The sequence below is a fragment of the Lolium rigidum genome, chromosome 2 (assembly GCF_022539505.1).
Source record: "Lolium rigidum isolate FL_2022 chromosome 2, APGP_CSIRO_Lrig_0.1, whole genome shotgun sequence".
Lineage (NCBI taxonomy): Eukaryota > Viridiplantae > Streptophyta > Magnoliopsida > Poales > Poaceae > Lolium > Lolium rigidum.
This window is the reverse complement of record NC_061509.1, coordinates 29,034,238-29,103,167: the sequence shown is the minus strand read 5'-3', so window position 1 is coordinate 29,103,167 and position 68,930 is coordinate 29,034,238. Positions and strand designations below refer to the sequence as shown.

Below are 68,930 nucleotides of genomic sequence, written 5' to 3'. Positions count from 1 at the left end.
GAGGAATGCGAGTGCGGACCATGGCCGCAAAACGCTGATAAATAGAGAGCACCTCACTCGCGAGAGTGCATGAAAAACACCCGGGTGTACCGTGAAAAATCATCAATGAATAAGATATAGTATCGATGGCCCCCTTTCGAAGCGAAGGGAGCCGGACCCCAAACATCTGAATGGACTAAATCGAACGGTCGGTCGAGAGACGGACACACTAGTAGGATAAGGAAGTTGAATCCGTTTGCCTAACCTACAGCCACGACGATGGTAACGACCCATCTCCGGAGACGGACCCCAGAAGGCCACGATGAACCAAAGACGACAGGCGAGAGTCACAAAGGTGACCAAGACGATGATGCCACTGCTGAAAAGAGCCGGTGACAGAGGCAACAACCGGAGGAGAACTAGCAGATGGAGTGGCAGCGGAAGGAACACGAAGCCAGTCTAACTCCCAAAGCCCCGGAGACTTACGGCTATGAGGGCAGCTCCAACCAGGGCCTGTGTGCGACGATCCTGAACCGCACAAGACTCAGCGTCAAGAATGACGCGACAACCAGAATCGGTGAGTCGGCTAGCGAGAGAAAAGGTTCATCCGAAGGCGGGGAACATGAGAAACATCGGGGACGAGAGAAAGAGGAAGTAGAAAGGGTGCCTCTACTAGAAACATGAATAGAGGTACCATCGGCCGTGACAACACGGACAGGAGAAATAAGAGACCGAAGAGCGAGACAAAATAGAAGACTCGAGAGGTCATATGAAAGGAAGCTCCGGAATCCGGATACCACGGGGACGTACTGACGTGTAGAAGCGGTGGTCGCGCGGTGCCGGAAGAGCCGATCCACAGAACCGGCGGCGCCCGGCGAGAAAGAGTCCGTAGTAGCGAGCGGACCACGAAGACCCACGAGAATGTCCCGATCGAGAGAGTGCAAGCTGCGAGAAGATCCTGAAGAGCCAGCCTGCTGACGATCCTGAAACTGCTGACGTAAACGGGGAGCCCACGTCCAACAGGTGGAGGTAGTGTGGCCAACCTTGCCACAGTAGGTGCAATAAGGACGAGGGCGGAGACTCGGACCGCGAGGCTGCTGACGTAAACTGGAATCCCAAGCATCAAGCATGCGGTGAAGCTGCGCTATCTCATGCGCAGAGAGGGGCGCAAGCGGAGAGGTCGACGTACAATCGGGTGCCGACGAGGAGCTATCGACCACACGCACGGAGGCCACCAAAGGGGCGGCGGAGAGCAACATGCCGATGAAGACAGAGTTCGGCAAAGCGCGGTCATAACCACGTGAAGAGGCCGCGAAAGTCGGTGTAGAGCGGCAGGCCGACGCGAGACGGAGTCGACGAGTGCGGCCATAACCGCAGGAAGAGGCCGCAAAAGTCGATGTAGAGCGACGAGCCGACGTAGACGAAGTCGGCGAAGCGCGGGCGAGCCGCGTGAAGAGGCCGCAAAAGTCGATGTAGAACGGCGGGCCGACGCGGACGGAGTCGGCGAGGTGCGGCCATAACCGCGAGGAAGAGGCCGCAAAAGTCGATGTAGAGCGACGAGCCGACGTAGACGAAGTCGGCGAAGCGCGGGCGGAGCCGCGTGAAGAGGCCGCAAAGAGTCGGCGAAGCGCGGGCAGAGCCGCATGAAGAGGCCGCAAAAGTCGGTATAGAGCGGTGAGCCGACGTAGACGGAGTCGGTGAAGCGCGGGCAGAGCCGCGGGAAGAGGCCGCAAACGGCGACGAAGAATGACTAGCCGTCATACACGGAGACAGCGGACAAATACCAAGTACCGAAGGTGGGCCCAAAGAAGGGGCGGGATCAGCGGAAGACATAGCTCTTTTTTTTCCTTTTTTTTTTGCTTTTTTTTTTAGCTGGTAGTCAACGTATCGGCCGTATCGGCCAGGGAGCAGGGGAACAGAGGACGAGCGGGCCAATCGGGCCGATCGGAGCCTGGCAGACGCGGGGCGTGAAATCAACAGCAGAAATCAATCGGGAGCCTGGCACACGCACGCGGGGCAGGCATCGATCGGGAGATCGACCCGGAGGAGAGCGACCCGGCGGCCCTGGCGCTGCTTGAATCGGGAGCCGGCGCGGAGCGGATCGTCGGCGGAGCGGATCGTCGGGGGCGGAGAAGAAATCGTCCCTGGCGCTGCGTGGACGGGAGCCAGAAGAGGCAGATCGATTCGAGGAGACGGACGGGCGACTGGGAGATGAACAAGCAACGTCGGCCGTGAACTAGGGGATCAATTTTTGCTCTGATACCATGTTAGAGCAATATGCTTGTTGTATTACCAGGGGGCCAAAGGCCACAATATATAGTACATGTACAGGTGAAAATATGCAGGAAGCCCTCTAACATATGGGGAAACTACAATATACAGATATATACATCTAACAGTATGCATGGGTATGCATGAACTGTGAATTGGAGAGCTGACCCCGGCCTATATGTTAGGTATCTATTTCTGCCTTCTCACCCCCCTGGATCTCAGCTGGCTGAGTTGGTTGCATGGGGAACCATGCATAAGACATGAGTATAAACTCTATGATTGCAGTGTGTAGTGTGTGGACAGAGAGCCCACGGCAACATCAGAGCGGCACATTGTATACAACTTTGGGTATGCTCGGAGGATATTTCACTACACATCAGAGAACCAACGATCTAGAAACAAAAACACTCCACCATTCGTCGCCTATTTCACTAGCACTTCCATGGTATTTCAGTAACCCAGATATTGTATTATTTCTACAAAATGTAACCAAGGATATTGATACCAAGGGGGTGGTCAAGTTTTAGACGTTTCTTCAGCTGTTTTTGAAAAGAAATCCCGTACTCTTAAGCCTAAAACACAGTTTTTAAAAAATAATGCCGCACAGTAGACAACAAGGGCGTGGCGTGCACCACGCCGCAAACTTCCTAGTACACTATATAAAACTCAAACACTTTTACCCCCTTCATAACGATTTGAGTACTGTACACGAGCTAATTTCCTACTTTTTGCCTGGACGCGTAGATTGTGCAGCTGATCTGGGGCGAAGGTGAAATCCAGGCCGCTATAGTTACCTAGTGATTTGAGCCTCCCATTGACCAGGCAGCGGACATATGAATGTATATCTCCGTCTCTCGCGTATAGTGCAGTTTTGTGCAGTATTGGAGTGAAAGATTCTATTTAGTGGGCCCATCCTTCTCTCCATGTACGCATCGCTCCCCCGCCGGCCCCACCCCACACCCCTCCGAGCCCACTCCTGTCTTCCCTTTCTTCTCCACACGGCTGTAGCCGCGCCGCCGCCATTACCGGAAGCATCCAAAGCTTCAAGCGTCGCGCATCTTCTCTGTCCAGATATATAGATCCCAGTTAATTCGCGAGATCTTCAACTGTCTACAAGATCTACCTCGCTATGTCACTGTGAACTGGATTCAAAGGAGATGAAGGCGATTCGGATTCGTCTCTGCAAATCGATGATCCCACCGGAGATTCTGAGTTTGGATACGAGGTAATCTTCACACAGCTGCTCCATAATTATCAACCCGTTGCTCAAAACATTCTCGTCGGTTTAAATTATTTTTATCGATTCTGTTTCCCCACCAGAGCTATGCCGACCACGACGCCTTCCTAGACCTGCCTCGAGTGATCCTTGATCCGTGCTTCACCGGGCCGGATCTCAACACGCATCAAAGGTGCCGTCATGGCAAGGCCCCTCAGAGGAAGGTAGCACTCGACATGGTTGCTACAAGGAGAAGATATCTTGGATGCCCTCGGCAGGTTAGCAAAAAAATTTCTTCACCCCACAAGTAGATGGATACTTTTTTTACCGATAATGATGTGCGGGGAGTTCATCATCGCAAATTCGTTCTGTGAAACTACCGTGCTATTAGATAATAGCGAGCTGGAATTTGAGCTTCCCTTCATGGGTGAACGACGCTTGATATTAACTGATAAACCTATACCATTATAGGGGCTGTTAGCAGTAAAGGGAGATTTTTTGTTCGGTGTCAACATGGACCAGTGAACAATGGTAGTTATCCTCCTAACCTTAGTTGTCGGAAGGGGATCAGAGGACACAAATATCTATCTAACTTTAACACCAACGCAGATGCCACACTGCTGTAATAACGGTTGAAAATCGGTGCGATTAGGTGTTTGCGAATCTGCTCATGTATAACATTAATGTTAATGACACCCCGAGATGTAAAAAAAAATAACACAATAAAGCAGCTTTCTTCCGAAAATTTTGCTTAAGCATTGTTTTATTTAGATGATCTATTTTTGGTATTTATGTCGATAACCATTACAGCAAATGCACAAAGATTGCATTAGATTGTTCGTTTGCTTATTAACACGATATACTTACAAACATGTGATGTATTATAAGTGACTAAAGTTCGAGCTAAAACTGTAACCCTATTACTTTTTGCCATTTGTAAAAATCATGCAGGGGGCTGATCGCTGCTCATTCGCCGTATGGGTCGATGGACCTTGGAATCCTGTTTTAACTAGGTCCTTGAATCACTTGCGGAGCTTGGTTGGTTTACACTCCAGAGAGGGTACCCCGTCAGGTGAACCGGAGTCACCCATTGATCAAGCATACCTAGCGCTTTGGACTGAGAAAAACAACCTCCAAATTGTATTTGAACAAATGGAGCACAAACTGAAGAGAAGAGAGTTCAAGCTTAAGGAAATGATCTGGCACAACAACGAGAAAGCCACCCGCAGCTTGAACATTTATGCCAACGTGTGCATATCTACCGCCAGTGCCACCCGCAGCTTAAGGCAATGATTGGCACTGATGTGCAATCATTAGCTGTTGATGGAGGATCTTCTATGGTCATCGTAGCTGTAGCAAATGGTATGGAACAAAATTCAGAATTTAGTTTCTCCTCAAATGTGTTTTTGGATGAAATTTCTGTAGCTCTTTCCAATTATGTTCATGAGCTTTACGAGGGAAATATGTATGATTCAGGGATAGTACGGAAGCTTAAGGATGACATGATGGATGTTTCAATGGTGCATGCAATTCAGAGGTCGGGTACTTGTCTTTTGGTAAGGCTTTTGGTGCAACATCAGATTCTCTTCAACTTTCAAATACTCCTTGTTCATTGTCATTAATTGAGAATGACAATATGTCCCGTTATCCTTCTACAGAAGAGGTTATTGCATTTGGGGGAATTCCGAAGCCTACTCTTGGGGTAAGATCGAGTACCCGGCTGGGTGGCCAGCCTAATGCCGATATGCCTCAACTGGAGACGGAAATGAAGAATGCGCAGCTGCGTGATGAGTCTTTCAGTACAGGTCAGTTTGCGACCCCTACATATTCTATTGTTAATATTCCAGATTCTGAGATAAGTAAGAGAGCGGATCGTTTAGGTATATCCTTAGGAAAATCACAAGGAGAGATAGGCAAATCTATTAAAGGGATTAAAATGGTGGAAGAGGAACGTATCTTAACAATTTGAAAAAAAGGAGACTGAGATTGAGAATGAGGAGGAAGGGCTGGATCCACCCTTTGTGAGGACTTGATTGAGGATGATGATATCCCACTGGATTTAGATGATCACTTGGAACATCTTAAACCAGTGGTCAAGATAAAGAAAAATAGACAGAGAAAAGTTTACTAGGAAAAGATTTAAAAAGCAGTTTTCATAATGCAGAATATAAAAGGAATTAACTGGAATCGAGGGGGTTTTGTTGATACTGCTAAGCATTTGTTTATCAAGGAGGCCATTAGGGAACATAAATTAGATTTCATAGCCTTATTGGAGACTTGGAGATCTAATTTCTCGATTCCTTTTTTTTGAACCAATTCGCTGCGGGATACAATTTCTCTTGGTTTTGTTTACCACCACATTGGTCGCTCGGGGGTATTCTAGTGGGAATAAACTCCGATACGCTACAAGTGTTAAAGGTAAGCACGTGAGATTTCTGTGTTAAGCTTCATATTAAATGTAAGATAGATGGTTTTGAATGGATTCTGGTGCCGGTTTATGGGGCTGCCCAAGACTTGCACAAAGCAGAATTTTTGTCTAAATTAGTGAGAGCTTGCGAATCTGAATCATTACCTATGTTGGTAGGGGGTGATTTCAATATCATACGCGCATTGGCCCTTTGTTTTTAATGCAATTATTGAGCATTTGAACTTGATAGAAATTGCTCTAACTGGGAGACAATTCACATGGGCAAGTAGGAGAGAAGAACCAACATATGAGAAGCTTGATAGAGTACTGGCATCAATTGCATGGGAACAAAATTTTCCATTGGTGACTATAAGAGCTTTATCTAGAGCTGATTCTGATCACACCCCAATACTTATTGATTCAGGGGTGAAAGCACATCTGGGTAATCAAGCAAAATTCTCCTTTGAGTTACATTGGTTGCGACAAGAGGTTTTTTTTTGACATGATAGTAAAGGAGTGGAACTCGGTTGTAGGTGGAGCTAGTCCAATGGAGGTTTGGTTGAATAAGTTAAGACATATTAGAAGATTCCTTAAGGGATGAGCAAAGAATCAAAGTGGAAAATATAAAAAGGAAAAGGAGAGATTGTTAAATATCATTGATCTTCTTGATATGAAGGCGGAATCAAATCTACTAACTACAAATGAAAGAGATGAATTAAAAAAGGAAAATGATAGTTTGAACAAATTAAGAAGAGAAGAGAAGAGCGAAAGTTAAGCATATTCAGGAAGGGGGGATAATACGAAGTATTTCCATTTGATAGCGAGTGGTAAACACCGAAAAAAGAAAATTTTCCAATTAGAGCAACAAGAAGGAACTATTGTTGGGGAAGATAAGTTGAAGGTCTATATTACTGAGTTCTATAAGAAATTGTTTGGGGCACCGGCACCAACCAATATTTCTTTAGTTGAAGAGAAGATCCATGATATTAGGCAAATTTCATCAATAGATAATGAGATCTTGACAACCCCTTTTCGAAAGAGGAGGTTTTTGAGGCAATTTCTCAGATGGAACTGAATAAAGCTCCTGGACCAGATGGTTTTCCAGCTGAGTTTTATCAAATTTTTTGGGAAGTAATAAAAGATGATCTGATGGCTTTGTTTTCACAGTTTACCAAAGGGGATTTGCCTCTTTATAAACTAAATTTTGGCGTGCTCACATTACTACCCAAGAAAGAGGACGCGGTCCAAATATAGTAATATAGACCTATTTGTTTGCTAAATGTATGTTTTAAGATTTTCACTAAAGTTGGTACATATCGCATATCAGGGATTGCCCCAAGAGTTATAAAGCCAACTTAATCATCCCTTATGCCAGCTAGAAATATTTTGGAAGGGGTAGTTATACTTCACGAAACATTTCATGAATTGCATACTAAGAAAATGGATGGGGTGCTATTTAAAATTGACTTCGAGAAAGCTTATGTGATAAGGTGAAATGGCCTTTCTTATAACAAACTTTGCGCATGAAGGGCTTTGCTCCAGAATGGGGGAGCTTAGTGCAACAGTTTGTTCAAGGGGTAGTGTTGGGGTGAAGGTGAATGATGATATTGGTCATTATTTTCAGACTAAAAAAGGACTAAGGCAAGGGGACTTGCTATCTCCAATGCTTTTCAATATTGTAGTGGATATACTTGCCATCTTAATTGAACGAGCAAAAGAGGATGGTCAAGTTGGAGGTTTAATTCCACATCTAGTTGAGGGTGGACTCTCTATACTACAATATGCTGATGATACTATCCTTTTTTTGGAACATGACCTCGACAAAGCAGTTAATATGAAATTAATTTTATGTCTCTTTGAAGAGTTATCGGGGCTTAAAATTAACTTCCATAAAAGTGAGATTTTTTGTTTTGGAAAGGCAAAGGAGGAGGAGGACCAATATAAGCAGATCATTGGATGTGATGCTGGACAACTCCCCTTTAGATACTTGGGTATTCCAATTCATTACAAAAAAAAAACTCAGGAATTCGGATTGGTATCCGGTAGAAACACGGTTTGAGAGTAAATTATGATGCTGGAAAGAAAAGTTGCTGTCCTATGGTGATAGGCTTGTTCTTATCAATTCAGTATTAACTAGCTGACCAATGTTTATGTTGTCTTTCCTGCATATACCTGTTGGGCTAAGGAAATGTTTAGACTTCTATAGATCTAGGTTCTTTTGGCAGTCCGACAAAAACAAAAGAAAATAATGCCTTACAAAATGAAACATTGTTTGTCGACCCAAAGATCAAGGGGGCTTAGGTATTGAGGTTCTCGAAATAAAAAACAGATGCTTATTGAGTAAGTGGCTCTTTAAACTTCTTAATGAAGACAGGGTGTGGCAAGAATTGCTACATAATAAATACCTAAGACAGAAGACATTATCAGAGGTGCAAGCTAGACCTACTGACTCCCCTTTTTGGAAAGGATTGATGGAGGTCAAAAAGAGTTTTTTCTAGGGGTCTTTTCAAAGTGGGTAATGGTATGAATATACGCTTTTGGGAAGATACCTGGTTAGGAAATACTTCTTTGTCTCAGCAGTACCCGTCCTTGTATAATATTGTACACCATAAAAACATCACAGTCGCACAGGTGTTAGCCCATACACCGTTCAATATTGCATTCCGGAGGGTGTTGAGTGGTAACAAATGGACTTCATGGTTACAATTATGTCGGAAACTAATGATGATAAATTTGAATGAAGAGGATGATCGTTTTGTTTGGAAGTTGACACTAATGGTTTGTTTACAGTGAAGTCGATGTATGAAGATCTTATGTGTGACCATACCCCATTTCTGAGAAAATCTCTATCGAAGGTTAAAATTCCGTTTAAGATTAAGAATTGCATGTGGTTTTTGAGTAATAAGGTTCTGTTCACTAAGGACAATCTAGCTAAACGGCATTGGAATGGATGTACAAAATATATTTTCTGTGGGGAACAGGAGACCATCCAGCACCTTTTTATTGACTGCCCCTTATCTAAACTCTTATGGTGTACGGTTAATTTCACTTATGATATTCCACCTCCCACCAATATTACTAATATGTTTGGTAATTGGTTAAATGGAGTAGATGGACAATCTAAGGCTTTTATCCGGATTGGAGTTTCTGCTTTATGTTGGTCTATTTGGAGGGTCACAAATGATATAATTTTTAATAAAAAATCTTCTTTTCATTTCTTGCAGGTTATCCATATGGCCTCCCATTGGGTCAAGCTTTCGGCCCTACTCTCTCCGGAGGGGCAGCGGGATGTCATGGCTTCTGGATACACACGGCTCCTGATGGTCGCTCAAGATATCGTGTACCAGGTTGGTTGGCGACATACTAGAAGGCTATGTTGAGGTGTAGTCATAGTATGTGTTGTTTTCGATGGTTGATTTTTGTATCAATCCTCGGTGATGCGTGAGTTGTAGACCATACTATTTTGAACTTTTCTCTAGTAAATGGCCGTGTGCATCGTCATGATGCAGAAGCCGGGGCATACCCCCATTTCGAAAAAAATCTGCCGTCAGTGTACTTTTTTGTTTTAAACATAAGGCCCTTGGCCCGGCTTTATATATAAATCCCTCATGGCAACCAGTAGTATCGATACAACACACACCACAGAACAGATACCTCCATAGGTCTAGTGCCACCATACAAGTACATAAGTCTGAAACACATAGATAGATAACAGCAAGGGACTAGCGTGGAGCCGCGCAGAGGTAGCAGGAGAGGCAGCATGAACTCGTCGCTCCAACCAGGATGTCGATGACGTCAGTGTCCTCCGGCCCGGATCCTCGCGTGAAGCCTCCTAACCTCGTCCAGTGCCACGTTCAGCAGTGGTCGGTCCCTCAGTCTGACCAGAACCCTCCAGCTCTGCATATAGATAGACATTTTGAAGATAGCATCATCCGGGCTGGTAATCAGGGAGACTTCAATAGCAAGCTTGTTGCGGATGTTCCAAAGTGCCCTCTGGGCGGCGAAGGTGTACCAAGCTATCCTACGAAGTCTACCCGTCAAGCCGTTGGCAATGGCTACGAAGTCCGCAGCCCCTGCTGGGTACCAAGAGCAGGCAAGGAGATCCCTAATCCCTGCCCACATAAATTTCGCGATGTGGCAGGTGAAGAAGATATGGTCGCATGTCTCCCACTCTCCACAAAGGGGCGCATCGCCCATTCGATGGCCCATGCCGCTTGAGCAGTTGGTCCCCAGAGGGTAGTCTACCCCGGATAAGTTGCCATAGGAAGACCCGGATCTTCGGCGGTACCCTCATGCGCCAAATCTCCTTAAAGTGGGTAACCGTCCCCCACGGGATAGTTTGGAGTACATCGAGCTGGTGGAGTACTCCCCTGAAGGCTCCAGAGCCCAACGAACCACGTCATCGCCCTCAGAAGCTGGCGAGAGGTCAAAGATCCTGCAGAGGTTGTCCCATTCGACTCATTCAGCTTGGCCGAAGGTGCGACGAAACCTTATCCTCCAGCCCTCGTTGGTCCTGACCCCCTGGACGGTAGCAAAGTGGTTGTCGCAGCAAGCAAACAGCCGTGGAAAGGTGAAACAGAGGGGCCCAGCACCCGTCCACCAGTCCAACCAGAAGTAGGTCCTTCGCCCATTGTGAATCTGGTGTTTAGCTCCCATTTTAAAGTACCATTTGAACTTTTGTATGGCGTTCCAGAATTGTGATCATTTGGTGGGAACCGCCGGGGAGAATAAGTCATGGTCCCCAAGGTACTTGGCCCTAAGAAGGTCTACCCATAGGCCTTCTTCGTTCTGGTAGATCTTCCAGATCCATTTTACCATCAAGGCGATGTTCATGGACTTGGTGTTTAGGATACCCAACCCTCCAAACACCCGGGGTTTGCACACCGTTGCCCAGTCCACCATATGGTACTTGCGTTTGGTCCCCACTCCCTCCCAAAAGAAGCGGGACCGGTGCTTGTCCATTGTCGCATGAGTCGTGTCATGAAGCAAATAGAGTCCCATGGCAAACAGCGGGAGGCTGGAGAGACAAGAGTTGGTAAGCTCAAGTCTCCCGGCGGAAGCCAAGAATAGGTCTTGCCAAGGCTCGACCCTGTGGCCGACCTTCTCAATGAGGAAGTTCCAGTTGTTGATGTGTATAAGTAGATTGCCTATCCCTTTCCATCAGTTCGGACTTTTGGTTCAAGTGGCTAGTGCATGAACCTTAACATGGTATCAGAGCCCCATATCTCAAGTTCAAATCCTAGCTTTCACAATTTATTCTAAAATCCCCAATTTATTCTAAATTCCCCTCAGCCTCTTGCCGTATGGTCCCGGCGCTACCTCTTTGCCTCTCTACACGTATTGACTTGTGTTCTCGTCTTCCCGTCGCACGTGAGAGGGGGTGTTGATGTGTATAAGTAGATTGCCTATCCCTTTCCATCAGTTCAGACTTTTGGTTCAAGTGGCTAGTGCGTGAACCTGAACAGCAGTCCACGACTGAGAGGGGGCGGTCGCTAACAGGTAAGCCAAGATAGTGAAACGGCAAGCTCCCTAGCTTGCAGTTCAGGGAGTCAGCCACCCTCTGACGCTCCATGTCCGTGACCCCTGTCAGAACCAGTTCGCTCTTCGCGAACTTAATCTTAAGCCCCGACATGTTCTCAAAGCAGAGAAGTAGAATCTTAACGTTAGCAAGCCCAGCCTTTGAGGGTTCCAGAAAAATCAGGGTGTCATTGATGACCCACAAGTATAGGGGGTGTATCGTAGTACTTTCGATAAATAAGAGTGTCGAACCCAACGAGGAGCAGAAGGTGTTGACAAGCAGTTTCAATGAAGGATTCACTGTAAATGCTCACGGACAAGTATTCGGGGGTTTTGATATTGCAGATAAATAAAGTACAAGTAAATAAAATGCGAGAGAAATAATTGCAGCGAGTGGCCCAATCCTTTTTAGCACAAAGGACAAGCCGGTTTGTTTACTTATAATGACCAAACGTTCCTGAGGACACATGGGGATTTTAGTCTAGTACTTTCGCTTCATGTAGCTAAATAATCTTCATTGTTTTGATAAGTGTTGTGTGGGTGAACCTATGCTAATGCACCGCCCTTCCTAGGACTAATACATACTTGTGATTATACCCCTTGCAAGCATCCGCAACTACAAGAAAGTAATTAAGATAAATCTAACCACGACCTTAAACTGCGAGATCATGCGATCCCTCCCGCATCGATATACTAACGGGGGCTTAGGTTTCGTCACTCCGGCAACCCCGCAATTAGCAACCGAATACAAGATGCACTCCCCTAGGCCCATAAATGGTGAAGTGTCGTGTAGTCGACGTTCACACGACACCACTAGAAGAATGACACCACAACTTAAATATCATAACATTGAATATTACTCAACCATAATTCACTACTAGCATTTAGACTTCACCCATGTCCTCAAGAACTAAACGAACTACTCACGAGACATCATATGGAATACAATCAGAGGTGATATGATGATGAATAACAATCTGAACATAAACCTTGGTTCAATGGTTTCACTCAATAGCATCTACAACAAGTATAGAATAACACCGGAGAGTTTCCCCTATCAAACAATCAAGATTTAACCCGAATTGCTACAGCGGTGACGAGGTGCAGCGGTGGTGATGGCGGTGTAGATGGTGGAGATGATGATGATGATGATGGAGATGATGTCCCGCTCGATGACGATGGCGATGGCGTCGATTTCCCCTCCGGGAGGAATTTCCCGGCGGATTCTCGCCCGCCGGAGAGCTCTTTTCTCTCCGGTGTTCTCCGCCCCGCGAGGCGGCTGTAACCCTTCGTGAGGTCCTCTCTGTGGCTTAGGTTTTCGGGACGAAGGAGTACGCGAAGAAAAGGAGGCGAAAGAGGCCGTGGGGCCCCCGGAGCATAGGGTGGCGCGGCCGGAGCCATGGGCCGCGCCGCCCTATGGTCCGGGCCCACGATGGCTCCTCTCTTCTTCCCCTTCGGCTCCCTCCGTCATCTGGAAAAATAGGAATTTACGTGAAATTCCCTTCCACGATTGATCTTCGAAATATTGCGTTCGACGGTGCTTTTTCCGAGCAGAATCCCGGCTCCGGTGCTTGATCCTCCAATGATGATGAAACATGCAAAATAGATGAAATAACATAAGTATTGTGTCCCAATATGAAATATATCAATGAATAACGACAAATTATGATACAAAATAGTGATGCAAATTGGACGTATCAACTCCCCCAAGCTTAGACCTCGCTTGTCCCCAAGCGAAACTGAGCTCGATAAACAAGACCACATGTTTATGGAGTGAAGAGTCGATAAATAAAATACGGACAAGAAGCATCATATTCATTCACACAAGTCATTCTAGTAAACAACTTCCTCATATAACTCATCTTGAAATAGGTAAAGAGAAATCACAAGTAAAGGTGCATAAGAAATCATAGTTGGTGATGGCAAACTTCGTTCTTGGTCAGAGAACTACTAACGGATTGTACTTCTAAGCAAAGCTTTCATATTAGATTTTATAGCTGAGCCTTCATATTTAAGCATAACAATCTCTTCATAATCATTGATAACTTCAAAGTCATATTCATTCAGATAAAATTGGTACTAAACAAGAAAGTATAGAAGACATGATTAACTGAATCATAGCATAAATGATTGGTTCACAACAACTCAATTGCTTGCTTGAGATAGAGGGAAATAGGTTTACTGAGTCAACATAAAAGTAAAAGACAGGCCCTTCGCAGAGGGAAGCAGGGATTAAATCATGTGCTAGAGCTTTTCAAGTTTTGAAATCATATAAAGAGCATAAAAGTAAGATTTTGAGCGGTGTTTGTTGTTGTCAACGAATGGCAGCGGGCACTCTAACCCCCTTGCCAAACGAACCTTCAAAGAGCGGCTCCCATGAGGGACGGCATCTCTACCAGCAAGGTAAATCATCCCCCTTCTCTTTTGTTTACACATGTATTTTAGTTTTTATTAAGGATGACACTCCCCCCAACCTTGGCTTTCTCAATCCATGGCTAACCGAATCCTCGGGTGCCTTCCAACATTCACATACCATGGAGGAGTGTCTATTGCAAAATTAAGTTGCTTACTGATAACTCCGAGCAAAACATGTGAAGAGAATTATTAATGAAAGTTATTAATTGGGGCTGGGAACCCCGTTGCCAGCCTCTTATTGCAAAATTATTGGATAAGCGGATGTGCCGCTAGTCCATTGGTGAAAGTCCGCCCAACAAGATTGAAAGATAAAACACCACATACTTCCTCATGAGCTATAAAACATTGACACAAATAAGGAGTAGTAGTTTGAATTATTTAAAGGTAGCACATGAAATATTTACTTGGAATGGCAGAAAATACCATGTAGTAGGTAGGTATGGTGGACACAAATGGCATAGGTTTGGTCTAAGGTTATGGATGTATGAGAAGCATTCCCTCTCGATACAGGTCTTTGGCTAGCAAGGTTTGATAGCAAGCATAAAGGTTGAGGGAATCAAACAAATATACATATGATAGAACAATCATGCATCTTTCTCATAAGCACAAACAACTTTAACTTCAGAATACTAAGCATAGAGATAATAGTAATATATCTAAGTGTATTTCTCTCTTCTATTAAACATCAAGATGTTGTTGCTATTGACCAATGCTAAGTTTGCCAAAACCAAATAGATTTACTTGATGCTCCCAAAGTGATATCAATACTCATATCAAGAGTAATCATATAATGGAGATTGCGAACTAAAATAAGGTGTGCAAAAAGTAAATGATAAGACTTCTCATTAATATTCCATAACGATAACTCACACCAACGGATACATAGATAACTAACTAAGAGAGATACTTCCACATTGCATACTATTCCATATGATAACTTCCCTACTCATGATATGACACTACTTGATAGTAAAAGATAAAGGTAATGATGTGATACCGCGGCACTCCCCCAAGCTTGGAACAAACCAAGGGGATGCCAATACCGATGATGAATTACTCCTTCGGTGATGGTGGTGATGAATTCCTAACAAGCTTCTCAATAAGCTCCTGGAGCTCGTCAATCCTGTATATGAGATTGCGAATCATCTCTGAATTGTGCTCGACGCGGTTAAGGAGTCTGTCCGACGGTGAGTCCCAGCTCTTGGAGTTATTTCCCCACTCTTCGACCTCGAGGCTCCTTCTCTCCTGCAGAGTTAGAGCGATCTATATCCCACTCGGCTAGGCAATGCTGCCTTGGGAGTCCCTTCAATTTGATTATTGAAAATTAGATTGTGGAAGGGGTGATGAGTGCCCGATAAAGATGACTTTGGAGCTAGGTAATGACGTGGAACCGCTCCTCCGGTGCGAATTCTTGCGCTCTTGTTTGCGCTAAAAGGGTTGTCCACCACCTTGATGCTTGCGATAGTAGCACGCGGGTGTGTGCGCGAATCTTCATCCACCTCTTCTTCATCCTCTTCCTTGACGTCCTTGTCTTCCTCTTTCCGCCCAAGATCTCGATCATCTTCTTCCGGAAACTCCTTGCCCTTGTTCTTGGAGACCATGGCGCTTCTAAACTGAAAACAGATCTGGCAGAAAACAGCTCGAAACAAAACACGACGAGAAAACGATATTACGGACCTCCAGGGGTCCGGGGGATTATATAGCAAATATTTTTACGATAAAAGGAAGGTTCCAGGCCGAAAACGAGTGGAAACGGGACGCCGAGGGGCTGTCACCATAGGTCGGCGCGGCCAGGGTGGGGCCCGCGCCGGCCTGTGGTGACGGGCCCTCGCGCGTCTTTTCCACTCCGTTTCAATTCCGTAATTTTTCATATTTTCTAAAAACAGCAGAAATAATGTTCGGAAAGGTAAACACGGACTTTTTATTACCTCGTATCGTTACCTATTCAAAGTCGAGTTCGGCGGATCTGTCAATTTGTCCTTTGATGAAAGCCTCCGGTGTTTCCACTTGAATAATATCAACATCAACATTATAAGAATCACCCGAAATATAATGCTTGAGTCTTTGTCCATTCACCACTTGTGTGGCATTGCCTTGGAGAGAGCTAATTTTAATTGCTCCTGAACGATACACCTCCTCAACAACATATGGTCCTTCCCATTTCGAGAGTAATTTCCCTACAAAAAATCGCGAGACGAGACCGATACAATAGAACTTGATCTCCAACATTAAATTCTCTTTTGATGATCCTTCTATCATGCCACTTCTTAACTTTTTCTTTAAAGAGTTTAGCATTTTCATAAGCTTCACTTCTCCATTCATCCGAGAGAACTTAATTGCAACAACCTCTTATTACCGGCTAATTTAGGATCTTTATTTAGTTCTCTAACAGCCCAATAAGCTTTGTGCTCTAGTTCTAAAGGTAAATGACAAGCTTTTCCATAAACCATTTTATAAGGTGACATTCCCATAGGATTTTTATAAGCGAGTTCTATAAGCCCATAGTGCTTCTTTCAATTTACTAGCCCAATTCTTTCTAGATTTATTAACGAGTCTTTCCCAAGATAGCTTTAATCTCTCTATTTGATAATTCTACTTGACCACTAGTTTGAGGGTGATAAGCGAAGCAATTCTATGATTAATACCATACTTAGCAAGAGTTTTTCTAAAACCTCCATGAATAAAATGAGAACCTCCATCGATCATAATATATCTAGGTACTCCAAATCTAGGAAATATAACATCTACAAGCATTTTTATAGAGGTCTCACCATCGGCACTTTTTGTAGGTATAGCTTCTACCCATTTGGTAACATAATCAACGACGACAAGTATATGAGTGTTACCATCCGAAGAAGGGAAAGGACCCATGAAGTCGAATCCCCAACAATCGAATGGTTCAATAACAAGAGTATAATTCATAGGCATTTCATTGCGTCCGGAGATATTACCAACTCTTTGACATTCATCACAAGATAAAATAAATTTCCTTGCATCTTTGAAGAGTGTTGGCCAATAAAAACCTGATTGTAGAACCTTTTGCGCGGTTCTATCTCCAGCGTGATGTCCTCCATAAACACTACCATGACATTTATTCAATATCTCCCGTTGTTCATATTCAGGAACACATCTTCGCATAATACCATCCACTCCTTCTTTATATAAGTGTGGGTCATCCCAGAAATAATGCCTCAAGTCATAAAAGAATTTCCTCCTTTGCTGAGATGAAAAGGTTGGAGGCAAATACTTCGAAACAATAAAGTTAGCATAATCGCATACCAAGGGCTCTCTCGCGAGCTCACCTTTATTACAGCCAATTGTTCATTTGGAAAACTATCATTAACAGGAACAGGATCATAAGCAATATTCTCCAATCTAGACAAATTATCAGCAACAGGATTATCAGCACCTTTCCTATCTATAATATGTAAATCAAATTCTTGCAAAAGAAGTACCCATCTAATAAGCCTTGGCTTAGCATCTTTCTTTGTCATAAGGTATCTAATTGCAGCATGATCAGTATGAATTGTGACTTTCGAATCAACAATATAGGGTCTAAACTTATCACAAGCAAAGACTACAGCTAACAATTCCTTTTCGGTTGTAGCATAATTTCTTTGAGCAAGCATCGAGAGTCTTACTAGCATAATGAATAACATTTAATTTTTTATCTACCCTCTCGTCCAAGAACAGCGCCTACGACAAAATCACTAGCATCACACATAATTTCAAAAGGCAAATTCCAATCGGGAGGTTCGACTACAGGAGCGGTTGTTAAGGCTTTCTTTAGAGTTTCAAAAGCTTCCTTACAATCATCATCAAAAACAAAAGGTACATCTTTTTGAAGAAGATTAGTAAGAGGCTTTGAAATTTTAGAGAAATCTTTAATAAATCTCCTATAAAACCCAGCATGACCAAGAACACTACGAATACCTTTAACATCCCTCGGATAAGGCATCTTCTCAATTGCTTCAACTTTAGCTCTATCAACTTCAATACCTCTCTCGGAAATTTTATGTCCCAATACAATTCCTTCATTAACCATAAAGTGGCATTTCTCCCAATTAAGAACAAGGTTAGTTTCTTCACATCTCCGCAAAACTTTATCGAGGTTTCGCAAGCAATTATCAAAAGAATTCCCATAGACGAAAAAATCATCCATGAACACCTCTACAATACTTTCGCAGAAACCATGAAAAATAACGAGACATGCATCTTTGAAAAGTAGCGAGAGCATTACATAAACCAAAAGGCATACGCCTATAAGCATAAGTTCCATAAGGACAAGTAAACGTGGTTTTCTCTTGATCTTTAGCTTTAACAGCAATTTGTGAAAACCCAGAATAACCATCAAGAAAGCAAAAAATGAGTATTTTTAGATAACCTTTCTAGCATTTGATCAATAAAGGGTAAAGGGTAATGATCTTTCTTAGTAACTTTATTAACTTTTCGAAAATCAATGCACATTCTATAACCTACAACTATTCTTTGAGGAATAAGCTCATCATTATCATTAGGCACAACGAGTCATTCCTCCTTTCTTAGGAACACAATGCACAGGACTAACCCATCTACTATCGGCAATAGGATATATAATACCAGCTTCAAGGAGTTTTAATACCTCGTTCCTTACCACTTCCTTCATCTTCGGAATTAGACGACGTTGATGTTCAACAACGGGCTTTGCATCTTCTTCCATATTAATAGCATGTTGGCAAATAGAAGGAGAAATCCCTTTCAAATCATCAAGAGTATAGCCAATAGCTCCTCGGTGTTTCTTCAATATTTCCAATAACCTTTCTTCCTCAATCTCTCGAAAGCTTAGAACTAATAATAACAGGATATATTTTCTTATCATCAATATGAGCATATTTAAGATTATCAGGTAAAGGCTTTAAATCGAAAACAGGATCTTCCTTTGGTGGCGGTGTTGTACCCAAATCTTCCACCGGTAAGTCATGCTTGAGAATAGGTTGGCGAAGAAAAATTTCCTCAAGCTCATCTCTTTCTTTCCTAAAAGCTTCACTTTCACTATTCTCCAAATGTTGCTTGCAAAGGATTATTAGGAACAAGAACAATAGATGCACACTGCTCCATTTTAAAATCATTACTAGGCAAGTCGGCTTTATAAGGAGTTTTGGTAAATTTAGAAAAGTTAAATTCATAAGGTTCACCGAGCAAATCTAGTCAAAATTTTCTCTTTCTTACAATCTATAATAGCTCCACAAGTATTTAGAAAAGGTCTACCAAAAATGATAGGACAATGATCACTAGCAGCAGAACCAAGTACCAAAAAGTCAGAAGGATATTTAATCTTACCACATAGAACTTCCACATCTCGAACAATACCAATTGGAGAAATAGTTTCTCTATTGGCCAGATGAATAACCACATCAATATCTTCAAGTTCACAAGAACCAATTTCGTGCATAATTTCCGTGTAAAGCTCATAAGGTATAGCACTAACACTTGCACCAATATCACATAAACCATAATAGCAATGATCACCAATTCTAACAGATAGCATAGGAACACTAACTTGTTTGGATTTATTAGGATGTGAAACAATATTAGAAGCATCTTCACGAGAAAATAATATGACCATCCTCCACATTTTCGAGTCACAAGATCTTTAACTATTGCAACAGCGAGGTTCAATTTTAATTTGTTCTTCAGAGTTCTTTAGGTTTCTTTTCACTTTTATTAACTGCACTAGATATGACAGAGTACTCCTTCATTTTAGCGAGGAAAGGAATTTTTTCAATATAAGCTTCGGGAATAACATTATCAACAGTTTCAACCACTACACATTTGTTTACAGATGAATCAATTTTATCCTTATACGGTTCATGATACTTATCAAAATTCTTCTTAGGCAGTTCATAATGAGAGGCAAAAGCTTTATAAAGATTTGCAACAACTTGGGAATCAAGACCATATGTAGCACTCATATTACGAAATTTATCGAGTATCCATAAAAGCTTCAATGCATTTATAATCATAAATTATACCTGATTCTCTATCTTTGTCGTTCTCCCATCCTTCAGTATTTTCTTGGATCCGATCAAGAAGATCTCTTTTAAACTCTTCATTCTTGCGTGTAAATGATCCAGAACAAGAAGTATCCAGCAAGGTCTTGTCTTGAAAAGAAAGTCTTGCATAGAAATTATCAATAATAACATTACCAGGAAGCTCATGAATGGGGCATTTGAGCATTAAAGACTTCAATCTCCCCCAAGCTTGGGCAATACTCTCTCCATCATGAGGCCGGAAATTATATATGCGGTTCCGATCTTTGTGAATTTCACTTGGAGGATAAAATTTGGAATAAAATAAAGGCACAATGTCCTCCCAATCAATAGAATCACCATTCTTCAGCAATTTATACCAGTGCGCCGCTTTACCAGACAGCGATATAGTGAATAGTTTCTTCCTAACTTCATTCATATGGTACTACTTCCTCACCTGGCGCTTCATCCACTACCGTTGCAGTAGTAGTAGATTTCCCAAATAGAAATTGAAGAGAAGATCTCTCCATAATGATTTATAGCAGCAGGCAGAAATAAAATCAGCACAAACGAGTAAATTTCCTTACCAATTCCGCTTACCAATAGCGCTTCACTCCCCGGCAACGGCGCCAGAAAATAGTCTTGATGACCCACAAGTATAGGGGGTGTATCGTAGTACTTTCGATAAATAAGAGTGTCGAACCCAACGAGGAGCGGAAGGTGTTGACAAGCGGTTTCAATGAAGGATTCACCGTAAATGCTCACAGACAAGTATTCAGGGGGTTTTGATATTGCAGATAAATAAAGTACAAGTAAATAAAATGCGAGAGAAATAATTGCAGCGAGTGGCCCAATCCTTTTTAGCACAAAGGACAAGCCGGTTTGTTTACTTATAATGACCAAAACGTTCCTGAGGACACATGGGGATTTTAGTCTAGTACTTTCGCTTCATGTAGCTAAATAATCTTCATTGTTTTGATAAGTGTTGTGTGGGTGAACCTATGCTAATGCACCGCCCTTCCTAGGACTAATACATACTTGTGATTATACCCCTTGCAAGCATCCGCAACTACAAGAAAGTAATTAAGATAAATCTAACCACGGCCTTAAACTGCGAGATCCTGCGATCCCTCCCGCATCGATATACTAACGGGGGCTTAGGTTTCGTCACTCCGGCAACCCCGCAATTAGCAACCGAATACAAGATGCACTCCCCTAGGCCCATAAATGGTGAAGTGTCGTGTAGTCGACGTTCACACGACACCACTAGAAGAATGACACCACAACTTAAATATCATAACATTGAATATTACTCAACCATAATTCACTACTAGCATTTAGACATCACCCATGTCCTCAAGAACTAAACGAACTACTCACGAGACATCATATGGAATACAATCGGAGGTGATATGATGATGAATAACAATCTGAACATAAACCTTGGTTCAATGGTTTCACTCAATAGCATCTACAACAAGTATAGAATAACACCGGGAGAGTTTCCCCTATCAAACAATCAAGATTTAACCCGAATTGCTACAGCGGTGACGAGGTGCGGCGGTGGTGATGGCGGTGTAGATGGTGGAGATGATGATGATGATGATGATGGAGATGATGTCCCGCTCGATGACGATGGCGATGGCGTCGATTTCCCCTCCGGGAGGGAATTTCCCCGGCGGATTCCTCGCCCGCCGGAGAGATCTTTTCTCTCCGGTGTTCTCCGCCCCGCAGAGGCGGCTGTAACCCTTCGTGAGGTCCTCTCTGTGGCTTAGGTTTTCGGGACGAAGGAGTACGCGAAGAAAAGGAGGCGAAAGAGGCTGTGGGGCCCCCAGAGCATAGGGTGGCGCGGCCAGGCCATGGGCCGCGCCGCCCTATGGTCCGGGCCCACGATGGCTCCTCTCTTCTTCCCCTTCCGGCTCCCTCCAGTCATCTGGAAAAATAGGAATTTACATGAAATTCCCTTCCACAGCTTGATCTTCCGAAATATTGCGTTCTGACGGTGCTTTTTCCAGCAGAATCCTGGCTCCGGTGCTTGATCCTCCAATGATGATAAAACATGCAAAATAGATGAAATAACATAAGTATTGTGTCCCAATATGAAATATATCAATGAATAACAGAAAATTATGATACAAAATAGTGATGCAAATTGGACGTATCAGTCATCTGCATATTTAAGGTGGGTGATCCCGCCCGGGATAAGGTGGGGCACCACACCCTTGAGGTGCCCAGCATCGGTGGCCCTGGCAATGATAGCCGCCAGGGAGTCCACCATGAAGTCAAACAGGATCGGGGATAGAGGGTCTCCTTGCCTCACACCCCGAGCGTTCCTGAAGTTCTCCTTGATGACACCGTTAAAGGTTAGTGCAGTCTGGCCACCCGAGACCAGCTGCATCAAGCGGTGGACAATCATGGGAGAGAAACCCTTCTTCAACAAAACTTCTCTCAGGAAGTCCCAACTTACCCGATCAAAGGCTTTCTCAAAGTCCAGTTTGAGGAGAAGGCCCTTGAGTTTCTTGATCCTCAATTTATGGGCGATCTCATGCAAGGCGAGCACACCCTCGTGCAGGCATCTACCCCTGATGAAGGCCGATTGGCTACGGTCAATAGTCCTATGCGCTAGAGGTGCAAGACGGGTAGCGTAAGCCTTAGCGACGAATTTAAAAATGACGTTTATGAGAGCGATAGGTCTAAATTGCTTGATGGTGTCCGCACCCCGGATTTTCGGAATAAGGGATATGACTCCAAAATTAAGGCGCCCAATGTCGACCCTCCCTAGGGCAAAGTCATTAAGAATATGAAGAATGGGAGCTCTAAGGATGTCCCAGAATTTCTTGAAAAAGAGGACCGGTAACCCATCCGGATCCGGGGCCGAGTCAGGTTTCATGCCCTCCAGCACCTCATCAAGCTCGTCTGGAGTAAAGGTGAGCTCCAAACCCCTGTTCTCCTCCTCGAAGCTTCGGGTGTAGTTGTTACTATGTTTGCTCTACTAGTGGTTACTGTGTGAAATGGGCCGTGAGACATATTGTACCGTTTAGTTTTCGCAAACTCCGCATGCAATCCTGCATCCTTCCTTTTCTTATTTTCTGGTGAACATTTTATCAGCTTCATAACTTAAATGTCTATTGGAGCTTCGGGTGTTACGCTATTTTTCTGTCTATGTTAAATTGATACCTATAATACACTAATCGCTCCTGCAAAAGTTGTTTTATATGCACCATGTTTCCATCTATCTTCCACTGTAACCTGAAATGACTTTTGTAAACATTTATGACGTAATCATACTTGACGGATGCAGTACTCTATGCAGCTAGGCCTGGGCATTCGGTTCGGTTTTTCGGTTTTTTTGGTAATTCGGCTAATAAGAAAAGATAACCGAAATTATATCGGTTTTCTAATTAATTGGTGGTTCGGTTACTCGATAATTCGGTTCGGTGTTCGGTTTTTAACCGATTTGATCAAACATGAAAATAAATGTTGGGTCATAAGTACGATGGTAAGCCGCAGCTTGTCACTAGCTGAGCACCATGATCAGAAGCTACCATCGCGTGCAACACGGACTGCTGAGCAGGCAGACAATACCGCCTCAAAACATACGAGGCACGACCATGCAAGTATAAACTGCATAGCTAGCTAAGAAGAAATATGATGGCTATTTCTACACTGCGTATGCACTACTTGCAGTTTGGGGCTTTGGTCCTGTTGGGCGTTTACTCGTTGGTTTGGGAAAACAACACGAACGATTGACACTGGAGCTATGTACAAGATTGTTCAGGTATCTTTTGACAGTATCCCGGTCATTTCGGTTAACCCACTATCAAAACCGAATTTTTCAATATAAATTCGGTTTTTCACACTTGCGCACCGAAATTGCTCTCGGTTAATTTTGTTTCGGTGTATTCGGTTTCGGTTCCGATTATTTGGTTTCGGTGTTCGGTGTTCGGTTTTTTATGCCCACCCCTATATGCAGCTACACTCTGGTACCACATACGTTGATTAACTTTTTTAATTTAATCAATTAAACCCATTCTTCATTTTTGCTTATTCTTTTTATTTATTCCTTCAGAAAGAGATAAGAATTGGTTTGGTGAATCGGAAACAATTTTATTTTATAGAAAAATTAAAGTAAAAATTGCAATTTCTTTTCTTATGGAACATACATATCAAAGTACTACATGTAGCACCTTTTGTTCCCGGACGCCAGGGATGGCAGCGACTCGGAGAGATCGGAGCTTCCGGTCCACTCTCCTAGACGAATTTCCTCGCCGAGCACTCCGTGAAATCTGCCGCTGCTTCAGATCTCCCAGACTCGAGGCTCCAGCTTGGCCTGCTGCGCTCATCTTCCGTCTGGATTGCATCCTGTCGATCTAGCCTCGGCCAATCTAGGCATGGAGCTCCCATGCTTGAGCCAGAAGAACGCAATGGAATCAGACTATCACCGGCGAGGAAAGCGGTCTTGAATGAGAAAACATACCTCGAGATCTGACCTTAGGAGGAGCTAAGTGAAGACATGGGGGCTGCCATGGACCTGCATCTCCAGCGGCGTCGGGATCTAGATGGAGGCGGCGGCTCTCGCGTGTGTGCTACAGTCGCAGGAGCCGATTGGAATTCAAATTCGAACTGGTCTCGCCCACCTTTTGTACAGTACCATACACGTGTGCAGGCCCCGACCGTATATCGTACGCGGGTCCCCACTACACCACGGTATAGATATAGGGGCACTTGTCCTAGTGGCACTTGTCAAAGTCGTCTTAATAAGTAGCTGAATTAGCTGCGACTTTTCCAAAGCTGCCCCTAATTAGTATACATATCGGGCACTTCTCAAATGCCCCAATATGTGTACCTACTAGGGCACTTTTTGAAGTGCCCCAATAGATGTTGACCTTTTGGGGCACTTTGAAGTGCCACAATTGATCATTACTTGGATAAAACAATGTAAACAATGCTATAGCTAGTATATAGTTAACAGAGATAGAAACATAACAGTAGCATATACAAACTTGGTTCGTCAATGGTGAACATGGACCTCGTCAATGGATTTCAACTTTTTCAACCCGTGGTTCGTCGGACTTTCACCGCAGCAGCCTCTGAACTGTCGAGTGCTGCTGAGTGAGGCTTGAATGAGTGTCTACCCGTGGAAAAAGTAGAGATGGTATGGTTTTGGTTGTGCTGGCAACGACATTAAATAGTCTCAGTTCGGGTTTGGTTCACGTCAACAACCGTGCGACCTTCTATTTTCTAATTACTGGGTTGGGCACTTGTCAAAGTGCGGCTAATAGTATTTAATTTGTGGCACTTGTCGGAAGTGTTCCTAATTCTGTACTAACATTGCAGTTCATACATACTTACCCACATTGTATACTAGCATTACTTAATAGTACATACCGACATTGCTCTTCATATTTAGCAATCCATATTGATCTCACATTGAAGTCCATACTTACAATTATTTAATAGACCATAGTGACATTAGAGTTTAGTACACTTAATAGTGCATACAGATTTGGATATCGAAGACAAAAGTATGGAGCAGATGTTGATTTCATCGGAGACGATGCGATCTGGTGGGGCACGCAAGACGATCGAACACATGTGTACAGTAGACTTTCGCAGTAAACATGACAAGGCGACAATGCGCAAGATTTCTCCTTCGGCGATGGACCATGGCCGGCGGTCGATGACGACAAACCTTTGGCTTTGATACCAATGTTAGAAAAATTAGTGAGGGAACCGCGCAGGAGAGAACTAACACCATCACCATCAGCGCAGCGGTAACTATCTGAACGTAGCGGCAGGAGCACACCAGGCCCACCAAGCCCCGCCGAGCCCAAAGCCCATATGGCCCAAGGCACCGCGTGGGCTTAACCTGTGGCGGCTAGGGAGGGAAGGGGGATGGTGGCGGCTGCGCTTGGGTTCGCGTTGCCTGCCCATGGGAAACGACAGGGAGGGCCAAACCATTTTTCTTTCACACTCTTTACTCCGTGCCTTCCATATCATCGCAATCATGTGGCTACGAAGTCACCGTGAAGGGCCAGAGCTTTTCCCCACTATTTATGAACGTATGGGTGATCAGCTTTGCTGCGATAAATTTCCCATCATATTTAATTAAGGCTAAAGCTACTTAAAATAAGACACGAAATGTTATATCATATACTTTAATAGATATATATATAATACGGAGTATAATTGATTTTATACTGATAAATATATATGTGTTGTTGTTTGGTGTTTCTTGCATGCAGGAAAAGTCGACAAGTTCGATTTTTTTGTTGATGTTTTTTTGAACATGTTCGATTCGATTCCTACAAGTAACTCGTTTTGTTTTTTTACTGGTTTTTGCTATTCCCAATTGTTGCCCTAAAGATAAAAACCCAGAGACTCAAGTTTTGGTTAACACTACTTATCGTCAGTCAAACGTAGTCAAAGTTTTTGTTAACTATAAGCTATAACTAGGTGCACAAATTTTAACCAAAAATTCTCAATTGCCGTGTATTTGTTTAGGGGTCCAATTACTCATCTTTGTACGGAGAGGTATTTGATCCAACCGAGCAAGCCCAATAAGCCTAGCTGGTCAACTCAACCTCTTTCTCTTTCTCTTATTTCTCTCTCTCCTGCCCAATTACTCATCTTATTACTCATCTTCGTACGGAACATATTTTTATTATTATTTAGAAATAATAATAATAAGGATTAATACCATCTAGTCTAGGGTTTATATGATAAACTTTATGTTATCATGATAAAATAAAATTAATTTTAGTGTTTTATTTATCTCCTAAATTATTTTTTATTTATTTTAAAAGTTTTACTAATTATTGAATTCTCTTGGAACTTAGAATAATAGAAAAGGCATAATAATATATGTTTAATAAATGAAATTTATTTTTTCATGAAAATGTAATTTATACTTTAATGTATTTTTTTAACGAATAGTTTGATATATAAATTGTATTTTTTTCTTATTTACTTTGAATTTGTTAAGATCTCTTTATTATGGATTTGAGCAAAAGTAATTTCCTAAAAGAATTGCAATAAAGGTTATTTGGGCTCTGGTCCACGTGGTAGCTGGGCAATTCGGCCCAAGAAGCCAGGTCCGGCTTGGTTGGGTCGGGTTAGACCCAGACCGACCCAACCCCTCTCACTCTCTGCTTCCTCTCGTCCTTCACGCGACACGCAAGTTCCGCCATGGCGACGCCGCGCACGCACGCAAGTTCCCCCATGGCGACGCCGCGCTGCCGCTTTTTCCCAGCCGCCACCGGCCTTCTCCGGCGTCGTTGCCTACCGTTCCTGCTCCGCCTCTTCCGGAACTCCAAACCCCCAGCTCGATTTGGCTTTGGTGGTCTCTCTCGTTCGCCCCCGACCCCGAAACCCTAGCCACTGCCGGCCGATTCGGCCATCGCCGGCCTCGGCGAGCATTGCCGTCGGTCGAGGTGGCGCCGCCACGGCCGTCTCCATCCGCTCCCCTTCGCCGCTTCTTCACCTCTGTCGTTTGGCTGATGCGGTCTCGCCTCGGACTCCGCCCCGGCTTATTACCGCCGCCGCGCGTCCACGCGGCACTGGCCGGACTTCCGCCGGCCCTTCAACTGCCGTGACGCCGCCACTAGCATCGACACGCCCCTGGCCAAACCAAGCTGTGGAATCGGCTTGGTTGCCAGCGCGGTGCCGCGCTCCGCCTGCTGCTCCCCAATGGCGACCCCGCCTCCTCGTCGACCACGAGCCCGAGCTCGAGCTCCTGGTGGTTATGTGGTGTTAGTTGCTGCTGCGGTGGTGATGGGGTACTGCAGTACTGCTGCTCTGATGCTTACTTCAGCTGCGACCCCGAGGTCGGCCGGACGGTGCCGTAGGCGCAACCCCGGCGTCCTCTGCCTTGCCTGCCTCCTCTACAGGGCACTGTGAGCTACTCCTCTCTTTCTCTAGGCCATAAATTTGGTGGTCATGAATTTGCGTGTGCTCGAACTGGTTGCTGTATGTCAATGGGGATCATCATATGATGCAATGTGAACCTGCTGCTAACTTATTACTAATAATAATGCCTCCGTTTGGATGATTTGATCATCCCAAATTACATGGGTGTGGCCTGATTTTATATCCTGATGAAACTGAAGCGTAATAATGTTGTTAAATAGGTACTGTTTTAGTGGCTGATGGAATAGGTGTTACATAAACATCACAGTATCTGGATGGGCTACATATACATTCAGGTTATACAAGTTAGGGTATTGATTTCCCTAGTGATGTGGTTGATTTAGAGTGCTTCTATGGGCTGTGTTCCTGATCCTTGATTATCAGGTGATAGTCTGTTCATACATCATCATGGCCTGGGACATATTGATATATACTTGCTAGATCACCTATGTGCTTATAGTTATTGTAGCTTTGTTGTGGGCTTCAGATGATCCATTGATCATCTGATCACTTGCAGGGTATAGAGTATGACTGATCCTTGACTACTAGCCCTGATCTACATTCTGCGCCATGCCATCATGCCCTGATCATGAAGCACTGACACTTTGATTTGTGGGGAATTATGACTTTATCATTATTATATATGTTCAAGGTCGGATGTAAGTATTTGGCTAATTATTAAAGCTTTGACAAAGAGAATGTACATGTTTCTTAATTATTGCTGTCAGAGTATAGTTAATATTCGTAATTTTGATGGGTGAGAGTTGATTTTTCCTGTTAAGTTGCCATGATTTTTCGCCTGATAAAGCTAACTACATTTCAAATCATTATTTCAATCTGTTTGCCCGCTGGCGGGCAAGCCGCGCCTTCCTACCTAGTTGGATAACATAAATGGAGAAATTGTGAGAAATGTGGAGAAAGAGCTGTGGGAAAATGACCCTCGAGATGTGAAGTGCAAGAAGAGGAGAATTGGTAAATCTCAAGGTACAAATGTCACTTAACTATTAGTAAATTTGTGCACATACGTACGTACACTTGTTGAACTGTGAGTCAAAGTCTCTCTTATATTGATCAGCTCCTATGTAAAAAAAGTACCCTGTTTCCGTGACTAAATGCATATGTAGTCCAGTCATAGTTGTGTGTACAGCTAGTGTTAGTTGTATCATCAAGTGTGCAATGCTACCATGGATTTGTAGCATCAAGTGTTAGTTGTATGAACTGCATTGCACCTTCTGTTAGTCGTATGAAGTGTCGAATGTGTTAGTTCTATCTACTGTATCGCAACATCTGTTAGTTGTATGAAGTGTGAAATTTGATTCACTAAATAAAATTTGCTTCATAGGGACGTGCTCAAGTTTAATTGATTGTTTGTTGCTTATTATGCCTAGGCAGCTACTTTCGTATCTTGCAATGCTGCTGCGATGCAAACTGGTATAATGACAAGTAATGACAAGTGTTCCATTCACTTCATATAGTGTTTACTTGGCTAAAACATGCTTTTTTTTGTAGTAAAATTTCCATCTCCGTTTTGCTGACTCAAATTACTACTTCTTTCAAGGTACCATGTTGAATACTGAAGGCGATGCTGATCATTGATGCTGTACAGGAGCATATTCTTCTAGCTAGACAGGTTTGAAATTCTGATAGCTTTCCCTGCAATGTCTTTTTAGCTGCTGTTTTTGCACTTCTGAGACGATGGATATTTCATTCATGTTTTTTAGGTTGGTGTGCCATCACTTGTTTGCTTTCTGAAATTCCTGTGGTTTGCAGCTTTTTTACACCCACTGAACTGTATGGTAATTTAGGACAGCCATCTACCAATGTAGAGTGAATAGCAATCACCAGCTGAACGTGCATTTGATATCTTTTACTTCCGTTTCATATGACAGAATATTGTAGAATCACAATTAGCTTATCCTGTTTTAAGTCTGCTGGTTTAACCATCGTTTTATTATAGATCTGTAGCCTATAGACTGAAACCTGGTTAGCTTACTGTGTTGCTTTGAGCGTAATGTGTGGGCGATGCATGGACCATGGTGCACCTCTTCTCAATTGTTCGTTAGACCCTGGCGGAGCTACAAACAAATACCTGGGCGGGCCTAATTAAAGAAGAGAAAAGAAATCACGCTCTAGCTTATAATTTGGGAAAGAAAAAGTATAAACATGCTAGTGTGTTGTCTTTTCTGCAATCGAAGGGAGCTGCTCCATTAATGTTGTGCTCTCTAGCTGGTACTTGCATCATGATCATTCAGAGATCTTACCAGCTTACGTTAAATCCATCCTTGCATCATGCATGCAGACAGTTGTAGTACCAGTTAGTAGTTTTTTACTTCCACTAAATATTCCCGAGCCTGTAGAGGACGTGCAGTGAATTTGCTCCTAGATAGCATGGTGGTGACGTTAAGAGCTAATTTTACCGGGTGTTGAAGTCTTAGTCCAATGCAGCCAAAATGGTCGAACCTCCTCGGGTTTGATGGGATTTACTTATGCCGGAAACCATAGCTGGTGAGGGCCGCCAACTCTTGCCTTCTTGAGGCTAGCAAGACTGCCCCTGAGAGGAGACAGCCGGTACCGCAAATAGCACCTGGATGCAGCTTGCTTGGATCTGGAGTTGCCTTGGGTCTCAGTGTTGCCATTGCCATGGCCCTCGGTTTCTGATTTCAGTACCTGCGCTATTCCCGCCTGACGACTTTGATGGTTTCTTGAGATTGTTCTTATTATTTCTGGCGCAATAAGCCAGCAGGGATGTGTTGTGAACTCGTGAGAAGGCTTGTGTTGCTACTCCGTTTTTCCGGTAGTACAATGAACTGCGCTTTTGCTGTTGTTGAAGTTTGTTTTTCTCCCCTGCCACCAACACATGCTGTTTTTAGTACAATATTCCTCTTCGTTTGCTGAATTAAATTACTACTTCTCTCAAGGTACACTGCTGAAGACTGGGATCAACTGAAGGTGATGCTGTCACATTGTGATGGTGTTTGAATTGGAAACATGGTGATGATGTTCACAGAGTACCTATTGAGATATTGTGCTGAACATCCACTACATACTATGTTGACACTGTGTTTACAGTCTGTAACTGATATTGGGTGATAATTACAGAATAAAGTGCACTGGATTAATGTGTTGGCACTGTGTGCTTATTCTTGTATGACAGTACATATGTTCATATTGTGTGCTTCTTGTATGCTGCCACTGTTTTTATCTGTTTATAATTCTTTTTGGGATTGCTCAAAGTACCACTAATTGGATTAATAAGGGGCATTTCTTGTAGTTCCACGAAATTGGTTTGAGGCATTTTTTAAGTGCCACAAATTAGGTTTTGGGGCATTTTTAGAAGTGCCACAAATTTCGTTTTGGGGCATTTTTAGAAGTGCCACAAATTGGATTTAGTGGCACTTGGCAAAGTGCCCCTAATTGGATTTAGTGGCACTTTTAGAAGTGCCCTAATTGGATTTAGTGGCATTTGGCAAAGTGCCCCTAATTGGATTTAGTGGCACTTTTAGAAGTGCCCCTAATTGGATTTAGTGGCACTTGGCAAAGTGCCACTAGGTAGTGCCCCAAATACTTTTAGAGACGCAAGTAAAGGTGGCACTTGAAAAAGTGCCCCTATAGCTAATTAGTGGCACTTTGGTTCAAATTTGGGGCACTTTGAAATGCCCCAAATCTTATACCGTGATGTAGTGCCCCGTACCGTACCGTACTGCTCTCATCTCGTATTGGAGAAAAAAGCCCGGTCAAACCTTGCAGCGTGGGCCCGGAGCATGAATCTTACAGCAACGAGGACGGCTGTTGAAATCGACCACGCCCCATTTCAGCTTTGCATCAGCATTTTCGGTTTTGCCTGCCCCGTTATGTGACACGTGCTTCTTCAGAAAAAAAATGCTAGCTTGCACGAGTTCTAAAGTTTCTATTAGCTGATTCGCCTTAAAGGAAGAATAGTTTACATAGGTATGTGCTGTTAGGGCACTTAGAAAAATGTGCCCCGAATTAGAGTCTTTTAGAACACATCTAAAATATACCCATAAGCGTGTGCCCTAAAATGCCTACCGTGTTGTAGTGAGTTGAGTTCTGGAGTTTCTATTGGCTGATTCACCTCAAAGGAAGAACAGTTCACAAGGACTTGCACACGATCATGCTTCCTCGATCCGTGCTCACGCCATGCATCCATGCTAGTCTAAAACGACAAGTCCTCAACAAGTTACTGAATGCATCGTTTACTGGTGTAAAATAAACTGCGCTATATACCATGCAGGACAAAAACATCATGTCTAGAGTCCTAGAGCTGGCGCATATTCGGAAATATCACCGGCTCTTTCTGTTCTTATATGGATGTGCAGGAAGTGCAGCAGACCGCGGACATGATGCAGCCTGTGGACGGCGGAGTCGCGCCGGAAGGCGGCGAGGGAAAGGAAGGCTACGCCGGTGGCTGGGTGTAAACTCTCCGTACAAATCGGCGAGGCGTACAGGCCGCCACAGTGCAACACTGGCGAGGTCGTTGCGTCCGAACAGGTTGTGGCCGGCATTGGCTCAGGATCGGGGTCACGAGCTAGCGGCGGAAACTCTGATAGTGGCGGCGGCCGTGGATGGACAATCATCGCTGGTAGCGCAGAAGACGCTCGACTCCTCCATTTACGCCATCTCGCAATTTTGCAGTCGATGTGTCTCCGGTCGTACCCCTCGATCCCCGCCGTCAATGACAAATTCCTCGAGATCCATGGCATTCTTCGCAAGGAACTTGACGAGACGAAGCTGTAAGCAGGTGAGCTCCTCCATGTCGAACTCCACCACCACTCTCCTCAACGAATCTTGGAGGCAATCCACCTTGCAGCCACAACAAAGTTTGTGGATGTCGAAACCGTGACAGCAATCCTCCTCTTCGTTACCGGAGTTAGCAATGGCTCTACACGGCGCGAAATCTGACATGGCTGCATTCAAATCCTCCGGGTCCGTGGTTTCCTCAAGGTACTCGCGCCAACTGAACTTGATCCGGAGCTCACAGATTCCCGGACACTGATGCAGCAGCTTCACGAAAGCGCTCGCTGTGACGCTATCGTCCCGGATACACCACCCACAGAGATCTTCGATCTCGAGCCGCTGGAGTGTGTAGGAAGGATACATCATGACGTCGTCTAGGTCGGCCATGGAGTAGGCGGTGAGCTTCAGAGTCCTTGCGTGGCGCACGCTGGTGAGCAAGGACATGCGCATCTGTGCTGCCTGTGCTGAACCGGAGTGCACAGCCAAGTGAACCTCCTCGAGGTACGGCGGCTGCTTCTCAAAGGAGAAGTAAGTGTCCTCGAAAGTTAAGACGTTGGCATAGTGCGGAAGCGGCGGATTTGCGGCGCATCAAGCTTAACACTGCACCCACGGAAGTTGAGGCCAGAGCGAAACCCGTGGAGGTCGGCAATGACGACGGCTGTGGCCGTTGAGCAGCTGAGGTGGTACTCGTACTGGTCGTCCTCGAAACACACGGCCTCGAGCCGGAGGTCGGCGAGCCTGGGCGCAGCGTTGATCATGTCCTGGAGCGTGGCGATCTCTAAGCGGCACCGCCTGAGCCGCATCGTCTCCAGGCACGGGAACCCGAGGTGCCCCCGTGCGGCAGGCTCGACGAGGTAGCCGGTGATCTCGAGGAGTCGGAGGGAGGCGAAGGGGGGCAAAGGGCAGGTGTATCTGCAGTGTGCCGGGCTGGCGCAGTTTACCAACTCCACCCGGAGCTCCTCGACGCCGTCGACAACCTCCACCGCGTCAACACCGGTGTATTCCTCGTCCAGTTTGCTGACGTCACCCTGGTCGTCCTCCTCCTCGATTGCATGGGCATCGTCCTCCTCGACTGCATCGGCGTCCTCATCATCATCGTCGGGCAAGTTGTCGCCGTGCATGACGAGCACCAATTTCCTGGGGCCGCGGCCACGGGAGCGGTACAACTTGTGCGCGCGACAGGAGTCAACCCAGACGCGCCACCAGCGTGGGACGCCGCCGGCGGTGGTGATGTAGGAGCGGTAGTCGAAGTTAACAACGCCTGTTTCCAGCCAGAGCGGGCGGCGCCATCGGCGGGAGAGCGAGGTGGTGCTGGCTGCCTCACGGGAGGGCAGGAAGGATAGAACGTGGATCAGAAGGTCGTCGGAGAGGTCGGAGAGCCGATCTGGCGACGCGGCGGCAACTCCTGCCATCGTGCCATGCATCGAGATCGCTGCTGCTAGGGCTTCGTTTCTCTTTTTTTAGATGATCGTGGCTTCATGGAGATCGACAGCTGCTAGGGCATCGTTTCTCTCTTTTTTTTTTAGGGAATCGTGGGTTCGTGGAGAGACACTGCCGGTATGCACCTGAAGAGGAAAGCCCAATGGGCATTTAGTCCACTGTTGGGCTGCCCAAATTAATTGCCTGTCGTGGAGCATTTTGTTTATTGACATTTGTGATTCAATACATCGGACTATGTTTCTACAGAAAAAAAAAAGAAAACTGTTCGAGGAATTTTGTCATTGTTACAAAGAGAAAGATCAACTCTAGTACGCTCGGTAACAATCGTTTGCAACTCCCTCCGGCCAATAAAGGATGCCTTAATTTTATAAAAAATTGGATGTATTTTGACGGGAGTATTCTATGTCACCACATTTCTCTTCATGCACGAGAGCTTGCAAATAAAATCTATACATAATAATAAAGAAAAATAAGGTTTCTTGCGAAAATTTTGTTCAAATTAAAATTGCCTTAAAGTTCAAAAATTACCCACTATGCCACCCCTAGTCACATATCACATACCGGTTCGTTTTATTTATTGCAAAAAATTATCACTATGCCACCTTCCCCCAATGCATAAAACCTCGCACTGCTCCCCCTTCTACCGGCGGGGCGCAACGACTGCTAGAGGTAGGCTATCCCCAAACCTCCGGTCACATGTTCACTCGTGCCTGGAGTACGTTTGCGGGGGGACAGATGCGTGGAGGATGGCGGAGCAGCGCCAGGGAAAAGACGAGCCGGTGGAGGTCGGCGGAAGTCGGAAGATCAGCGGCGGTGCCACCGATGGAGAATGGCGGCGGGGGTCCCGCGCGGCAGGGACGGAGCAGGGTACGTGAGGCGCAGCGCTAGAGCGGCCGATATGTCGGCAGGCGGCGGAGCGCGGGACAGTTGCGTCGGCCGGAGGCGGAGCTAGCAGCGCCGGCCACAAGGAAGCGCGTGCTGGCACGCGTGGCGGCGAGGGTTGCGTCTTGCGTGCGTGTGTAGTGAGATGAGCGAAGGGCATGCGGAAGAAGGCCAGACCACCAGTCTGCAACTCTGCATCCCGTCGACAAGCCCGGGGAAACGAAATGCCCGGAGACGGGAGGGACACAGCGACCGCCGGCATGAGAACGACGGGCGAAGAACTCGGTGGCAGCCGGCGAGGGAAGAGAGGCGGCGACGGACGAAGAGATGATGCGATTTGGGATTGTGCTTCATAGTGCTCGACGACAAAGAGATGCGATTCAGTTAGCGTCAGTTGGACTGGGCTCGCTCTGCTCCTTCGGCCTGGTTGGGCTAGAATTAGTGATACAGCCAATAGCTTCAAATAGGTTTTGCTCGTTCCCTAAAAAAATACTTCTGCTCGTCCGGCACAATCAACTAACCCATCAACTAATCAAGGTTACCCCCACCCCACCCACAAATATAGGTGCAAACAACATGAAAACGTAGCTGCCTGGCCTTTCTTGATGACGCATAAATACATAGTTCTGCAAAGCAAAAACACATATCTTGTAGTATATGTTTTCTCGAAAGGGGAAAAATGGACCGAAAGGATTGCAAATTTTATGTCAATGCTCTGTTTCATGCGAAACAATTATGTCTGCTACAATAAAGAAAACATTAGTTATGGTCTGCCCGAGGCATCCCAGGTCTGTTTATTGCTTGAGCTTGTCACAATAGATTGGACATGAGGTTCAGCATGGATGATGAGGGGGTGCGGGTGGAGTGAGAAAGAGGATTGGCGGCACCTAAAGATTCTGGTACAGAAGAGGACACCCATATCAACCTAAGTGTGCTGCCCATTCAACGGTCTTGGAAGCCAACAGTTGTAAGCAGCAGATATGACATGGCCATCTACAGAAACGGAGGAGTGGATGGGGTGGGCGCAAAAGATGAAAATTTTCTTTTAGACCATAGCAACGCACGGGCACATTTACTAGTGATATTTAATAACCAATTACATATTAGAAATGCATTCTCATATATTTCCTTTTAACGAAGCTGTATGCTTGTACCTGTGCCACCGCTTTGCTCGCTGGTCTGCCTCGTTCACGTTCTGTACGAAGCCTTGTGCCTAGTTATGGTCCGCCCAAGGCATCCCAGGTCAGTTTATTGCTTGAGCTTGTCACAATAGATTGGACATGAGGTTCAGCATGGATGATGAGGGGGTGCGGGTGGAGTGAGAAAGAGGGTTGGCGGCACATAGATTCTGGTACAGAAGAGGACACCCATATAACCTAAGTGTGCTGCCCATTCAACGGTCTTGGGAGCACAACTGTTACAAGCGGCAGATATGACATGGCCATCTACAGAAACGGAGGAGTGGATGGGGTGGGCGCAAAAGATGAAAAATTTCTTTTAGACCGTAGCAACGCACGGGCACATTTACTAGTGATATTTAATAACCAATTACATATTAGAAATGCATTCTCATATATTTCGTTTTAACGAAGCCGTATGCTTGTACCTGTGCCACCGCTTTGCTCGCTGGTCTGCCTCGCTCACGTTCTGTACGAAGCCTTGTGCCTAGCTGCTCGGGGGCTCTGAATGCGCTACCGCGGGCAGACACATGCACAGGGTGGGCTGGGAATTCGCGAGCAGAGAATTAACCTCGAAAAATATTCTGGCTTTTTTGGTCATCATTGTTCTGACCAAGTGAAGACGAGTGTGAAGAACAAGCTCGAGGTTAAGAGTGAAGAGCTGAAATTCAACAGCTACGCTTAAATTTCTCCTTGACAAAATCTGGTAATATATCAATAGTAAGTCTCATCAGCTATTATCAAGTGCGGGTAACGAAACCCTTATTAAGGTCGTGATTTAGGCCATTCCTACTATTGTCATGACTGTTACAAATTAAACTCCCACTCACCATATGTGACAAGATGAAGTAGTATGTTATTGCAAATCAACGGAGATCATGGGCATGGCTGTAAACGCCGAAGGCATTATGGGGCATGGGTTTCCGTGACCTTTCCCTATTCAATCAAGCTATCTTAGCTAAGCAGGGATGGTGACGCCTCACTATCCCCGACTCTCCTTGTGCTCGAGTTTTGAAGGGAAGGTACTTTCCGGAGATATGGCTTTTGGCATGCCCCAAACTAAGGTCTGCGCCTTGCACATGGATTGCTATTTGCAAAACTTCATTCAAATTTCTATCTTTATTTGTGAGATTTAACTTTTTTTTGTCAAAAAATCCTATTGGTGGCATCAGTTTGGGTCGTCGGTGTGGGGCAGCCCTTCCCAAGTGAAGGGAGCAACTGCTGGCGCGCCCCATAGCGCACTGTCGGCGCCTATTTGGAGCGCGCCGGTAGAGAGGTGCTCTGACAAATACTGTAGACCACTTCTCCTTGATAGTATAGCCAAACAATATACTTTGGTTGCATCAATAGGAGTTGAACCTTCTTTTATGAGAAAAACAAGTAAAGATTAGAACCGGTTAACTTACAAAGTAGTATTTCAGATCCGTGAGAGGTGTCATGACTTAGATGTGCGGGAAAAAAACTGATTGACCACAGTGGCCCTTCGCAGCCAAGGGGGCTAGTTCCTCATTAAGAGTAATCGTTTATTTGGAGAATTGACTCAGTCCGTTCTTGTGAGTCGTATTACCAAGATTAGATTGCTGTAACGGTACGATTATAATACACCGAGTTTTGTTAATTAGGTCACGTACAGTGCACCTTTTCTGGGTTGGCTTAAACTAGAATGGAGACGTGGTGGGTGACAGAAGTGGTGGCAAATTTTTCTTTTGCGAATGGTGCTACTACCTCCGATTCAAGGAATAAGGCGCCCTCGCTTTACGTGCTTTTCATTTGACCAAGAATTACTTTAAATATATAAATATTATTTGTATGAAATTAGCATCATTAGAAAGTGCTTTTCAATACGAATCCAACGATACTAATTACATATAATATAATCAAGATTTTGTTCCTAAATTTTTATGGTCAAAGTTCGTCTTGGAATACGCGTGCGCCTTATTCCTTGGGACGGAGGTAGTAATTATTTTTTTTTCTTTTCAAAATGGGTAATGTGGCAATTCTATATCTATATCTATACATGTTGCATTATAGTTTTATTAGCAATGACTTCAGGTTAATATCTTGGGACCGCCTTTTCCTTTTTTTGTGAGCTCGGTAAGATACCGTTTTGACATGTTCGTCCAAAAGGGGCGTTGACTTTTTCAATATGTCCACTTGAAGTTTAGCAGGTGAATGAGCTGTGCGCATCCAGAAGCACATTGGTGTTCCTGATGTATACCACCACATTGGGAGGAGTTTTATGAAACTGCTTTGGCTGTTGGAATTTTGTGTACAAAAACAGCTGACAACGGTAAGAGTGTTCAGAAGCTGACCAACTACCTAGCAGAACCAGAAGTACATGTTCCACTATATATTGAGGAGGTAGATCATGTTTAACAACTACACGTGGATGTGGTCAGAACACGGCCTTCCTTAGCAACAGTAGGAAAAATTATAACAACGATATAAAAAATCATTGCTTATCTATTCCTTTTTTCCAAGGTGTGTGTTGACGTGTATAAGTAGATTGCATTTCCTTTTTCATCAGTTCGGACTTTTGGTTCAAGTGGCTAGTGCATGAACCTTTACATTGTATCAGAGCCAAGAGGTCTTGAGTTCAAGACCCGGCTGGCGCAATATAAAATAAAAATATTGCAGCCCACTTTCGGTCCACGTTTAGGCCTGAGGGAGCCACACGTGAGGGGGAGTGTTGAAGTATAAATGCATTGCCTAATCTCTTCCATAAGATCGGTCTTTTGGTTGCATTGGTTAGAGCATGCACTTCTACATGGTATCAGAGCCCCAGGTCTCGAGTTCAAACCCTGGCTTTTACAATTTATTCTAAATTCCCCGCAGCTTCTTGCCGTGTGGTCCCGGCGCTGCCTCTTTGCCTCTCTACACGTATTGACTTGTCTTCTCGTCTTCCCGTCACAAGTGAGAGGGGGTGTTGACGTGTATAAGTGGATTGCATTTCCCTTTCCATCAGTTCGGACTTTTGGTTCAAGTGGCTAGTGCATGAACCCAAGAGGTCTTGAGTTCAAGACCCGGCTGGCGCAATATAAAATAAAAATATTGCAGCCCACTTTCGGTCCATGTTTAGGCCTGAGGAAGCCACACATGAGGGGGAGTGTTGAAGTATAAATGCATTGCCTAATCTCTTCCATCAGATCGGTCTTTTGGTTGCATTGGTTAGAGCATGCAGTTATACAGTGTGAAATATACTACTTCCTCTGTTTTCTAATATAAGACGTTTTGGCAAAATAATTTACCAAGATGTCTTATATTAAGTAATGGAGGGAGTACATAGCAAGTTTCTAAAGTTTTTTTCCAAAATAAAGACAGATACAAATCACATTTCATATTATTTATCTTTTATGAAGTCAATAGGGCTATACGAGACATGAAATTGTTTGTTGGTTGTGGATTCCTAATCAAGCGTAGCTATTTTGTTTGAGTACATGATTCAAAATAAATTTGTCGGAGAACGTCGCTTGCCGTCAAATTCTAGAAACCTGCTGTGTTGAGGAGTGTTTCTTCCATAAACACCACCTTAAGTAACCAGCTTGTTCTTCACAATGACCCATCGACTGCAAGTGAACACATCTATTCTTGTTGTGACCAGCGCAAACGTCTACCCGTGCGGCCTCAAGCTGGCCAGCTCCGCCCTGAACATGTTCGCAGTACATGTGGTAGCGGTGTGTTGGGTCAACGTTAGGATCGGCCGGCCATCAGTGTCACACGCTAGCTACTTAATTAAGTTAGTCGACATGGATAGAGCTTGTCGACTCAGTAATGGCAGATTTATCAAATAGTAGTATCATGCATATGATACTTGTGTATGATACTATTTTTATAGTGGGTAGTATCTGAAATAGTATTATAGTCATATAATATTTATTGCTTTTCAGAATCTCAATGTAAATTTGTGTATAAGATTTGTTTGTCATTAATTTTTCTCGTAATATGCTCTATGATACAGTATCCACTTATATTACTCTAATCTCCTCTCTCTCCTCCTTAGTTAACTTTCAAATTACGATTCACCCTCAAAGAATGAAGTACTCCATAACATTAGTGGGTGGTACACTAGTAGGAAAACCATTATAGGTGGAAATCACCTCTGTGGCGCACCAAACAGGTCATGCGCCACAAAAATATTTCTGTGGCGCACCACAAAACTGCGCCATAAAAAAATTGATGTTTCTGTGGCGCATATGCTTGCACGTGCGCCACAGAAGATGGAGATTCTGTGGCGCACGGTGAGCAGTGCGCCACAGAAAGTTCGTGGGACCCACCCTGGGTCCACCACAGCACATGGCCGAAGGAAATTCTGTGGCGCATGGTCCAGCGTGCGCCACAGAAAGTTAAGTTTCTGTGGCGCACGTTTGTCCATGCGCCACAGAATTTCCTGCGGGGACCACCCCCCGGCTCACGCCACCATGATTCTGTGGCGCATGAGCTGTTATGCGCCACAGAAGTTCATGTTTCTGTGGCGCATATTAGCTAATGCGCCACAGAAAGTGAATAGTAGATCTCACTTTTGGAGGCAGCTTTCCCCCTCTTTCTTCCACCCACCACCCTTTCCATTCTTGTCTTCTCCAACCAGCTCGTGTTCCTCCTCTCTCCCACTCCATTTTGGTCATACTTTTCTCCATTGTTGATAGCTCTAAGCCTATTTTGTGGGCATATTTGTGAGGGGAAGCCACACCAACTTGTAGAGGGGTACTAAAAACCACAATTCTCTTTCCCTCCTCCTCCACTTTCCCTCTTGCATGGTCCATTGTTTTGTCTCCACCACCCCATCCTCTTGCTCCACCATGATGTTGGTAGATTTGTGAGAGGTTGAGTACTATTGGATGCATGTTTTGTGTGTATGGATGTTTTGTAGGTGAAGATTATTATCGCGCTCCCGGACGGTTTGCGGTGGCGAGAAGATGATGTTTATATGTGTTGAGCTTTGTGTTGTGGTTGAATGTTTGCTTGCGAAGAAGCTTATTTGTGTTGTTGGTTTGTGCTGGCGTGTGGTGCATGGATGTTTGCCGAAATGTTGATTCATTTCCATTTCGGCAAATTCTTGCACTAGCCATATGTCCCACTTTTAGGATAGGTCATGTCGAAATTTTCCGGCGATCATGCATGCATGTGTGTTTATGGGTGGTGTGTGTGGTTCTAATTAACTCTCTTTTGCTCTATATATGTATGATGCAGTCAACCATGGTCGTCCATATGAGGGAAGGACAAGTGGTTAGATACAAGGTGAACGCGAAGGCCGACATGGTTAGGAACAACATGACCCTGATAAGATGTCCGTGTCGAAAATGCGGACTCCGGCGGTGGATCGACCCCGATTCCGGACAACCGGAGGAACACCTGCTCAGGCGCGGTTTCATGCTCGGCTTCAACGAGGAGCCGGCGGCAAATGTTGGTCATGAAGAAGAGGCCGACATCGGGCGAGAAGACGAAGAGTCTCCCGAACATGGTGTTCATCATGAGGAAGGAGAGGCCGATGAAGGAGATGATGATGCCGGAGGAGATGGTGGTGGAGATGCCGAGAGGAAGCGAGACGCCGCTAACGTCGGCCCTGCGGGACCCTCATGTTCAAGAGCTTCTCTCGAAGGACACGGGCAACGCCAAACCTCGAAGCCAAGCCGGCGCAAATGGAGGTAGACGGGATGACTCCATTGTATCCAGGGTGCCGGCCCGAGGATACACGCTTGAGTGTAACGCTCGAGTGTCCGGAGATGAAGGCGGAACACAAATGGACCGACAGACAGCTTCAGACGATAACATGAAATCCTGGCATGCTCGTCTTCCCAAGGACAACACATTGCCGACAAGTATCGACGAGGCCAAGAAAGTAGTTTGCCCACTCGACCTACCGCACGTAAAGTACCACGCATGCATCAATGATTGTGCACTTTTTCGGAATGAGTACAAGGATAGAACCACATGTCCGGTGTGCGGCCAAGGACGGTACAAGAGAGGGAACAAGAAAGTTCCTCTCGAAAGTTGTCCGGTACTTTCCTATCACTCCCCGTCTGCAGCGGTATTTCGTAGATCCTAAGGAAGCAAAGCTCATGCAATGGCACGCGGAAAGGGAGAAGCCCGCAGATGATACGGAGAAGGGCAAGATCCCGACACACCCCGCGGACGCTAGCCGGTGGAATGCGTTGGACATTGAGTTCGCGGATGAGTTCGGGAGCGAACCGAGGAACATTCGTCCGGGCATGAGCACCGACGGACTCAATCCCTTTGGAAACCAGAGTAGCACGCATAGCACCCGGCCCGTGTTTGTATGGCCATACAACCTCCCCCTTGGCTGTGCACAAAGCAGCGGTACGTACACATGAGTATTCTTATTCAGGGGCCAAAACAACCGGGCGTGGACATGCATCCGTATCTCGGTCTCGTTGAAAGAGGAGTTAGCCACGCCGTGGCGTACGCCGGCCCCTACTTGGGACGCGTACAAAAGAGATTATTTCCCTCTCGGAGCCGCATTGCTAACGACGGTGCAGGACTATCCTGGTTACGCATATGTATCGTGCCGGGTGAACCACGGATTCAAGGGATGTGTCAAGTGCATGGATAAGACCCCGCATCCGCAGCTCGCCGAAGCCTCCCGGGTCTTGTAAAACTGTGTTCCAAGGGACTCGAATGTGGCTTCGCTTCGATCACCCGTGGAGAAAACGCAAGGATCTGTTCAACGGCGAAGAGGAGCTCGGAAGAGCCCCACGACCGAGGAGCGGCGAAGAAATATCCGAGCTTTTGGAAAATTGGGAAGAGTGCCCCGCGCCGGGAAAGAAGCGACCGCGGGAATCGCCGCTGCTGGGAGTATGGAAAGCGAGGTCCGTTTTCCGGGACCTGCCGTACCTGGAAGGTCCTCCACACGCCCCATAGCCTCGATGTCATGCACATCACGAAAAACGTTACCGAGAGCCTACTTGGCACTCGATGAACATGCCGGAGAGGACCAAGGATGGCCCGAAAGCAAGAACCGACCTGAAATTGCTTGGCCTCAAGAAAGAACTTCGCACTCCCACCGATAGTGATGATGATGATGAACGGACGGAAACGACTCAGGGTCACCACAAAAGGGCTAAGAAGAATGAGGTGGTGGTGCTTAAACCTGCCTCGCTTCACTCCGAGCGAGGAGGAGCTCGAGAGGTTTTTCGAGTGCCTCCTAGGTGTAAAAGTTCCACACGGTTACTCGGGGAAGATAAGCGGATATCCGGACGTAGCGAAGAAGAGGTTTAGCGGGATGAAGTCTCACGACCGTCACGTGCTGATGACACGAGATACTTCCCGTTGCGATGCGAGGGATAATGGACGACCACGTCCGCGAGACGTTGTTTGGCCTCCGCAACTTCTTCGACGTCATCTCTAGGAAGTCCATCGGCGTTAAGCAGCTCAACAGAGCTACAAGAAGAGATCGTCGAGATACTATGCGAGCTCGAGATTTACTTCCCGCCGGCGTTCTTCGACATCATGGTGCATCTCGCTTGTCCATGTAGTGGATGACATCATCCACCTCGGGCCGACATTCCCGCACAACATGATGCCATTCGAAAGGTTGAACGGTGTCATCAAAGGATTCGTTCGCAACAGGGCCCGTCCAGATGGAAGCATAGCCAAGGGCTTTCTCACCTACGAGTGCATCTCCTTCTGCCAGAACTACCTAAGCACCGAGAACGAGGATGTCGGTCTGCCCACCAGGAAGCACGTCGGCAGGCTAGCAGGGTTTGGTCACCGCGAGGGCTACCGCGCAATGCATGTCGGCATCGCTGGTCGACACGCCGACTTTGGACGGGGCACACCGAGTCGCGCTACAACACATAGAATTGGTCAGCCCTTGGGTGGATAAGCACAAAAGCTTAATCGAGCAGAAGTTCATCGACCTAGGACGGCCGAGGAAAACAGGGGACGTTACGAAAGAGCACAACTCCAACTTCACGGGGTGGTTCAAGAAAAGGCTACCGGAAAGTCCCGCACCGATGCCTTCTACCGAAGAGCAGAAACTCATATTCTCCCCGTCACAGTGGACCCGGGCACAACGTAAGGACCTATCAGTCGTACGACATCAACGGCTATAGATTCTACACCGAGGAAAAGGACAAGAATAGCGAATATCAAAACTCAGGAGTAACTATGCTATCCTACACCGATGACAAGACTGATGTCAAGGAAAGATTCTACGGAAGGATCGAGGAGATTTGGGAACTCGACTACGTTGGAGTGACGATACCGATGTTCCGTGTGAGATGGGCCAAGAGCGTCGAAAAAGATGGACTATATTTCACCACCATGGTTATACCCGATGCCAAATCGAAGACCCCTCCGCGAAAAATGAGCCGTGGGTGCTCGCTAGCCAAGTTGAGCAATGCTTCTTCATTACCGACCCGTCAAAGCCCAGCCGTGTGGTCGTGAGGAGGGGCAAGAGGAGCATCATCGGAATGGAAGGAGAAGCCGACAAGCAAGACATCGACAAGAACGGCGATCCGAAGATCGAAGAGGAATTTGACAAGTACTTCGACAAGCCTACTACTTATTCGAAAGTAAGAAGGAAGACCACCCTACCGGCTAAAGGTTGCCCGTACACGAGAAGAAATCTCAAGGTGGCCGGGCTAAAGTATTCAACAACCGCGATGAAGAAGGGCAAGAATATTGTCAAGAAACGCTAGCTAGCCACCGATCGGAACCGAGAAGTTCAATTGTGGCTTTTTTTGTGTACTCTATAATGCACACATATATGTACTTTGGCAAAAACACATGTGTGTATATGTGTGTGTATGACACAAAACATCCATGCATGCATATGTGTGTGTGATGTGTGGTGATTTTTTTGAATTATCTATATTAATTAACTTGCATAACATTTATTTCTTGAATAAAACACTAGGAATCTATTGAATAAAACACTAGGAATCTATTAAATGAAATACTTGCATAACATTTTATATTAGGAACATATGATGCAGGGATTAAGAAATATGGCTAAGTGCCAAACTTCTGTGGCGCATGTGTGGCTTAGTGCGCCACAGAAGTTTGGCACTTAGCCATATTTCTAGGAAGCCCCAATCCTCCAGGTTCCGTGGAAAAAACTCCTGTGGCGCATGTGGGGCTTAGTGCGCCACAGAAAGTTGAGATTCTGTGGCGCACATGGGGCTTCGTGCGCCACAGAATTCCAACACTTAGCCATTTCTTCCTCGCCCCCTTTCTTCCTCGCACCATTCTTCCCCAATTCAACCGCCGCCAACCCTAGCGACCAACCACCGCCGCCCGCCCGCCGCCCGCGCCCAGAGCCGCGCCGCCCGCGCCCAGAGCCGCGCTCGCCCTCGCCCGCTGCTGCTCGCCCGCCGCCCGTGCCCAGAGGATCCCGCCGCGCTCGCCCTCGCCTGCTGCTGCTCGCCCGCCCGGAGGAGCAGGAAGAGCGCCGCCCGAGCCCGAGCCTCGTCGACGACCACCAAGCAGGGGTGAGCTCCCTCTCCCCTCTCTCCCCCTCCCCTCTCCCCTCTCTCCCCCTCCCCTCTCCCCTCTCTGGTTATTGAATTTCTTCCTTTTGTATCCTTTTTGCTTGTGGTTCATTGCCAATTAGAGAAAATACATGTTTAGCCGACTCATTGAGAGGATTCAGAATTCAGAATTTGTGTTGTAACTAATCTGTACAGGGTTAGATACAAACATCATATCTTCATTGATGTAGAAAATTGCTACTGTTAAAATTGCTACTGTTATCCAGAGAGAAGAAAGCTAAATTGATGTAGAAAATTGATGTATTTATCACTGTGATGACTTGTACTTGGCTGCAACTTTGCATTTTTTTAGAAACAATGATACATGATATGCTACAGTATATGATATGCTACAGTTTATTGTCCCCTGGTCCAAGTGTTAAGTGGGTAAATGCAGAGATTCATTATCTTAGCTTCTATAATTGACATATATAGCTGACAGTTCATCACAAGTAAAACATGATTTTGCAGTATCAAAAGAAGCAATAGTTGGTTCCTGGTCCATGTGTTATGTGTTATTGCATCATAAAAGACTTGGTTTCGTGTCAATGAATATATGATGGTTGTTAAGGAGTGTTAGAATTGGTGTTTGAACACTGGTAAGTGGAAATAAGGCAAAATATAAAAAAATTGAACATGTGCATTAATTATACAGTAGGATATAATTATGTTTTATGCATAGTAAATTGATGTAGATAAATTATATTGATGTAGAAACATTTATAGGAAGAGAGAAGAGAAGTAACATGAACAAAATTGTATGCATAGTTATCTTGTTGTCTGCCTACATGAGTTGAAGAGATGGTCCATGGATCATCTTGAATTGTAAGTGCAATGTATTAGTTCAGAGAAACATCAGTTATAGGCTTATAACATTTAGGACTTGTTTTGTATTATGGTATTCATTAGTGCTTTACTATGCTTATGGGTATGCTTTTGTTGTTGGATTGAGATGGTCCATGGATCATCTTAAATTTGTTATGTGTTGTGCAGAGTTGATTGTGTAGCACTAGCAAGCTAGAGTGTAGCAGTAGCAAGCTAGAGTATTGATTGTGTAGCAGTAGCAAGCTAGAGTTGATTGTTTCTTCCAAAATTGTTTAGTCATGCTTGCATAGTTACTGGTAAAATGCTCACTGGTTATAAAATGAGCAAGTGTAGCAGTTGCTTAGTATTTGAAGAAATAAAACAGTGACAGATTAGTATAGCTGGAGTTTCAGTTTCAGTTTTTATGGTTTAATTAAAAATACTAAGCTGTGCAACTTAAACATCTACTATTTATAGTGAACATGTATTAGCAGTAGACCCTTTAGGAAGTTGATCCAGTTTACTTGCTTTGCTTCTCTATTATTCTCTGGATACTTAAGTCACATAACTCTGGATACTTAATTCTTGACATAGGTTTGGCACTATTTATCACTCCCAATAGCAAGTAAATTGTCTTCATAGTCTCTGGAAGAAAATCAGTTTACAAAATAAAGTCAGAGAAGCAAGCTGAATTATATGCTTGCTTGTTGCTTGCACTGTAATAAAGTCACATAACTCTGCACTGTAATAAATCAAATGTGTTGCTTGCTGTGGTGCTGCATGATGTAATAAATCAGAAGTAGTAGCATTTTTAATTCATCATGTTTAGTTTATTATTGCTCTAGTTTAGTATTGCTGCTGTAGCTAGGTTAATTGCTGCTGTAGCTAGGTTAAATTATACTTGTATACTGGCTATACTTGTATACTTGTATACTGGTATTCATTTATCAATTTCATTTATTTGAAATGTTCAATTATATTCATTTATCAATTTTACATGTATACTGGAGCATGAATCTGTTGGTATGAGCTTGCTTGTTGGTATACTGGTGATGTTTTTTGTACAGGCTATACTGGAGAAAATGTACATGTTATACTGGTGATGTCTTTTGTATGGTTCTGGAGCAATACCACTTGCATATGATGTTTTTTGTATGGTATTGCAAGTGTATGGTGCTGCTGTTGGTACTGGTGATGTTTTTTGTATGGTTCTGGAGCAATACCACTTGCATATGATGTTTTTTGTATGGTATTGCAAGTGTATGGTGTTGCTGGTGGTACTGGTGATGTTTATATTATGTGAAATGTTGCAGGGACTTCAAAATGAGCTGCCCATTTCTCCCGAAACGTTGATTCACTTCCGTTTCGGTTGAGAAATGGGGCTCCTATGTCCAAAAATTAGCAAAGGTCATGCCGAATTTTCCGGCCGACAATTGTACTAATAGATTTCATCCTCTTCTTTATAGAAATTGCAAATATGTCGGCCGACGACAACGTGGCCGGCACTTCTAAGGCCGCCATGACCCTCGAAGAGGAAGCCGAGCGGCGAACGTCGAGTTCCGGGAATTCGGCCCCTCCCGGCCGACAAGAGGAGGAGGAGGTGGACTTGGCGGCGGAGGAAGTCGGAGCTGACCGTCGATGACCGAAGCCGGGGAGGAGGAGGAGTATGAACCCACCACCGACGGCGCCGCCCACACGGGGGGTGACGGCGTCGGGGAGGCTGACGGCAGCGGCAACCCGGCTGCTAAGAAGAAGAAGAAGCCGCGGAAGGATCGGAAGCCGACGGTGCTCGCCAACACCACCAGCGAGATCACATTGGTCTCCGAAAGTGGGCAACCACTGGAGCCGGAGGCTGTTGCCGCTGGGTACGGCATGCAACTCGGGTGCATTGTCCGGGAAAGCATGTCGATCAACACGGTGAAAATCCGAGGTGAAGGCAATGAGCATTTGGTCGAGCTCGCCTTCGAAGCTTCACCGACGGTACAAGTTCCCGGCGCCATACAATAACTTGGAAAGATCCAACCCGGTGAATAAATTGGCCATCACGAAGATGAGCAACGCCCCGAGCAGCTGGAAAAGCCGGGTGAAGGCCAAGATCGACAAAGGTGAAAGCTTTGAGAGTATTAAGAAGGGTGAGCCGATGCTCGATGAAGCAGAGTTCCGGATATTCAAGGAGCGGCTGGATAGCGACGATGCGAAAGAATGGACGGAGTGGGGTAGACAAATGCATGAGCTCAACTTAGGAGCACATCACCTTGGAAGCGGCGGTTATAGAGGAAAGATTCCCATTTGGGAAAAGGAGGACGAAGAACTTGCACGTGTCTGGGAAACCGAACCCATGGTTGAAAATTACGGACCTGCAGGTGAGGTACTTTGTCCGGGCCCGCTACACTCTGGACAGGAAGACAATGGAATTCGTTACCGAGCATGACGACGTGAGGAAGTTCGAGGAAAAGCTGGTAAGGGAATTTACTCGCGCGGTCCATTGCTGCACATATTACATATATGACGTGAATGCAATGCCCTAAATGTGTTCACCCTATCCTTGTATGCAGAACGAGCAGTTGGCGAAGGCCGATCTCCCCGAGGCCGAATCGTCGTCCCAGGGCTCGACGGAGCCGTGGGACACGCCTTTCAACAGGGCGTTGAATATCCTCAAGGACAGGCCAGTATCCAAGCCGCCGACGTCGGCTGGACGTGTCCGCGGCTTTGGTACAAGCATGAAGTTTCGCGAGTACTACAAAGAGGAAAACAGCAAGAAGAGAAGGAGGAGCGCGATGTCGAAGAGGATAAAGCCGAGGTGGAAGAGCTGAGGAAGAAGGTCTCCATGCTCGAGGAAAAACAGGCAAACTCGATGGACAAAGATGAGGTGGACAAGCTTTTCGAGAAGAAGCTCCGCGATTTCCTGCCCCTCGGGTCATCGAGGGGATAGCTGCGTGGAATGCGGCCGGTCAGGTGGGGTCGATAAAAGTGCCTAGCGCCGGGGCCAGCAACTCGATCTTCAACGCGTCGCCATCTCCGGATCTGGTTACCCCGCCGCCCACCATCGCCGCGGGGCAGCCGATGGAGTTGGATGAACCGGTGCCCCCCGCTGATCCTGCCGAGGCTACCAAGGCGCAGCCGGCGGCGGCGGTGCTTCATAATGCACCCGAGCCCCCGAAGATTGATAGGCCGGCCGCCACTGTCTCCACATTAGCACAGCTCAACGCCATCACCAAGGTACTTAACTAATTAGTTATTCCATGCCATCTCCTTCATGCGTTTTGATACCCGGCTATCTAATTAATGATGCCCAACATTACTCGAGACACTCCTTGCGTGCTCCTTCACCGCGCGCCCGGCGGCGAGTTGAAGGATGTTGCCACGGGAATGATCATACAACCGAAGAGCACCACGTTGCACACCGTGGCTATGGACGCCAACGTCCCGAAGGTCACTTTGGGTCGGGTGTTGCCGGGGTGCGAAGACATGGACCCCCCAATACAGCCCGAGGGAGCCGACGAGCACCCGACGCTTGAGAACTGCCATGGCTATACCATGGTATGGCCAAAGACCCGCATCCGTCTTGGGGGTCGCTCCACCGGCGCCTCCTCGATCATCCGGCAGCCGATCGTCCGGCCGCCTCCTCGGAGGGCAGCTCCTCCCGTCGTCACCGCCACAACAAGCCGCCACAAGAAACCGCCGGGAGAGTCTCCGCCTCAACCGCCACCGGCGGAGCCTAAAGGCAAGGCCGCTGCACCGCTATCGCCCATCCCATCACCCAATGAAGATGACATCGATGATGATGGGCCGGTAGACGTCGATGCCTACCTCAACACCGGCGCCGACATAGATGATTTGTACATGGCGGGCGCGGATGAAGAAGCATACCGCGTTCGCGACGAACCAGCTGGCCCACCCAAGGCAACCAAACAGCGCCTGGTGTTCCGCGGCTTCTCTCAAGAGACGCCTCCGGCAGCCGATACACAAGAGCCAACCGCCGCAAACATCTTCAGCCCCAATACGCTGATCAACAAGGTAAACGAGCAGTTTGAAGCGTCGGGGCCCGTTGCTCCGAAGAAGCCCCGTAAAAGACCTAGTAAGAACAAGGAGAAGTCCGCGAGCCAGCCACCTCCGACGATCCGTCATCGGGACTCCATGGTACCTCCCGAGCAAGGATGGCTTGACCGAGAATGCATGAAGCCGGCAAACCAATACTCGGGTCCGGAGCTGCAACACCTTGCTTCCGGAGCTATGCTGCCTCCGCAGGACAAGTATCCCGGTCCTAGAGAGTATCCTTCTTAAGGACAAAGATCCAAATTACCCGGTCTTCACGATCAAGGTGCCAAGAGATGTGGGCTTCGTCACTGATGCCCCCGCGGATATATTCTTTATAGCGTACGAGGACATCTTCAAGCTATTCCACGCGAGAAGGCTGGACTATAACTTGGTCCGCCTATTCGCGCTCAATCCGGCGATGAAGATCAAGAGAGAGAGTACCCCGGACGTCGCGATAGCGGATCCCTACTACATGCGTGAAAGCCGGTTGAACTTATCGGCGGTGCGGGCACGGGCTTCGTTGTACCTACGGAAGTGCTTCTTGGACAACAAGAGGAAGGACAACATCCTCTTGGCTTACTTTCCCGAGTAAGTACACATCCGCTAGCCCCGTAATAAATTTCTTTTCCATTGCTCATTTCCAACCTCGATCCAAATTTGTGTTGCGCAGAGACACGCATTGCGTACTCATCTCCATTGCCCCGAAGTTTTCTCTTGCCACCTATTTCGACTCGGGAGTGCGAAAAAGAAGAACTACGCCAGAATAAGGGGTGTGCTAGATGATGCTCTCGAGGGCTACTTCAAAAGGGAGGCGCCTTCAAAGAAAAGGCGGAATGTTTCGGGGATGATGGTAAACACAAGTTCAAGCACGTGTTCGAGTTCCCCTGTGTCAAGCAGCCGGAAAACAGCACTCGGACGCCTTCTATGTCATGCATCACCTAAAAGGGTTTGTCCGGGATAGCCGGAACTTGCGTTTACCATCTGCTCTCCGAGGATGGGCCGAAAAGTTGGCGCGGATCAACGATGATGACCTCGGAGAAGACTTCCGAGGATACCAGGGTCAAGTTATCACATATCATCACTCAAGACGTCACCACAGGGGGAGGGCCCTTGCACCAGGGTAGAGCGTTATGCAAGAGGGACATCGAGCAACGCCTCAAAGCGCAGGGTGACACGAGGACGTGGATTACAAAAGATCTGTACAAGCCGTTCCCGGAGCCCTGCGAGCCTTGACTTAGTGTGTGATAAACTAGCTATCTTCATCGGTTAGTTTGTATATATATCGATGGACGTGGTCTTTTGTGTGGGTCGTAATTAAACTCTAAGTACTATGTTCATCGGTTTATGTGTATCGGTGGACGTCGTCTTGTGTGTGCGTGTCGCAAACTTATTGTTGCCGTGCTCAACTTTACTATATACTTTGGTCTAATATTTATCAACATATATATATATGCATGATGTACTAATATGATATACTAATATGCCCTTGTCAATAGAGATGCCGACGTACGTTGTGTACAAGGGTCGGGTTCCAGGTGTCTACGAGGAGTGGCAGGACTGTCTCGAACAGGTGCACAAGTTCAGCGGGAACAGCTACAAGGGATACGCGACTAGAGAGGAGGCGGTAGCACAGTGGAGGGCACACGTGGGCAAGAAGAAGAACCGGCTGAAGTTCTTGGTCCCCCTCTTACTCACCGCCACCGCGGTTGTACTCTACTTTACTTTAGTCTAGGTGGCCGGTGACGATGCATGTGCATATGAGACGAGATGAACACACATGTATGTGTATGCGACGATCAAACACATTTCTACTTGTGTAATTTGGATCTAAATGATGTAATGATGAAGACTTGTGTGTATCATGTCATTTGTGTGTCATTTGTGAGTAATTCTGTTATTTCTGGAATGTGCTATGTATTTCTTGTATATATCTGTATATTTCCTGTGCAATACCACTATATACTGCAGAAATGGAAAAAATTCGAAAATCCAAAAATTAACATTCTGTGGCGCATGAACTGGCAGTGCGCCACAAAAACTTATAAATATTCTGTGGCGCATGGAGAGGTAGTGCGCCACAAAATCTGGCGCCAAATTCTGTGGCGCACTATCAATGGTGCGCCACAGAAGTCTAAGATTCTGTGGCGCACTGGGCAGCGTGCGCCACAGAATTCCAAACTTCTGTGGCGCACCCGCTGCTGCGCCACAGAATTCTAATACTAGTCGCGTGGCAACTGTGGCGACGGCCATATGCGCCACAGAATCAAGATTCGGTGCGCCACAGTTAGCCCTTTTTCCACTAGTGGTACTCTGAAAATGTCGCCTTGGTGAGTTGGAGTACATGCAAAATCTGTCCACTAGATCGGAAGAAATAGACGGTCTACATTAATTTGTGGATACTGTAAAAGTAGCCATTTGACAGCTCAGTTATTTTGCCCAGCTAGCCAGTACTGGCAGTTCAATAGACATACTCCCCCCTTTCCATATAGTTTTTAGTCAAAGTCAAACTTTTTAATGTTTGACCAACTATATAGAAAAAAGTGACAATATTTATAATCTCGAACCAATATAGTTAGAAGCATCATGAATATACTTTTATATTGTGTGCATTTTGTATTGTAGATGTTTTTATGTTTTTTCTATATAATTAGTCAAACTTTAATTTTTTATTTTCACCAAAAACTATATGCATCCTGTTTTGAAAAAAAGGGAGTATGCACATAAGGTAGAAATATGCATATCGATAGGGCCAATCCATGCAAAAGGTGGACAAGGTCCCTTAATTGTTTCTGCAATATGAAGTCATTAAAATGTCAAATTAAAATTGAATTTTAAGAATTAGTCAATGCTTACAACACTATTTTTGTTTTGTTTCTCTAGATGTGTGGCGTAGTTGAAAGCTGAAACTATACTGAATTTTCCAATGAAATGCTTATACATATGTAACACAAGTGGAAGATGGTGCGCTACCACAACTTGCACATCTTTATTTTGTTAATTGTCACTATCTCACCATATAGATGCAGCCTGCAGCAAGCTCCGAAGCAGCAAACCAACAACTTGCAAATATAGAGTAATCAAATGGTACAATAGATAGTATATTTGTTTCAGAGACAATTTAAGCTTTCGACACAGAAAAGCTCATAAATAATTCTTGTAAATAATGATACAATAATGTGTTTTTTTTTTGTTTTGTTTCAGAGAAACACATATGCTTTTCTTCCTGAAAGAAACTCATCTTCTTGATTGTCTCGACATATATAGAAATGATAGAGCCAAGCTCATGTAATGATGTGATTAAGACAAAATAGATACTATGTTATGAACGATATAGTAAAGCTCATGTGATGTATTTTACTTATTGAATTAAGCTATTTGTTAAACCTGGATCAACATCACACAAATGCACGCGGTACCATCTACATTTCACACAATTAAAACTTGCCCACATCAATGCAAGTTCTAACGTCTACGGTTTGACACATATTGCGGGTCTCCTTCCATTCAGAGGTCAAGTGGAGAAAGTATATGCAATCAAAACAAAATCATTTAAAGGAAACCGACAAAGGCACAACAAAGAGAAGTTTCCATCATGTCAATATCAAAAGAAACTTCTATAAAGACCCCTACGCGAGGACATAGCTAACCACTCCCCACACCACATACCAAGCATTATTGGGCACAAACAAACCCAACAACCATGAACCTTGCAACGGGGGCCATGGGCAGTCTGCTCGTCAAGCTTGATGACCTCCTCACACAGGAGTACAAGCTGCAGACCAGCGTCAAGGAAGACATCGAGTATATGAAGAGAGAACTTACAAGCATGTACGGTGCTCTCCGCAAGGTTGGGGATGTGCCACGAGACCAGCTCGACCAGCAGGTCAAGAGCTGGGTCGACGAGGTTAGGGACTTGTCATACATGATGGAGGATATCATTGAAAAGTTCCTGGTGTGCGTCGAGGGTGCTGAGCCTGCCGTCAAGCCGTGCAAGCTCAAGCAGCTAATGGAGAAGTTGGGAGACTTGTTCGCCAAGAGCAAGACTCGCTATGAGATCTCCGACGACATCAAAGGCATTGAGGTCCGTGTCCAGGAAGCCGCAGACCGGCGTGATAAATACAAGGTGAACGATGTATTTGCTAATCCAGCTGGTCCAATGATTGCGGACCCTCGCCTATTGACTGTGTATAAGGATAAAAAAGATCTAGTTGGAATTGATATACCGCTGAAAGAGCTAGCCAACATGCTGAGTGATGGCCATGATGATGTGCACAAGCAGCTCAAGACTGTTATAAATCGAGATGCACAATAAACGAAGAACGAAAAAGAAAACACTGCAGGGGACACGAGATTTTAACGTGGAAAACCCTTGCAACACACAAGGGAAAAACCACGGGCGCCAGCCAGCAAAACTTCACTATTTTGGTGGTGTTTACAAACGCCGTGGGTGTACAATGATGCGATGAAAACCCTAGCGGCGGCTTACAGGGAAAATATATAGACGGTGGCAACGATCCGTACCGCGGGGGGCTTCGCCCCCCGCACCCCCCAGGTGCACCTGCTGGGCAAACTGAGGGTTTACAAGACAAGTGCAACACCTGGCTCATTTCTACCCGGAGCTATGCCGAGCCTTGAATACCTCGAGTTCTCGGTTGATGTGTGGACCTCTAGGGATGGGGATCTTCACTTTGACTGTGGTAGCTTGGTGAATCTCCCTATGCTGCAAAAGGTCAATATTTTGATGTGCTCTGGTAATCTTATCAAGGATGAGGACTGGTGCAAGGCTGAGGAAACTGTGAGACACGCCATTGACATCCATCCCAGCCATCCTGCGCTTAACATAGAAGATTGGAGAGGTGAAATAGCCCTTCTTGATGTAAGTGAATTCATACCCTTTATCTCGACCAGCATTGCGTGTTTATTGATTTGTTTCGCCAGATAATTAAATATGTGGTGTCAATTTTTTTGCAGCATCCCGATTGGTTTGGAGTATAGCTAAGAGAGCTGTGCTGCTCCAACCTGCATCAAGGTATGCAAGCTCACTATGTATATATATATATGTTTGCCTAATATGTATACTCTGCAATTAAGCATCTGAATGTTCCTCCTTTTTTTTGTTTCTAAAATATTAGGTAATAACATCTAGCATTCATAACTCTTGCGTTCATCTGTTCATCATATCTATATGTGAACATATAAATATGTACTCCTGTTATCACCGGTTTGGCCTATAGCAGGAGGAAGCCCATTAGTGGGCCTAAATTAGGGGCTTAGCCCATTTATCTTTATGTCATTAGCCTATATATATCCCTGTAATAGCTACGTGAAAGAACAAGCAATAATCAATCTATTATTGCCAACTTCCTGAGGAGTTGGCGTTTCAAACCCTAGCTGCCGCCTCCCACCTGCGCCGCCTCCCCCTCCCTCACGACGGCGGCTGGCCGCCGCTTTCCTCCCCCGCGTTCTGTGCACTTCCACCCCTACAACCTACGTCCCAGCCTGGTAGACCCCGAGTCTCTACCAATTTGGTATCAGATTCCTCGGTTGTCATCATGTCTTCGGGCCAGCCCTCCGCCACCATCGCTGCCACCTCCGAGACGCCGCCGGCCTCCACCGCCGCCGCGCACGTCGCGCCGAGCGCCGAGCCGCCCCCCGTCCTCTCGCCGGCGGAATTGTCTGCGGCCGTCCGCGACCTCACCATGGCGGTCGCCAATATGCGGACGTTCCTGCAGCCCTGCAGGTGACGCACGGGCTGCCGGCCACCGTGACCGCTCCACCACCACCGCCGCCACCCCCGCCCGCGCCACACGCGCCGCCTCCATCGGCCCCGGCCTCGAACCAGGGCATCCCCATCACCAACATCAAGTGGCCGGCGTCGCCGTCCCAGCGGCCATCATGGGTGGACGCGCCGGTCTTCACACCAGCCCCTGCCCAGCCGACCGTGCCTCCACCGGAGGCGTACACCGCGGCCTCCCCTTCGGTGGCTTCAGCGGCTACGACAACCCTTATGTGGGGGGAAGCGCTGTCTACTCGCCCCCTACCGCGCCGGCCCCGACCTTCGTCGCCGCGCCGCCCGCTCAGCAACCACCGCGCTACACCAAGTTGGAGTTCACCACCTATGATGGTGCCACCGACCCACTCAACTGGCTCAACCAGTGCGAGCAATTCTTCCGGGGGCAGCGGACACTAGCGTCCGACCGCACATGGATCGCTTCCTACCACCTCCGCGGAGCCGCCCGGACATGGTACTACGCTCTCGAGCAGGACGAGGGCGGGATGCTGCCGTGGGAGCGCTTCCGCGACATGTGCCTCCTCCGGTTCGGACCCCCTGCACGCGGGAGTCGCCTCGCCGAGTTGGGGCGCCTGCAGTTCACCTCGTCGGTGCAGGACTTCGCCGATCGCTTCCAGTCGTTGGCGTGCCATGCCCCCGGCGTCTCGGCTCGTCAGCGCACCGAGCTCTTCGTGGGGGGCCTTCCCGACCACATCCGGGTACGCCGCCTCACCGCCCTGGTTGACACGGGCTCGACACACAACTTCCTGGCCAGCGACGCCATGCGCCGATTCGCACTACAGCCGTCAGGGGACGAGCACTTCAGCGTCACCGTCGCCAACGGGGACCGCCTAGCATGCCAGGGCGTGGCTCGGCAGGTGCCCATCACCATCGGCGATGAGCACTTCTCCGTGGACTGCGTCGGCATCAACCTGGGCTGCTACGACTTCATCCTCGGCATTGACTTCCTGACCACCCTCGGGCCCATCCTGTGGGATTTCGACGCGCTGTCCCTCATCTTCTGGCGCGCGGGCGGCCGCCGCGTCCAGTGGAGGGGCCTCGGCAGCTCCGGGCCACCGGCGCCGCAGCTTGCGTTGATGGCTGCCGCCCTCGACGAGACGCATCCGCTCTTGGACGACCTTCTGCAGCAACATAGCGACATCTTCACCGAGCCACAGGGCCTACCTCCGGCGCGGGCCTGCGATCACCGCATCCACCTGCTGCCGGGTACGCCGCCTGTCGCCGTACGCCCGTACCGCTACCTCCAGCTGCAGAAGGACGAGCTCGAGCGCCAGGTGGCGGTCATGCTGGCCCAGGGCATCATCCGGATTTCGACATCACCCTTCTCGGCGCCGATGCTCTTGGTGCGCAAGCCCGACGGCACGTGGCGTTTCTGCATCGACTACCGCGCGCTCAACACAGTGACGTCCAAGGACAAGTTCCCCATCCCGGTCGTGGACGAGCTACACGGGGCGCGCTTTTTCACCAAGCTCGACCTGCGCTCGGGCTACCACCATGTGCGGATGCATCCGGATGATGTCCCGAAGACGGTGTTCCGCATGCACCACGGCCACTTCGAGTTCCTGGTGATGCCGTTCGGCCTCTCTAATGCGCCGGCAACATTCTAGGTGTTGATGAATGACGTGCTCAGCCCCTATTTACGCCGTTTTGTGCTTGTTTTCTTTGATGATATTCTCATCTACAGTGCATTGATACGTCTCCAACGTATCGATAATTTCTTATGTTCCATGCCACTTTATTGATGAAATCTACATGTTTTATACACATTATATGTCATTATTATGCGTTTTATACACATTATTTGTCAGTTGGCTCATGAACCTTGATATCCCCCATAATGAGTATTGGCTATTCGTTGGGGATTTTAACTTCTACAGATATACAGAAAGCAGAAATAGAGATGGAGCCAATTTAAATGACATTTTCACATTCAATGAGATCATAAGTAACTTGGGGCTATTGGAATTGCCAATAAAAGGACGTGCTTTTACATGGAGTAATATGCAGGCTGTGCCACTTTTAGAGCAACTAGATTGGTTCTTCACCACCCCTAACTGGACATTATCTTTCCCTAACACTCAAGTTCATCCGCTGTCAAGGCCTATATCAGATCATATTCCATGTGTTGTCAAGATTGGTTCTAAAGTTCCAAAAGCAGCAATTTTCAGATTCGAAAATTATTGGGTACGCAGACCAGGTTTTTTGAAGTGGTAGCTAATATTTGGTCGTTGGACTGTCATGGTAGCAGTGCTAAGGTGATATCTCATAAATTTAAATTGTTAAGGAAGGCTTTGAAGGTTTGGAAGGGCAACATTTCCAATATGGACGTCATTATAGCAAATTGTAACTCTGTTATCTTTATGATGGATGAATTGGAGGAGCAGAGGCCTCTTCATATTTCAGAATGGAACTTTAGAAATATAATAAAAAACAAGCTCAATCATGTCGTTATGTGCAAGCAAGATCTATGGAAGAATAGATGCACTATCAGATGGGCCAAACTAGGCGATGAGAACACATCTTTTTTTCATTCTATGGCCACTGTCAGATATCGTCAGAACAATATTGCTCGTTTTACTTTGCAAGATGGGTCTGAAGTAACAGACCATGCGGAGAAAGCTGCTATGTTATGGACCTCTTTCAAGGACAGATTGGGACAAACTTTGCAAACTAATATACCGCAAGAGCTTCTAAATTTGGTACAGCCTGTACCAAATCTTGAGAAACTTTCAGAACCTTTTACTGAACATGAGATTGACAGTGTTATCGCCAGTTTGCCCTCTGACAAAGCTCCTGGACCGGATGGGTTCAATGGGATGTTCATGAAAAGTTGTTGGCAAATAATTAAGTATGATTTTTATCGTCTTTGCAAAGAGTTTCAGGAGCAGAATATTTCCTTACAGTGTTTGAATGACTCTATCATTACACTGATTCCAAAGAAAACTTGTCCGGAAACTCCCAATGACTTTCGTCCAATCTCTTTGCTCAATTCTGCCCTCAAATTTCTCACGAAGCTAGAGGCAAATCGTTTGCAGGCCAAAATCCTTGATCTGGTTCACAAAAATCAGTACGGTTTTATTAAAACAAGGACCATTCAAGATTGCCTCGCTTGGTGTTTTGAATATCTTTACCATTGTAAACATTCAGCAAAGGGTACTGTAATAATGAAATTAGATTTTGAGAAGGCTTTCGACATGATAGAACATTCGTCTATCCTCCAAATTTTAAGAAGAAAGGGGTTTGATGATAAATGGTTGGCTTCGATTGAGAATATTCTCACAACAGCCACTTCGGCAGTTCTTCTTAATGGCGTGCCAGGCAAGAAATTCTTTTGTAAAAGAGGGGTACGTCAGGGGGATCCACTGTCACCTCTCTTGTTTGTTGCAGGGGCTGAATTACTCCAGGACATGGTAAATGATTTGAATGCTCAAGGAAAAATAGAAGCACCAGTTGTTTTTCAAGGTCAAGATTACCCCATTGTACAGTACGCCGATGACACACTCTTATTCATGGAATCTAGTTTTGAACACTTGGATGCTCTTAAGAAGATCTTGTTAGACTTTCAGAAAGCTACAGGCCTGAAAGTTAATTTTCAGAAGTCATGTCTTGTTCCTATTAATGTTGATCCCCATTTCGCTACCTGCCTGGCTGAATTCTTTGGGTGTTCTGTGGGCAAGATGCCCTTCACTTATTTAGGGTTGCCAATGGGGACAACCAGACCCACGGTTATGGATCTTGCTCCACTAGCTGATAGTGTTGAAAGGAGATTAAATGCATGCTCACGTTTTCTCAATTATGGTGGAAGGTTAACTTTTGTTAATTCTGTGCTCTCCTCGTTGCCAACCTTCTTCATGTGCATGCTCAAGTTAAATAAAACGGTAATCAAGGTGGTTGATAGAGCACGTCGACATTGTCTTTGGGAAAAGAAAGACAGAGACTCTCACAATTCTTTAGCGGCATGGGAGCTGGTGTGCAGGCCGAAAGAGAAAGGTGGCTTGGGTGTAGTAAATCTTGAGGTTCAGAATGATGCTTTACTGATGAAGCACCTCTTCAAATTCTTTAGTCATAGCAACACACCCTGGGTCAACATGGTATGGCAGGCGTATTATCAAAATTCAGCTCCACATGCCTTAAGCCCGGTCGGTTCATTCTGGTGGCGAGACGTCTGTAAGCTCTTCACTACTTTTCGTAGCATCACGTATCTCACTCCAGGCGTTGGGAACTCAATTTTGTTTTGGAAGGATTGTTGGCATGATGATCTTATGGCAGTTTCATTTCCACGGATATTCTCTTTTGCATTGGACACGGATATTTCTCTGAAGTCGATGCTGTCGTGTGGCACCTTGGGGGATCTAGCGCGTCACTTTGCTATCCCGGTGTCTGTCCAAGCTCTCGTGGAATTACAACAAATTGCCGCTTTGTTAGTTATACTAAAGCAAAATGAGCTTGATAGGGTGAAGCCTGATAATTGGACGTTCATGGCACAAAATGGTCGGTATTCATCTGCAGCTTATTATAAATTTATGTTTGCTGACTTGGAGGTTTCGCCGATTTTCAGAAAGTTATGGAAGAGTAAAAGTCTGCATAAGCAAAAGGTTTTCGTTTGGTTATTATTGGTGGATAGGCTTAACACAAGAGATCTGATTGACAGGAGGCATTGGCACCTTAACTCAGGAGTGAATTGTGCGTTGTGTGGACAGCGGGAACGCGAGACACGAGAGCATCTTTTCTTTAACTGTAGTTTCGCAATCAGAGTTTGGCACAAGCTGGGTATTATCTGGGCAACTGATCCGAGTATGGCGACAATGTTTGAGAGAGCTAAGCTGACTTTCCAAGGTCCAAAATTCATCGAAGTGGCTACTTGTGCGCTGTGGGGGATTTGGAAAATCAGAAACAGTAAAGTTTTTGAAGGAAAGCAACCACTCGTTCAGACCTGGCGTATGGTCTTTAAACATGATATTGGCCTCATTGTTCACAGGGTTAAGCCGATTCACAAGGCTTCCCTCTCAGCTTGGATAGACAACTTTTAGTTCACGTGCAGTTTCACTTCTTTTCCTTAGTTTGCTTGTGGTAGATTTCCCCTTCCTCTCCTTCCTTTGTAATTATACATGTAAACTTTTATCTTTAAGGAGACCCTGTCTTAGGGTCAGCCTTCGAAATTTATAAAAAATCACACCGTAGGGGGCTCCCCAACGGTTTCACGGTCAAAAAAAAAAGGCCAGTTGCTGTTTTCTGCTGTTTTTGGTTTCAGAAATCCTAGTAACGAAATATTCTCGGAATCGGACGAAATCACCGCCAAAGTTCCTATTTTTCCCGGAAGCTTCCAGAGCACCGGAGGGGGATGAGAGGGGAGCCGGGGGGCCCCACACCACACCCGGCGCGGGCGGGGGGGCGCGCCCCCCTAGGGTGTGGGCACCCCGTGGCCCCTCCGACTCCCTCTCGGCGCCTATTTAAGCCTCCCTGACCTAAAAACACCGCCAGAGACCACGATACGGAGAAAAACCTTCCAGAGCCGCCGCCATCGCGAAATCAAGATTCGGGGGACAGAACTCTCTGTTCCGGCACCCTGCCGGACGGGGAATTGCCCCCGGAGCCGTCTCCACCGCCGTCTCCACCGCCATCTTCACCGCCATCGCTGCCTCCATGATGAGGAGGGAGTAATTCACCCCCGGGGCTGAGGGCTCCGCTGTAGCTATGTGGTTCATCTCTCTCTTTATGTGATCTAGTTGAATATCGTCTATGTGCTACTCTAGTGATGTTATTAAAGTACTCTATTCCTCCTCCATGTGTGTAATGGTGATAGTGTGTGCACCGTGTGAGTACTTGGCATAGGCTATGATTATGATCTCTTGTAGATTATGAAGTTAATTATTGCTATGATGGTATTGATGTGTATTATTCCTCCTACATATGCATGATGGTGACAGTGTGCATGCTATGTTAGTTCTTGGTGTAATTATGTTGATCTATCTTGCACTCTAAGGTTATTTAAATATGAACATTGCATTGTGGAGCTTGTTAACTCCGGAATTGAGGGTTCGCGTAATCCTACGCAATGCGTTCATCATCCAACAAAAGAGTGTAGAGTAGTCCTATTAAGTGATCATTGTTGAGAGTGTCCACTAGTGAAAGCAGGATCCCTAGGCCTTGCTTCCAAGCATCGAATCTCCGTTTGTTTACTTGTTTTGCTGCATGTTTACTCGCTGCCATATTTTATTCAGATTGCTATTACCACTCATATACATCCATATTACTTGTATTTCACTATCTCTTCGCCGAACTAGTGCACCTATACACCTGACAAGTGTATTTGGTGTGTTGGGGACACAAGAGACTTCTTGCTTTGTGATTACAGGGTTGCATGAGAGGGATATCTTTGACCTCTTCCTCCCTGAGTTCGATAAACCTTGGGTGATCCACTTAAGGGAAAACTTGCTGCTGTTCTACAAACCTCTGCACTTGGAGGCCCAACACTGTCTACAGGAAAGGAGGGGGAACGTAGACATCAAGCACTTTTCTGGCGCCGTTGCCGGGGAGGAAAGGTAAAAGGCTCTCATACTTCGGTTCCAGGTAGCAGTACTTTTCTGGCGCCGTTGCCGGGGAGGAAAGGTAAAAGGTACTCACACTCCGGATCTCGGCTACTAAGCTATTTTCCGGCGCCGTTGTAAGTACTCGAAGCTATTTCCTTTAGACTCTGCAATTGCGACATTTGGTTTCTTGTTTACACTAGTTAGGCATAATGGAAAACAACAAAAATATGAGAGATCTTTATGAACTTTATCTTGAATTAGGACATGATGTGTTTGAAGAAAGAATTAAAAAACCCATGGAACTTTATATGCATGCTAATGGGAATGTTATTAATATGAATGCTTTGAACACCATTGTTGCTAATGCTATGGAAAATTCTAAGCTTGGGGAGGCTGACTTTGATGAGCATGATATTTTTAGTCCCCCAAGCATTGAGGAGAAAATTTACTTTGATGATACTTTGCCTCCTATTTATGATGATTATAATGATAGTAGTCTTTTGTTACCACCTGTTATGGAGGATAAATTTGATTATGATTACAATATACCTCCTATATTTGATAGCTACTTTGTTGAATTTGCTCCCACTACAACTAATAAAATTGATTATGCTTATGTTGGGAGAAGTAATTATTTTATGCATGAGACTCATGATAAGAATGCTTTATGTGATAGTTATATTGTTGAGTTTGCTCATGTTGCTACTGAAAGTTATTATGAGAGAGGAAAATATGGTTGTAGAAATTTTCATGTTACTAAAACACCTCTCTATGTGCTGAAATTTTTGAAGCTACACTTGTTTTATCTTCCTATGCTTGTTACTTTGCTCTTCATGAACTTGTTTATTTACAAGATTCCTATGCATAGGAAGCATGTTAGACTTAAATGTGTTTTGAATTTGCCTCTTGATGCTCTCTTTTGCTTCAACTTCTATTTCTTGCGAGTGCATCATTAAAACTGCTGAGCCCATCTTACTGGCTATAAAGAAAGAACTTCTTGGGAGATAACCCATGTGTTATTTTGCTACAGTACTTTGTTTTATATTTGTGTTTTGGAAGTTGTTTACTACTGTAGCAACCTCTCCTTATCATGTTTTTGTGCCAAGTAAAGTTTCTATGTCAAAGTTGATGTTATATTTGGGATCGCTGCGCAGAAACAGCATTGCTGTCTGTCACGAATCTGGGCACAGGCCTCTGTAGAAAATTCGAAAAAATCTGCCAATTTACGAGCGTGATCCTCAGATATGTACGCAACTTTCATTAGTTTTGAGTTTTTCCATTTGAGCAAGTCTGGTGCCATCTTAAAATTCGTCTTTACGGACTGTTCTGTTTTTGACAGATTCTGCCTTTTATTTCGCATTGCCGCTTTTGTTAAGTTGAATGAGTTTCTTTGTTCCATTAACTTTCAGAAGTTTTGTGCAATGTCCAGAAGTGAAAAGAATGTTTGTGTCACCTCTGAACATGTGAATTTTTGATTATGCACTAACCCTCTAATGAGTTTGCTTGAAGTTTGGTGTGAAGGAAGTTTTCAAGGGTCAATAGAAGGGGGTGATATAATGTGATCGAGAAGAGTGAAAGGTCTAAGCTTGGGGATGCCCCGGTGGTTCATCCCTGCATATTTTAAGAAGACTCAAGCATCTAAGCTTGGGGATGCCCAAGGCATCCCCTTCTTCATCGACAACTTATCAGGTTTCTTCTAGTGAAACTATATTTTTATTCGAGTCACATCCTATGTATTTTACTTGGAGCGTCTGTGTGCTTTTATTTTTGTTTTTGTTTTGTTATCTTAGTTCTCTGAATAAGTTCATCCTTGTGTGGGAGAGAGACACGCTCCGCTGGTTCGTATGAACACATGTGTTCTTAGCTCATAATATTCATGGCGAAGTTTCCTCTTCGTTAAATTGTTATATGGTTGGAATTGGAAAATGCTACATGTAGTAATTGCTATAATGTCTTGGGTAATGTGATACTTGGCAATTGTTGTGCTCATGTTTAAGCTCTTGCATCATGTACTTTGCACCTATTAGTGAAGAAATACATAGAGCTTGCTAAAATTTGGTTTGCATAATTGGTCTCTCTAAGGTCTAGATAATTTCTAGTATTGAATTTGAACAACACGGAAGACGGTGTAGAGTCTTATAATGTTTACAATATGTCTTTTATGTGAGTCTTGCTGTACCGTTTATACTTGTGTTTGCTTCAAATAAACCTTGCTAGCCTAAACCTTGTATCGAGAGGGAATACTTCTCATGCATCCAAAATCCTTGAGCCAACTACTATGCCATTAGTGTCCACCATACCTACCTACTACATGGTATTTCTCCGCCATTCCAAAGTAAATTGCTTGAGTGCTATCTTTAAACAATTCAAAAGTTATTACCTCTTATTTGTGTCAATGTTTTATAGCTCATGAGGAAGTATGTGGTGTTTATCTTTCAATCTTGTTGGGCAACTTTCACCAATGAACTAGTGGCTTCATCCGCTTATCCAATAATTTTGCAAAAAGAGCTGGCAATGGGATTCCCAGTCCCAAATTAATTAACAAAAATAGACACTCCTCCATGGTATGTGATTGTTGGACGGCACCCGAAGGATTCGGTTAGCCATGGCTTGAGAAAGCAAAGGTGGGGAGGAGTGTCATCATAATAAAACTAAAATAAAAAGGCACTCCTTCATGGTATGAGATTGTTGGCAGGCACCCGAGGATTCGGTTAGCCATGGTTTGTGAAAGAAAGGTTGGAAGGAGTGCCACCCAAAAATAAAATAAAATGGGAGCCGCTCTTTGAAGGTTTGTTTGGCAAGGGGGTTAGAGTACCCGCTACCATTCGTTGACAACAACAAACACTTCTCAAAACTTTACTTTTATGCTCTCTATATGTTTTCAAAATCAAAGCTCTAGCACAAATATAGCAATCAATGCTTTCCTCTTTGAAGGACCATTCTTTTACCTTATTGTCGAGTCAGTTTACCTATTCTTTCTATCCTAGAAGCAAACACTTGTGTAAATTGTGTGCATTGATTCTTACATGTTTACCTATTGCACTTGTTATATTACTTTGTGTTGACAATTATCCACGAGATATACATGTTAAAGTTGAAAGCAACCGCTGAAACTTATATCTTCCTTTGTGTTGTTTCAAAGCTTTCTACCAAGAATTTATTGCTTATGAGTTAACTCTTATGCAAGACTTATTGATGCTTGGCTTGAAAGTATTATTTATGAAAAGTCTTTGTTATGTGATTCATTTGTTTACTCATTATCTTCATCATTGCTTCGAATCTCTGCATTTATCTCATGTGCTTTACAATAGTATGATCAAGGATATGATGGCATGTCACTTCAGAAATTATCTTTGTTATCGTTTTACCTGCTCGGGACGAGCGAACTAAGCTTAGGGATGCTGATACGTCTCCAACGTATCGATAATTTCTTATGTTCCATGCCACTTTATTGATGAAATCTACATGTTTTATACACATTATATGTCATTATTATGCGTTTTCCGGAACTAACCTATTGACGAGATGCCGAAAGGCCGCTTGTCTGTTTTCTGCTGTTTTTGGTTTCGAAATCCTAGTAACGAAATATTCTCGGAATCGGACGAAATCACCGCCAAAGTTCCTATTTTTCCCGGAAGCTTCCAGAGCACCGGAGGGGGATGAGAGGGGAGCCAGGGGGCCCCACACCACACCCCGGCGCGGGCCGGGGGGCGCGCCCCCCTAGGGTGTGGGCACCCCGTGGCCCCTCCGACTCCCTCTCGGCGCCTATTTAAGCCTCCCCGACCTAAAAACACCGCCGGAGACCACGATACGGAGAAAAACCTTCCGGAGCCGCCGCCATCGCGAAATCAAGATTCGGGGGACAGAACTCTCTGTTCCGGCACCCCGCCGGACGGGGAATTCCCCCGGAGCCGTCTCCACCGCCGTCTCCACCGCCATCTTCACCGCCATCGCTGCCTCCATGATGAGGAGGGAGTAATTCACCCCCGGGGCTGAGGGCTCCGCTGTAGCTATGTGGTTCATCTCTCTCTTTATGTGATCTAGTTGAATATCGTCTATGTGCTACTCTAGTGATGTTATTAAAGTACTCTATTCCTCCTCCATGTGTGTAATGGTGATAGTGTGTGCACCGTGTGAGTACTTGGCATAGGCTATGATTATGATCTCTTGTAGATTATGAAGTTAATTATTGCTATGATGGTATTGATGTGTATTATTCCTCCTACATATGCATGATGGTGACAGTGTGCATGCTATGTTAGTTCTTGGTGTAATTATGTTGATCTATCTTGCACTCTAAGGTTATTTAAATATGAACATTGCATTGTGGAGCTTGTTAACTCCGGCATTGAGGGTTCGCGTAATCCTACGCAATGCGTTCATCATCCAACAAAAGAGTGTAGAGTAGTCCTATTAAGTGATCATTGTTGAGAGTATCCCTAGGCCTTGCTTCCAAGCATCGAATCTCCGTTTGTTTACTGTTTTGCTGCATGTTTACTCGCTGCCATATTTTATTCAGATTGCTATTACCACTCATATACATCCATATTACTTGTATTTCACTATCTCTTCGCCGAACTAGTGCACCTATACACCTGACAAGTGTATTTGGTGTGTTGGGGACACAAGAGACTTCTTGCTTTGTGATTACAGGGTTGCATGAGAGGGATATCTTTGACCTCTTCCTCCCTGAGTTCGATAAACCTTGGGTGATCCACTTAAGGGAAAACTTGCTGCTGTTCTACAAACCTCTGCACTTGGAGGCCCAACACTGTCTACAGGAAAGGAGGGGGAACGTAGACATCATGCATCGTGGGCGGAGCATCTACAGCACGTCGCCATCGTCTTCAACGAGCTTCGAGCGCATCGTCTCCACCTCAAGCGCTCGAAGTGCTCGTTTGGCACGACCTCCTTCGCATACTTGGGCCACGTCATCTCGACGGATGGTGTCGCTATGGACGCCGACAAGGTCGCGGCGGTCGCTGCATGGCCGACGTCGCAGTCACCGCGGACTCTTCGTGGCTTCTTGGGGCTCGCGGGCTACTAGCGGAAGTACATCCGGTACTTCAGCCTCATCTCCGCGCCACTGACGCGTCTACTTTGACGCGACGCCTTCTCCTGGGACGAGGAGGCGACTACGGCCTTCGAGGCCCATCAACAGGCCCTCCCGACAGGACCCGTCCTCCAGATGCCGGACTTCGACATGCCAATCGTGGTGGACTGCGACGCCTCTGGCATTGGCTTCGGCGCCGTCCTCCACCAGGGCGAGGGGCCGCTGGCCTTCTTCAGCCGACCCTTTGCTCCTCGCCACCACAAGCTTGCGGCATTCGAGCACGAGCTGATCGGGCTGGTCCAGGCTGTGCGCCACTGGCGTCCTTACCTCTGGGGCCGGTCATTCAGGGTGCGCACAGACCACTACAGCCTCAAGTTCTTGCTGGACCAGCGCCTCTCCACAGTTCCACAGCACCAGTGGATCAGCAAGCTCTTCAGCTTCGACTTCACCGTGGAGTACCGGCCCGGCCGTCTCAACACGGTTGCCGATGCCCTGTCCCACCGCGACACTGAGGATGTTGCAGACGATGTGACCACGGCAGGCACCGTCCTGTGCATCCGTCCTGTGCATCCGTTCGGGACCGTCCTTCGCCTTCATCGACGACGTCCGCCGTGCGACGACCACGGCCGTGGACGCCCAGACACTCCGCGGGCGCCTCGCCGACGGCGACTTGGGGGCGTCTTGGCGCCTTGACGATGGGCTCCTACTACACGGACGCCGCATCTTCGTGCCCGCCCACGGCGACCTGCGCCAATAGGTCCTGTCGCTGGCACACTCCGCCGGCCATGAAGGTGTGCAGAAGACCCTCCATCGCCTCCACGCTGATTTCTATATCCCTGGGGATGGTGCGCTCATTCATGACTGGGTGCGGTCATACGTGACGTGCTAGCGGAACAAGACGGAGACGCTGCGACCAGCGGGTATGCTGCAGCCGCTGGACCTACCCTCCCAGGTGTGGGTGGATATCTCCATGGACTTCATCGAGGGCCTTCCCAAGGTGGGCGGCAAGTCCGTCATCCTCACGGTGGTCGACCGCTTCTCCAAGTACACGCACTTCATCGCCCTCGGCCATCCATACTCAGCTGCATCCGTGGCCCGGGCCTTCTTTGACGGCATCGTCCGCCTCCACGGATTTCCTTCGTCCATCGTCAGCGATCGTGATCCTGTGTTCACTGGTCACGTCTGGCAGGATCTCTTCCGGATGGCGGGTGTGAAGCTCCGCATGAGCACGGCGTTCCACCCTCAGACCG

At 45.9% G+C, this 68,930-nt stretch overlaps 1 long non-coding RNA gene across 2 annotated transcripts; it reads left to right on the top strand.

The window, feature by feature from the left end:
- Positions 1-27,149: 27,149 nt before the first annotated feature.
- Positions 27,150-30,905, top strand: LOC124691497. Of its 2 annotated transcripts, XR_006998983.1 has the most exons (4): positions 27,150-27,708; positions 28,239-28,705; positions 29,280-29,351; positions 30,640-30,905. It is a non-coding gene; the product is annotated as an uncharacterized LOC124691497 (long non-coding RNA). The 2 variants fall into 2 exon arrangements; XR_006998982.1 differs by having other exon boundaries at positions 27,167-28,705.
- The last annotated feature ends 38,025 nt before the right edge of the window (positions 30,906-68,930 follow it).